Source organism: Chenopodium album, chromosome 6 (assembly GCF_948465745.1).
Source record: "Chenopodium album chromosome 6, dcCheAlbu1.1, whole genome shotgun sequence".
Taxonomy (NCBI): domain Eukaryota; kingdom Viridiplantae; phylum Streptophyta; class Magnoliopsida; order Caryophyllales; family Amaranthaceae; genus Chenopodium; species Chenopodium album.
In genome coordinates, this window is record NC_137839.1 from 69,067,689 (window position 1) to 69,139,777 (window position 72,089).

Consider the following 72,089-nt stretch of genomic DNA (forward strand, 5'->3'; position numbering starts at 1 on the left):
GGAGGAAGTGGGGAAGGCAGTGGAGGAGGCGGTGATTGGAAAGATGGAGGAGTGGCAGTAGGAGGGGAAGGCTGCGGATGAGGTGGGGAAGGTAGTGGAGGTGGAAGTGTTGGGGAAGTATCAGAAGATGGAGAAGGGTAAGGAGATGAAGCTAATAAAGTTGTCTGAGAAGGATATGAAACTAAGGCATTGATTCCACAAACTCCGTATGGTAAGTCAGTGTTCCTTCTTATGTATATGTAGCCGTTCATTCCCCATCTAGTGCCCCAAGAGTTCTTCACTATCCAATAATCCTTGTTTCCTTCAGAGCCGTAGCCAACTATCAGAACAGCATGGTTGATGTCATCTGGATTGCTCGAGCAAGCACCATCATAAATTCCCTACTCAGAACATATGGAACAATCTTTCAGCAACGAATATTCCAATGTTAACTGATCAGATTTTCGATAAGAATGAAACCTCAAAACCTGAGTGTGAAAGGGAGATTACTGAGACCTAGTTACTTTTTAATTTTAAATGCACTAGATTGGACTTAAAATCTGATAACAAGAAGATTAAATTCTACAGAGTAAGACTAATATCAATCAGCATATCAAGGTTCCAGCATATATGAAATTGTAGAGAGAATGAAGTGCATAATAATTACTTTGAAGTTGGGTAGATTGAACAGGAATTTGGTTCAAATTTCATATGTTTTTCGTCAAGATATACATCTGCATTCTGAACTGTTACCACATATTTGGTAACATACAAAAAAAAATGAAATATGCAGAAAAACATGACTCTTTTAACATTATACATATAAACATACATCAATATGTATAAAATCAGTCATAGATGTTAGCATATACTTACTCCAGTATACAGCTGAAAGTCAATAGATGATCCATCTATGCCAACACTTATAGGCTGTCTTACAGTTGCACACAGGAGAGCGGTCTCTGTTTCTTCCACATGTCCATAGCCATTAATGTTTACAATCTTCTTTTCCATCTGAGAAACAAGAAAATTGAGTTCAGACATGCTTAGCAGGCAACTGATCATTTGTTAGCTAAGCTGAAATCTAAATTTCACGTCACATACCCATGTTGGATCCCTTCAACATGGGTATGGACATGATATACTTCATTTGGGACCAGAATTCTACAAAATTCTAATTAGATGGCGAGTCTGACTCTTTAGACAGATACTCATGTCTGACATGGGTACCCAAGTCCGAGTAATATAGCTTGCTAGCAAACAACTCACATCATTGACATTAACATCTCATGAACGTGAAGAAAACTGAGTAGGACCTTGTTGGTAGTACAGGTACCACCACTTCCACTGTAAGGGTAATTAGCTTCACCCCCAACACCACCATTGTTTGTGACCCACTTGAACGCATTACCCATGTAACCCCCATCGCAGCCATCATCATCCTTGTCACAATCTACAAGCTCCTGCTCTGAGAGGCTGATGAGTTCTTTCTTATTGATCGCGTTGATTCCTTCAATAGCACCAATAGAAGAGAATGCCCAGCTGCTTCCTGTATGCACAAGTCACAGGGCATGTAATTACTGAATTACAATAAATTCCTTTTCTGTCAATATTCCTATACTTGCACAACTTATAATTCCATGAAATTTGTAATACCTAGCTAGTATACTTTGTACATTGTTTTACCCCTTATGCGAAACAATAGACTTTATCAAGTCGTTGTCTATTCTAAAAAGCATAGGTTACTTCCGGGAAAACTATATGCCCTGAGTTAGGATTGAAAGGCAAAACAAGGGCAGTCACTTTTGACAGATTAGATAGTTTAATACTTCGTATTGATTTAGAAGCTATCGAAATAGATTAAAGTTAATTGCACTAATGTAACACTTTGAAGACAGGTTTGAAGCTATATATTTTCTAGAAAATCTTCAAAATGAATATAATCCCATGTTCAGTAACTAATGTGCCAATTAAGACACTGAATTTCAATAACAAGTTTAAAATTTTGAACTGTAAAAATCATGAGAGTAGCTCAAAAGTTCACCAATCATCACATTGCCACACAAAAATTTATGGCTAAATTTGTGCATTAGCAATAAGTATATAAACGACCAAGATGAGTACTACCCTGTTTGGCTGTTCATGTTCATATGCATTTCGTTCAGGCGAGTTTGAACAAGCTTTCAACTGAGCTTCTCAATACGTTTAGAAGGTTGTAGAGTTTGTGAAAAGTTCACAATTGATTATATTCATGAACATTATCAAGTTGTACATGAACATAAACAAACAAGCTCATAAACTTACACAAATGTGTATATTAATGTTCGTGTTTTAACTTCGATCATTTATTAAATTAATAACTAGCTACAACCAAACTCAAAACTCAGCTAATTGTTGAGAATCTCAAGCCCATTTGTACCCCTTTGTTAGCATTCTTAGCTAGTTGTTTTTCAAAATGTTGCAAGTTTTATGTTACTTAGGCTCGATATACCCATGTCTGATACGGGTAAGTGTTGACTTGCTGTTTAGTGAAAATTTCTCTATGTGTCTAAGCCTCATATTCATGTCCCAGTGTTTAGAGTCAAATATAGGTATTTAACTATTTAAGGTGAAACGAAGAGTCCCAATAACATACCAAGTATACTAACACACCATATAGAATTATAGACACACTAGTACACCATATAGCCTAAGAATGTTTTACCACCTACAATATAAATAGAGTAGGAGTATTTTAGTAAACCTTTTTTTTTTTTTCTTTACCTTATCTAACCTTTCTTCAAATACTGCCTCTGGTTCAATTTACTCGCAATAAAGGAATATTTTATGGCTCACAAATAATACCCCTTTGTTGCGATTAAATTGAACCGGAGATAGTAACTTGTCTAAGGAATGTGTTATTTTTTACAAAAAACTACCACCTACTAATTTTTGTTGCAACACTTGAAAATTTACAGTATTCGTATTCTATTGGAGTGTAAAAAAAATGATCTTTGATCGGAGAGTATTAAAAAATGAAAAACAGAGAGTATAAAGATACATACCACAAACACCCTGATCCTTAACCGGAGTAACCACCCCCATCTCCCTCCAATCCAAAGACGGCGGCGCGTCGCAACTCAACACCAAACTCTCGCGCGTATCCCTCCATTGACCCAGCCGAACCGGACTCTTCACCTTACCCAAATACCTCTCTCTAAACTCCTCATTACTCAAATCACTAAACCGGTTCAACCCAACCGTAAACCCTGTCCGGTTCAAATTTCTCTCAACAACAAATTTCAGATTCCTTTCAAAGTTCTCGAACCTTCTCGTTGACTCCTCCACTTGATCATAAGACATTCCATGTTCATCCCTCCATTGCTGGAATAACTCCTTTACCCGGCTCGATGATCGGAGGTCTTCCGGTTCGAACCCAGGAAGTCCGGTCCAACAGAGACATGGTAAGAGGAAGAGAGAGTAGAAAAGAAGATGGTGGATTGGTTTATGGGTACCCATTTGTAATTTGGGAAGACTGAGTTTGGATTTGAATTAAATGGTTGATTTTGATTATATTGTTGTTTTGATTTGATTTGGTGAACATTTGAATTGTTCTGTTTTGTTTCTGTATTAGATTCATGGATTTTGTTAGTTTGCTCTTATTAAAATTGCAAGTATTCCTAATTTGCTTAAAATTATTGAGCTGCCTTGTCACTGTTGTCAGTATTTTAGGTTGCATTTTTTTTCGGGGGTTGCTCATTTTTAAAATTTAGGATCACTGAACCAGGTGAATTGAAGTGAACTTGAGTTGAACCGAACTGAACTGAAATGAATACTTTATAAGAGAAGGAAATTATGAATTAAACTGAAGTGAAAATAATTGTATGAGAACAGACCCTAATCTTAACAACCGCACTTGTTTAATATCATGTTCTTTTAAGTTGAAGGGAAATAAGCTTAACGGAATGAAACGACCTAAATTAAACTGAATTGAATTGACCTAAACTGAATTAGAAATAAGTTCAATATAACTTGGTTTAGATTGACTTCCCTTAAAATAAAATAAATTTAAATGGTGGTAAATGACAAAAAAGTCATTGTAAATTAGGTACCTAATTTTGCTTTTTGTTGAATTTGGATTTCTAATTAAAAAAAAAAAAAAAAAAAAAAAAAAAAAAAAAAAAAAAACCCAAATAATATAAGGTTAAAAAAGAACAAAGGTATACAAATAGTTAATTAGCCGCACTTGGATTGTAATTTGGCAGGAATTTGTTAGCTTATAGTAGTAAACATGAACACAAATTTGCATCAGGCCGTATCTGGGGCGGGGCAACCGGGGCGGCCACCCAGGGCCCCAAAATGGAAAGCTGAACTCCGTTAAATGGGCTCCGTAATTGAAGAACTTATGTCAAAGTGTCAAGCCCATTAAAATTTTTCAATTCTTCCCTGTAATCTAGTACTCCTTATTATTGGAAATAATAATTTATCATTTCCCAAAAAAATTACACCAAAAATTTATATTACTCCCTTAATTTGCTTCAATTCCGTAATAACCACATCAAAAATTTCAATTTCCCAATTTAAAATCAAATATATCATGAAGAGAGAGAAAGATAACAATTAGGAAAACTTTCCATTCAAAAGCTTTAAGGAATTCATCATACAGTCATACCTCTTGAAGGTTCAGTTTATTTAATTTGTTTCTAATTTACTTTTTAGGAGTTTACATGAAAATATTGGCGTAGTTATCATGTTTTTGATGTAATTGTTAGTAGAATTTTTTGTGTGAAAGTTTTTGACTTTTTGCCCAGAAAATTGATAGGTTTTGTGTTTGAAAGGTAAAACAATTTTTTGTGTGCAGGTTGAATGGTTTAATTTTTTGCCCAGAAAATTGATGGGTTTTGATGTTAATAAACAATTGTATACAATATACACTATGGTGGAAGCAGAGCAGATGGTGTTAGATAAAAAAAAAAAAGGTGATATATATATATTTTTTTTTTTTTTTTTTTTTTTTTTTTGTAACTTAAAACTTAATAAAAAAAAAAAAAAGGTATTTAATTTTTTGTGAATTATGATGTTAATAAGCATATCCTAAAATTCCTTTTATCATTTTTTGGCATACCCTTAAAATTCAAATTTTTATATTAACATCACTCCTAAATTAGGGCCCCAAATTGATAGTTTGCCCTTAGGCCACCAAAATCTCAGATACGGGGCTGATTTGCATATGTGGCTAGTCACACAGTATGGCATGCAAGGTTACCTGGTCAGGGTTTACTCGATCAGAGGTTGTGTTGTTAAAGTTACTCGACCAATCCTGTGTCTTTTAAGCTGCTCTGTTAAAATCTATTCTGTCTCAGTTGAGCCATAATCTGCTTTGCTCTGCTGACTTAATCTATTCTGCTAAAATTTGCTATGTTTGCCTAGAAGCTCAAAAGAACATGTCCACTCGATTGGTCAAGGGTTATATGGCTAGAGTTATTTGATTAGGGATCATTATTTTGATGTGAGTTGCTTAAAAAAAGCATTGGTTTGTAAAATGTACTACTACCTCGTAAATTTTTATGAGCAACTTTGGAATATTTTATATTTCACAAATAATACCCCAAAGTTGCACATAAAAATTAAGTAGTACTCCCTCCGTTTTTAAATACTTGCTCCATTTCTCTTGGACACGCATGCCGATGCTAATTTTTGATCACTTATATCTTTAACTAGGTTAGATCCCGTGCCATGCACGGTAATTTCAATATTTATCATTAGTTTAATACAATTATTTTACTATAAAAAATAATATCAAATTGCAAAATAGGATGAAAGTTCTGTAATTACGAATTTTTTAAATCATTAAAGAAAACGAAGAAGAAATGCATGCACGGCTAATAAAAATAACTATGGATTACATTACAAAGTTATAGATAAGATTACATTATTGTATTATATGATTTTGTTCCCGTCATAAAATAAATAAATAAATCTTTGTTGAATGTGTAAAAATGAATATACTTGCCAAATAGAAAAGAAATATTATTGTAAAGTAAGTATTAAATTAAATACTTCTCTAAGAAACTTTGAAAAAAAAATTTAAAAAAAAACCTTTTGGAGGGAAAATTTTTAACCAGGTTATGACAAGTGTCATTTCTGATTTCGCCTTTAGTATAAGTATATATTGATTATCAATAAGTATAAATTCTAACAATTGAAAATTAATAATCTATTCATTGAGATGATTCCAACAAGTACACACAAGACTATATCTTTTCTTATGTATAAGTCACAAACATTAGTCAAAGTAGGACAAATAAATAGTGTTAAAAATAGAAATGGAGCAAGTATTTAAAAACGGAGAGAGTATTTCGTACGTAACATTTTTAGTTATTTATGGCCTATGGGCTTATGCTAATGCCTGTATAGAAAAACTAATAATCTATATAGAGCCATCAAGTTAGGCCCATGAAATTTAATCACGTACTAGACCAAAGGCCTGCAACTGAGATGGGGAGAAGGAGAACGGCATATTCTTAGGTGTAACCTCATACACCTAGAAATAGGTGTCACTATCAAAACGCAGGAGAAACTACGTGAAACGCAGCCACACATATTTAGTGTTCTCTAACGTTTCTTCCCGCATAAGATACTTAGTTGCCTTTTTCAAATTTTTTGGTTTCCTCTTTTCCAATTCTCTCTCTTCTCCTATCTTTCCTAATTCTCATCAAAGTTTTTCATTAAAATTTTCATCACTAATTTTGTTCTCTTTTTTTCTTTTTTTTTTTTTTTTGGAAAAATTATTCCCTGTTTTTTTCTCCTTCTTTAATTCCTTTTTCCTCTGTTTTTTCTGGAAAAATTATTCTCTGTTTTTGCATCTGTTTCGATTGGATAATATGATAAAAAATATCATTATGATTTTCTTTTCCTCTGTTTTTTTTTTTTTAATCTTTTGTTTCAATTTTTCAATTGAATTTATTATGTGGTGAATTTATGCTTAATTTCGATTGATTAAGTTTATCTAACTTTTGAATTCATATGAATTGATTTTTTTTTTAGCTTCGATCAATTTCAGTTGTGTATGAATTTCATCTGATTTTTTGCATTTTTTTTATCGACGAACATAATTATGTAAAATATGAACATATGCATAGATTCCCTTAAATGTGAACATTAGCTTTTCATAAAGTGAACATAGGCATAAAAAATATGAACATATGCATTTCAGAAAGTAAACATAACAATTCAAAATATGAACGTAAGCATTGGTTTCCTTAAAGTGGATATAAGCATTTAAAAGGTGAACATATGCGTAACAAATATGAAAATATGCACTCAAGAAAGAGAACATATGCATAAACAGGCTTAATGAGAATATTTTATGAACAACAAATATTTACATTATGAACATATGCATAGGTTCCTTTAAATGTGAACATTAGCTTTTCAGAAAGTGAACATAGGCAAAAAAAAATATGAACCTATGCATTTCAGAAAGTGAACATAACATTTCAAATATGAACGTAAGCATTGGTTTTCTTAAAGTGAATATAAGCATTTAAAATGTGAACATATATGTAAAAAAAAATATGAACATAAACATTTAAGAAAGACAACATATGCATAAACATATTTAATTAATATTTCATGAACAACACATATTTACATTATGAATATTTGAAATTATATATGAACATATAAAATATTATTATGAATATAATGCATTTAATTATGAACATAAAAATTTGAAGAAATAAAAAATAATATGATTATGAAACATATACATTATAAGTAATAAATGTTCATTTTTTTACATGTTCATTTTTTATTATTAAATGTTCATTTTTTTCATGTTCATATTTTTTTACTATATGTTCATTTTATAGAGCGTAGTGTGGATTTTGGCGGATCGCGGATTTTTGTTGTCTGGGTTATTAATTGGGCCGTGCGATTTAGGCCTTCCCTTGTTGCACCTATCTTAGGTGCATGAGGATGCACCTAAGACCAATTGAAGGAGAACCACTATCAAGCTCCATTGTACGAAGTACTCTTACTCTATATAATCGAACATGAAATATATCAAGTACAATGCAAAATCGCAAAAACTATAATACATAACTAAAAAAACTATCGTAGTTTTATTGTTTTTTCCATATTAAAAAAAAAAAAAGTTTGTTGACTTTAGATTTTAGAAGACTTCATTGTAAAGTTTTCTTTTTGAATGGACGACGGCAAAAAAAGTGGTAAATTTTTGCTATATTTGCCAAAGGTTGTCAAGTGGAATTTCTCTCTTGATTGACTTTTCTACCGGAAATCATTTTCTCCACAACAATAGCCAGATTCTTGAGATTAAGCTCAATTATAGTATTAGCAAACAAGCATGTGTCTTTCTCGTTACTATCATTGGGTACGTCCACAGTATAAGACTCAACAACCAACGTCGTTTTATTTCCATTTCCATTCACTACCACCTCGCGTAGTGAGGTGGTGACGTGAAAATTGACTAGCTTGTGATCCCCATCAATTACTCGATACACACTTATATGATGCTCCTCGTCCATTCTCTCAAGCCTTTCTATGCTAGTTTTGCCTGGCAAACCTGATTCAAAAAAAATCTGGCGAATTGATCCGACCTCTCCGGTCCCAGATATTAGGGTGCAAGTTTGGACAAGTTTCTTAAAAACATGGGGCCGGTCAAACCGGCGGATCAAGGACCACACCACTGGGAGCGGTGCATTGATGGTTTGTAAGATTTGTGAGCCACAACGGTGACGTTGAACTTGACTTACCATTATATTGTAGGAGATTTAAAGAAGGTGATTTATGTATAAGAGCGAGTACAATTACTTTATGTGGTACGAATTTTATACTAAGACTATATATATAGAAATATAGAATTGGCGATTCATAAATACTCACATCATCAAAGGCGGTCTTAAATATTAGGATGTAAGAATTCAATTGTAATACGAATTATTAGTATTTACTTAAGTTTGCCTCGTGAAGGAGGATATAGACCATGCTAACTTGAGGACAATAGATATCATCCTTGGATTTGTTGTATCTCACGTGAACGTCACATGGTTACCTCACTCTAATGTACATAGTAGTTACAACGAAAAAAAAAACACTGAGAAACGTATTTTTTTCCAAAAAATCGTGAAACGTTGCTTAAAATTTGGAATCTTGATTAAAAATTGACCAAAGACATAGTTTTCCAATAATTGTTTTATCAGAAATAGATCGGTTACAAGAAAATTTGTAACCATATGACGCATAAGTATGTTGGAAAAAGTCGCACCTTTTATCATAGTTTCAAATTATTCCGTGTACACGTAGTATTCTGTATTCAACTATTCATTATTCAGTAAAATGTAGTATTGTATAATTTATTTATTTATTTTAAAATATAGGGCACTTCTAAATTTAGTAATTTAAAGTTCAATTCTATTAATCATCTCTTTTTAATGCATAAATAAAAATTAGATGGCGAGTGAGATAAAAAATTTAATTAGTGAAGTGTTGGAATGTGACTCGAGAATCAATCGAGGCTTGACATATAAGCTAAGGGGATGAATTACTTGTGTTAAGCAAGGAAGCATTGGATGGGTCAACTTCAACTGGGCATATCTCCCAAACTACTTGCAGTTTTGAGGTGATTCAAGTTGGAAGTGAAAGCTTGTTTCAAGAGCTTTCCAATGATAGGTCATAAGCTTAATTTCGATGAGAAACGAGGAAGTTACATCTGTTTTACTACGAGCTATCTGTGCTGACCCGAACAGGGGATGCACGTCCGTGCTAAACTTGGCACGTCCGTGCAGCTCCAGTTCCAGACGAGCAGTAACTACTGGAATGATTTGTCTAGGCTAGCACGTCCGTGACATATTTGGCACGTCCGTGCCTACTTGATACCCTGTTCAAGTCCGTCGGGGGTATAAATATCCATTAAGGGTTATTTTGTTCATTAATCCCAAATCTTTAACCCTTATAAAAGTCCCAAGCACCAGAACTGTAGCAAATTTTATTGTTCCTTATGAATAGTGGATTGACGCCCTTGCCCTTAGCCCCTGAACTTGATTGCCCAAATTTCCAGGGTTAGTTTGGTATTGAGTGAAACACAATTAGAGCTAGGGTTCTTGTTAGTTCTTGAAACCCTTGTGCTTTAGAGTGGAAATTAGTGAGAGATTACTCTTGTAAACACTAATTAAAATCAATGCAATCATTTTCCTTGTTCTTGGGTGGGTTTTATAGTCTTCAAGTAATTGCTTGAAGGATTTTCCCACCTTCCAATTTCTTGTCTCTTTTACTATCAAATTTCTTAATTGTTCTTGCTAATTACTTCAATTATCAACCATTTTCTCTAACATGAAGAATATTTGTAGTGTTTATTCTTTATTATTGTTTATGCTTATATCACAACACCGCTTATTACTTTTTTTATTTAACTAGGACAACTAGTCATAACAAGGAAGTTCTTTTGATTTAGTCTTATGTCATAATTTTAGTTGTTGGTAAGATTAATGAGGGATACTATATAAACAAATATGTTTAGGGATATAAATGTCTACACACTATTTTTAAGACCGAGTTAAAAAAAAAGTAATTAATATTAATGAAGACAGATAAGTAAATAAACATTTTAGAGGACATAATTTTTCAAATACTATTCGTAAGAGTTAATCAAAATCTTGAAAAGGTAGGGATAAAAGCAACCTAGCTAATTAAGAATGTGTTTTGCATATGTCAAATATAGCTTAACAATCACTCCATATACATAGTATCTAAAAGAAAAGCCCTACCTCATTAGATACTATAGTTCTGTATATAAAATAGACGCACTAATAAATGGGAGGAGTGGTATGTTTTAGTTGTGCACTTGTGCGACTTGGGACTCCTGTGAGCCAGCCAAGCTAAGGGCTTGTTGGTAAATGGCTTTTCATTGGCTTTTGGCTTTTTCATTTGGTCAAACATACAAAATTTGTGTTTGGTAAATGGTTTTTTCAGCTAGTTGAAAAGCTAGTTTGTTGAAAAAGCTACTTGGAGTAGCTTTTGACTTTTGGCTACCTAAGTTACAAATAACATCTAACATTCAATTTTACCAAACATGTTTTTAGACTAATAAAAAGTCAAACCGCCAACAAAAAAGCCAATACAAATAGTCAGTCAAACCAGCCAATCAAATCAGCCGACAGCCAACAGCCAATTGCCAAACAAGACTTAAAGCTTAATACCATCCAAGCCTTAGCTATCAGCAATTATATGAGTAGCAATGATGTACTGGGGTGTCCAAAGTCGATTGATTATACCATCCAAGCCTTGGTTATCAGCAATTATATGAGTAGCAATGATGTACTGGGGTGTCCAAAGTCGATCGATGTATGTAAAATTACACCCTCTTAATATTGTCAACACTTTGTTGGTTAGTACGGAGTATCATCATCATATGATTAGCCATATATAGCTCAATAATATATACAATACGAAGCAACAAATTATAGTTTTTGTATGGTGAAATATCCTTGAAATTAAGGCATATTTAGGGGGTGTTTAGTATAGATTTATAGTATTAAGCTCCATTGCATATTCACTACATTACTATATGGAATAATAATAACATCCAAAAATTAAAAGTTGATATTTATATATTAATTCGTTTTATCAACACTTTAAGACAACAATGCACTTTATAGAACTATTTACGTTATCAAGTAGCATGTACTCTGCATCACTGCATGCACGCCAATACGCAAACTCGTTACGAACGTGTCCTCAACGCGAATAAGCAACGTTGCTAACTTCCAAGCTTCAGCTTTCCAATAAGATACTATCTTTAAATTTAAGAGTATTATCTTATGTTCATATTTAATTTCATGGTCCTTGATGCTCCATGTAGCGATATGTTTTCAAATTGCACGATGTATGTATGGTCGTCTACTATTGCTTGGTATCACATGCCATAAATTTTCATGAATCTAAGCATCTTAATTAGCTTACTCGTATACGTATGGTCTTGTTCGATTGGTACATAGTTTATTAAGAAATGAAAATGGTAAATGCAATTCTTAACTAACAATCAACTTTCAAAAGAAAAGATTATTTATTTATTTATTTATTATTATTTTTTTTAAAACCAGAAAAGATCATTTATAATATTAATTGATTGTGTACTTTTGTCATAAATTTATATCTTTTAGAACTTGCATTTAAGTATTACGAAATATAATTTTAAGGATTACATATATAACTTTGTTAATTTACCAAATGTTAATTATGCTAAAGAATGATTATTTTTTGGAGGTACATTAGTTGCAAGACTTGCAAGTATATCCTATCATATGAATTCATGACAGCATTATTCCCAAGAGGTTTCGGTCAGTTTAGCCTTATCTCATAACTTGAGTTGTTGGTAATACTAATGACCAAAAATATTTAGTACTTTACGGGTATAAAAATCCAGACAATGTTCTTAAGAGTTCAAATAAGTAAAAAAAACATTTTAGAGGGTGTAATTGTACAAACAGTATTCATTAGAGTTGTCTCAAATTTAAAAGATATATTGGGGTTAGCTTGCAAATTACAAGTATGAAATCTAAATCTATATTTTGTGATGCCATAGATTTGTCAATTCTCGAAACCGCAAGTTTCAATGCAGGTTCTGTTAGAAACTTGGGGAAAATTGCTTCAGGTAGAGAGTTTCAATTTTATAATTCTACCAGTTTTTCTTTTATCACAATTTGCTTAAGGGTTCTGATTTACTAAATTGACCTGAACTGAAATGAATTGATTGGAGCTGAACTGAACTGGTTAGAGCTGAACTAAACTGAATATTTTACGAGAGAAGGAAATTAGTAACTGAACTGAACTATACTGATTTAGAGCTGAACTGAAATAAACCGAAGAAAACAGGCCCTAATTCTGATTGCTAAACCTAAAGACTCTCCAAGGTTATAAATTTTAGGAAGTGGAGGCCCCCCTTCAATGTAGAAAATCTCCTTCTTAGAGGCTTCAGGATTCCCCCCCCCCCCCCCCCCCTCTTATGAAGACAGATGATGTGTCTTCCCTCTCCAACAAGTTCCTACACACTACAAGTCACTCCACTGGCTACTAATCTACTATAATAAAATTAGGGGTCACTATGTTAAATATAATGATATAGTTATATGTGTGTATAAACCTTGGGTCCACAATAATATTATTGTGGATCAGGTCCACGCAAGATTTTTTGAGTTGTTCCTCATGTTGTTTTGACACATTTGGATTTTAACCCCTCTTGGGGCGTTTTTTTAATTCTCTACTCAGGTACTCGTTAACCATCAATGACTGTCATTTCTTCGTCCATCTCTAGGCTTTCAAAAATCAAGTGGCAAAATGCATTTTCTAAACTCTTACCTTTTTTATTTGTTTGGTTTAAATGTTTAATAAGGTTTAACCATGCATGGAGATGAATAACTTAAACTTAACTCTCTTTCTTTATGTTTGATAAAATGAGAAGGGTAAGGGTAATTGTTACCTGTACTCAACCTTTAAACCCAAACGCTTAATAACAATAATGGTTTAATTAAACACCCCTTAATTGGAAGTGGAATCCGAGTCTTATTTATCTGCTTACATAGTGAGGAATAATTAATTAGGTTAATTATTTTGTTAGCTTAGGTTCTTGACACGCCTATTATATTAAAAGGTTAGCAACGTCTTTATTTTATATTAATTTATGACATTTTGTAATCACTTTGTATAAAATCAAGTATCCTTCCTTATCCTTACCTTATAAAAAGTACAAAATTACTCTTATAAATAGTGTATTGCCAATTATACTCTTTTTTAAATGTGTATTTACATACATACCTTCATTAATATGTACAGGTTATTTTTAATGAATGGTCTTTGGACAATTATACCCTCTAAAATGTTTATGTACTTTTATATATGCTTTTATTAATATTAGTTGTCTTGGACATTTATACCACCTAAACATAGTTATTTACATACTTTCTCTTACTAATAATTTAACTAATTTTTTTTTAAAGGCAAAATAAAATAGCTTCTAGATATGGCTAGCTATGACGCGCACGTTAGCTGCCCTAGTTTTAATAAATAAGAGAATAATATTTTGTTGTTGTAGCTAGGGTATACATGGGCTGGGCTCGTATACATAATAAGGAGGGTAAATTGTAAAAAGAGGTCTTTCTTAATGTTGGGAAATAGGGAAAAGGGATGAAGAATTAGTAGAATTGATTGGTGTGCTAGGAGAAAGTAATGTGTCAAATGAGAAAACAGAAGACGATGAAACAAAATATACTCCGTAATTAAAAAGGCGGGATAGTACTTTATTGAGCTAATTCAAGAACTTCAAATTATTACTCCATATTTAATTTTGAACTAATTCAATATATACATCACATAATGATTAATGACATAAATAAAGAGGCTAATTAAAAATATCTAATAAATAACCGAGATAGCAATGCTAAGACAGTAAGACAATATATTTAGATAGCTCACGAGCCAAACGATGAAGGTGATCATCGAAAAACATTAGATATGTTCAACTAGTGCACATCCAGAAAAGGAAGCACTTTGACCACCTCCTTTTAAAAAAATAAAAATAAAATATTTAATAAATTATAACGCGTTCAGCAATGTGAGCTAAAGATCTAAGGTTGAATCCCACCAAAGTATCAACCAAAAAACGAGTCTCCTCTTCATTACTACCTCTTGCAACATCAACGGTATACTCTTCCGTTACAATCGTCCTCATTTGGTCACCACCTTTTTCTTTAGCCTCCTCTACTAGAGAAATTGTTCCTTGGTAATTACTAAAACGTCGACTATGATCACCGGCTACAAGACTAACCACCATCACATGCTTGTCGTCGTTGAGCTCATCAAGCCTCTCGATGCTTGTCGTGGATGGGAACCCCGTTATATGGGTTATGTCACGTATGGATCCAATTGTGTTAGTTGAAGAGCGCGAAGTACTTGAGTTGATGAACATTTTGTACGCTTTTGGGTTGTCGAATTGACGGACTAAGGACCATACTACGTCAATTGGTGCATAAATAGCTTGTTCCACGCTAAAATTGCATTGTATTGAAGGTATAATAACATTTGTTTGTAAATATTGCCTGATTTGGGGGATGATTACAGTCATTTTGTATTTTAAATTTTTTGGGGGGGTTGTTTTGATATAAGAATATGCATGTTATGTCATGTATTTATAGAAATCCGTAGATTTGATATGACCAATACGAAGCGGTTAAAGGATATCGTTCTAACATATTATTTGAAAATGGTTATTAAAATAATAATTTATTATTTAAAAAAATTATTACATGTATGGGTTTTAATGTTTTATAAAGAAGATATAATTTCTTACGTAGTATATACTTGTATTCTCTATGGACAGTTTGCATTTGAATAACAAGTACTCTGTAATATTTGCCGTAGTGGGACGAGTTATATCTCACAACCTTGTTATTGTGGAATACTAGATAAGGATGGTAACAGGTCGGATTCAAAGCGGATTATGCTAAAGTTGATTTTGACCTTACAGAGTTACAGGAAGTTGGAGGCTAAATCTGACTTCTACATCCGACTCCAAGACTTCGACTCTAATCCGACTTCAAATTTAGTCTTCGACTCCAACCCGACTTCGATTTTTTTTTTTGTTATTCAATATACTTTGAGAAATTATGCTATTTGGGCGTTTGCAATTGACACACACTATCATCACGACCCACACCCAGGTCCACGATCCATACCCCTCACCACCCACACTAACATCACCTGCGACCACCCACAACCATCATCCACAAATACCCAGAAAATTAAGGACATTTACACAGAAAAGTTTAAAAATTAGTCTCAAATAATATATAATCAAATTATTTCAAATAAATTTATAATTAAATAACAATCGGTGTCCAAATTTTTGTAGGAATTGACTTTGACCCTACTCTGACATGGAGTCGGACTCAGATTATGTTTTTCTCCGACTTGAAGCGAATTTTTTTTGTCAAATCGAGGCGGAATAGGATTGGATCCGGATTAAATTGTCATCCCTACTAATAGGATAACTAAAAAAAAGGTAATTAATAGTATTAAGGATAAATAATAAACATTTTAAGAGTACAAATGTATGCACACTATCTTAAGAATTTGATCAAACTTTTTAAAAGATAGGGAATTTGGATTATGAAAAAGGGTCTACATTTGGTGATTAACTATGGCTCAACCCCAGTCCAATCCGATTCAGCTCAAAACATTTTTTTTAGTTGAAAACTCAAACCAAAGCCAAAATAAACCGTTTTTCAACAGAATTAATGTTTAGATCTAGTCCGGCCTGGCTCCTTTTTTTTTTTTTTTTTTTTTTTTTTTCCCTCTCTTTTTTAACGAAACCTATCACCTCTACATTTAATAAAAGAACAAGTAGCGGAAAACGCTTGGCTATGAGGAAGACACAAAGCACTATCGCTCGCCGCTGATAAAACAATTGGAATTCGCAAGTCTTGGTCGGCACTACCGGTCAAATTGGATATTGCGTTAAATTTTTTCTTTTGAAATTTATTATTACAATATATCTATTGTTGACTTCTTGTTGTTGTTGCTAAGTTGCATATAAATCTTAACTCTTAAGGATACTTAAAAAAAAAATGATGTATTCATCTAAAAGGATTCATATAATAAGTTATAAAGTAAACTTAAAAATAATATTTCCTCCATTCCCGATTGATAGTTACTTTTGTCATTTTGGTGACTCAAAATGTTAGTCACTTTTATTTTTTTTTCAAGTACCACTAATATGATTTTTTTTACCAAAATTCTCTAACATTTGTAAAAATATTCGTACAAATTTAACTTTCCCTTGTAAATTTTACTTTCCTATGTATTTTAATTACTCCCTGCGTCCCCGAAAGAACGACCCATTTGAATTGATTACGAGGGTATTAAGAAAGTTAAATAAAAAGAAGTAAAAGTATATTGAAAATATAAATTTACATGGGGTTTGTAAAAAAATAGAGAGAGAAATTAATAAAATTTTTATATGGGGAAGCTAATTTTGCACAAATATTGTTGCAAATTGGTGGGTGTTTTAATGCAAATGAGTCATTCTTTTTGGGACTAAAATTAGGCCAAATGGATCGTTCTTTCGAGGTCGGAGTGAATACTTTTTCTCTCTATTTCTTTGCATACCCAATGTAAATTTACTTTTTCAATGTAATTTCTTTATTTCTCCTTAATTCCCGTGATTTTTTGGCAAAAGTGACTATCTATCGGGAATGAAGGGAGTAATTGGTTGAAATTTACATAGTTTGCACCTATGCACCTATTCTGTATTTTTTTTATGATAGTGTTATTTTTTTTTGACAATATATGATAGTTTTTTTGTTAAAAGAAAACTAAAATCAAACGAACAAAGTATTTATACCATTACATTTTTAATTGCGTATCAATAAATTGTTTTAAACCTAATATGTACACATTAAAAGTTTGTTAAAATAATTTAAAAAAAAAACAATATAGTGATATATATTCCGTATTTAGCAACCTTTACATTATTTTTTGTTACTCCATAGTATATTACTCCGTACTACTTAAAAATTATAGTCAAAATTAATAAATAAATAATTAAAAAAAAATTCAAAATGTGTCAATTATTACAGAGTATAAGGCAAAAGCTAACGAACGCCCCGAAGACGTTGGATAAACTAGCTAAAAGTAGAAAAATTAAATTAAATGAACTTTAATTACATCGATCGACGTGTGATTTTGTCATGCATTTCCAAATTATAATTTTTAACAATATTTTAAAGGAAAATGCTAACGAACGCCCCAGGGGCGTTGGATAAACTAGTTAAAAGTAGAAAGATTAAATTAAAATTAACATTAATTACACCGATCGACGCGTGATTTTGTCATGCTTTCCCAAATTAATATCACTTTAGGTTACTCTCTCCGTCCCTAAATTACATTCCTCCTTTCTATTTTGGGTATTTCAAAATTACATTCCACCTTTCTATTTTTAGGAAGTTTTTTTTCTCTAAATATCCCAAATACACTCTCTTTCAGTTGTACTTTTAATGTATAATCAATGTATTTACATTCCACTTTTAATGTTTGGTTGGCTAATGTACTTTTTCAGCCTTTAATTTTTCAGAATCCTTAATTGTGCTAAATTACAATGAATATGATTGGTCAAAAAATTTCAATTAGAAGCATGTGATTGGTTTTTTTTTTTTTTTTTTTTTTTTTTGCAAAGGGTTGATGACATGTCATGAGTAATCATTAATCTATCTTTGTTTTACTCAAAAACATTATTTAATGTTTTGTACTTCCCATTGCATTATCTAATTATTGTTATTTGTCTTATTCTTTCCTCCTTAATTCCTGTGTAAATTTCCAAAGAAGAATGTAATTTAGGGACGGAGGGAGTAAGATTTTAAATGTTTATCCAACGCCCTGGAAGCGTTCGTTAGCAATTTTAAATGCTTTTCCGAAGATGCTTATTATAAATTGAAGAAAGTGTGTTGATAGGTGAACTGTGCACATACTCGAACTAATTGCTTAGTGGATTATTGCCTTGTGGCCCTTGTCTCTTTAATATATGACCTTGGGGAAGGAAAAGAATTATTATAATCACAGAAGTTGAGATCACAGAATTCAAGGTGTAAAACAACGGAAAAATAAAACGGCGAAATCGAAACGTTTTATAAACAAAACAAGTGAGCTTCGAGTTCAATTCTCAAAGTGGAAACACATAAATAGGAACTTGCATACGAGCGGCTTAGGCGTTGGATTATGGATTAGCCTTATGCACGAGATATGTTCGGTAATCTAAAAATTAATTAATTTTTATTTATTTATTTATTTTGTCAGTCATATACATTAAGGGCGTGTTCGGCGCTAGCTTTTGAGTAGCTTTTAGTAGTTTGACCAAGTCAAATCACTACTTGACAAAAAATGTGAGTGTTTTTATTTTTATTTTTTTTAATATCATATGAGTGTTTAACAAAGTAGTGGTTAGGGTAGCTTTTATGAAAAGTTAGAAAGATTAGCTTTTAAAATTAGATGTAGCTTTTGAGGTAGCTGTTGAAAATTTAATCTATAGTTTTAAAAATAAAATGTTGATTTTTATGTGTAACAGCTAGTCAACCGCTACTTTACCGAACCCTCATATCAAAATTATTTATTTTCACAACTAATAGCTTGTTGACAGCTAACAGCTACATACACAGCTCACAGCTATCTCCACGGCTACAGTTACCTTCACAGCTATATTTTGCCGAACATACCCTAAGAGCTAAAAAAATGGTAAGGAGTAACAATTAAATTTTAGTTTGAAAAAAAAAACATAATTTAGGCTCGTACAGTCGTACTTGGTTATTTTGCTGAACTTAAATTAATTTGATTGAGGTGATATTAATTTTACTAAACTGAAATATCTTGTTGAACTTAAATTATTTTAATTGAAGTGATATTAATTTTACTGGGTAATGTTATATGTAGCCCTAAGGGCTATATATAAGCATTAAACATACTTTTGGAAATTATATAAAATTAGGAATTCATGACAAAAACATGTGTAAATCAGTGTTATAAGTGTTTATATTTTTGATGATATCTTAACTTTTTACGATTTTTAAGTGTATAATTAATGCTTATATATAGCCCTAAGGGCTATGTATAACATTTTCCATTTTACTAAACTGAAATTATTTTTTTACTGAACTCAAATTATTTTTACAAAATATCTATTACATACTGTAAAAAGCAAAACAAAGATGACATTTTCAATGTTGTAAAAAAAAAATATATATATAAAATAAAAAATTGTATCTAAATTATGGAATCTGTTTTATATAAAATATAAATATTTTCCTAAAATATTACACGGCTCATCCTGTCAAAAATAAATAAATAAATAAATAAATATAAATGTAAATAAAATTACACGGCTCATTATACTATTACATGTAAATTAAATATTTAATCTTGCATATTTTTATTTTTATCATACTCAATATTTTTAATACTTGAGAGTTGAGACATTATATTCATAGAATTTTTATAATATTATTGTCAAAAATATTTAACAACCGCGTATATATTGTACGGGCTAAACCTAGTTATTTTTTAAAGGTAAAGTTAACAAGGGTTTAGAGGGACATTAAATTTTAAATGCAATAGATCATTCATTCCCTTATTTTCTTCTTTTTTTATTTTTTATTTTTTCTTTTTTTTAAATTAAGTATTCTAGTATGTAGATAAAGTTTAACAACATTATAATATTTTAAATTACCTAATTTTTTTTTTTCCTGAAGTTGTGTACGACTACGGCTTGCAACTTTCAGAGTTGTACACAATATATTTAGTCCCGTGTTAACCTTTAATCGGCGTGCTTAAATTCCGTCATTAATTTAGACCTAATACATTATATATTTAAAAAATGGAAACTAATAATCCTACATTTACCATTTTTGCTCAAAACAATCTCACCTTTTCGAAATTTAGAAATAATCCCTCTTTATTTTGACCTGCTCAAAACAGTCCCTATTACCTACAACATGTTTAACAGGTTAAACTTAAAAATAAAAAAAAAAAAAAAAAAAATTCCTTTAATCTCTCTCCTCCCACATCACCATCCTCTTTCAAGGAAATCCACCATAGCCACCACCACATCACCACAACCACCTTTCACCAATTCCCGCATTAGCGCAATCCTAGCAATGACAGCCACCAATTGCTTCACCCTATCGCACCTTTCACTAATTTCACAACTCAATTTCCATCCATGCAAGCCACTGCCCAAATCGCAACCAAATTTCAACCAACGCCGATTACCACGGCTTGTGAAATTGTTGATGGGGTTTTTTGTCATCGGGAAACGGGGAAAGGGGTTAGGGGTTAGGGTCGGGGGCTTCTGTTCGTCGATGTGGAAAGGGGTTAGGGGTGGGGATTGCTATTTGCTAGCGTGGAAGGAGGTGTGGAAAGGGGTTAGGGGTGGGGATTGCTATTTGCTGGCGGGGAAGGAGGTGGGGCTGGCAAGGGAGGTGAAAGGCGGCTGGGGGGAAGGGGGGACTTCGGTAGGGGAGGTAATTGGGGAAGTAGAAAGCTTTTTTTTTTAAAAAATATATGGATTTTTATTTGTAGTAACCCTGTTTTTTTTTTTTTTTTTTTTTTTTTTTTTTTTTTTTTTTTTTTTCACTTTTCTAAGTTGTGCCCCAACATATATTACTTTATATACTACTAGTTTTGTGCCCGTGCGATGCCCGGGTTATTTATTGAATTTTAAGATAAATTTTTAATCTATATATCCAATTTTAAAATATATAATTGATACAAAATTAGTAAGGAATTTATGTGCTTTTGTGACGATTTGCTATCTAGTAGACATGTAATGACTAATAATAATGTTGGTGGAAATGTTCGATTTAATACATTAAAAAAAAAATTAGCAAAAAATAAATTAAGAAAAATAAATGTTCAAAGTCTGTTGGGTTGACCCGAACCCAAAACTTTTGGCAAGGGTTGAATATTTCTTGACTCGTAACATGAAGCTAGTGACATAATTCGAGATGACTTATGACCCAAACCTAATTGACCGGTCTAAACTCTATATAGTAATAAAATTCTATTAGATTGTGAAGTATATTATTTTAACTGATTAGTTTATATTTTATATGTATGTTTTATGCTTTAAACTAATTCCTTTCCTCCAAAAACTATTATGATATAAAAAATAAATTTATATGATAAATTTTGATAATTATAATCTAATAATTTTTTTGAATAAAATTCTAATTCAATTTGTACATCTGAAATATTGGAATTTATTGAAAATAAAACTCTAAACTAATAATTTTATCCTAAAATTCTATCCAATTAGAACTCTAAACTAACTTTTTTATCTTATGAACTCTATTTAAATCTATCCAACGTGGCACAACACTTCGCGAAAAGTTGGAACGCCAAATATCGTTAACTCGTGATCTGGCTAAAAGTTTAACTTTATATATTAGTTATATGATTTATCGAAAATAAAACTCTAAACTAATAATTTTATCCTAATATTTCTATCCAATTAGAACTCTAAACTAACTTTTTTATCTTATGAACTCTATATAAATCTATCCAACGTGGCACAACACTTGGCGAAAAATTAGAACGCCAAGTGTCGTTACCTCGTGACCTGACTAAAAGTTTAGCTTTATATATTAGTTATATGATATGATAACCCTAATATATTTTTTGTTTCCATACGGTAACCTTGCTGTTATCCTGCCGTTAAAAAATTCCGTTAGTGGGGCCCACTCTCCATTATTAGTATTTTTTATCGATTTGCGCGTTGTAAAATATTTCATCAAAGGTTTTGGGGGGCTATTTGACCTTGAAGGGTCCAAATTGAGCTCAGATTTGGCAAAAAAATAACGTAAATGCCTCATTTTGCTTATTAAGAAATGTCTCGATTTACGTGTTCACATTTTGACACACAAAACGAGGTATTTACGTTATTTTTTTTTGCCAAATTTAAGCTCAATTTGGAGCCCCTAAGGGCCAAAACAGCCCTCGAAATCTTTGATGGAATATTTATCAACGCGCAAATTGATAAAAAAATATTAATAATGGAGAGTGGGTCCCACTAACGGAATTTTTTAACGGCAAGGTTACCGTATGGAAACAAAAAATATATTGGGGTTACAGTGTAGATTGTGATATATGTTGGAGCACCACGTAGAAAAGTGAAAAAAACAGGGTTACTATATAGAAAAACCCAAAAATTATTCTTTAATTTTTAAATTTATTAAAAAAAACCAATTAGAAAGTGACACGTGTCAAGGCACCTTTTAAAACAGGTTACCAATTTTACAAACCGGTTTAAGGACTGTTTTGAGCAGATAGGGATCAAAGGTGGGATTGTTTTTATATTTCGAAAAGGTGGGATAGTTTTGAGCAGAAATGGAAAAGAAGGAATTATTAGTTTCCATTTTCTCTACATTATTTAGGTTTTTATTGGGCTTATTTAGTCAAAGGAATTAGTTTGATCTAATTGGATTTAGCAAGGTTTGGGCTCAATGATAGCTTGATTTGGGTTATAACACATTCGGAATTAAATTAAAGTCCATAAGTACATGATAGACCTAATCCGGAAATATCACAACATCGTGCTCCCTGTTAGGACTGTCCGCCAAACGTAGGTGTTTATCAGGTATATGTTTTTTTTTTTTTGTTTTTTTTTTGACAAAGGTATCAGGTATATGTTGTTTGTTTTCATTTAATATTTTCTCTTTTAGTCATCTATCTAAAGCTTCGAGGTTTCCGTTATTAGCTTTTGCCAATTCCCTACCTTATAAAAATTACAAAAATACTCTTATAAATAGTGTTATGCTAATTATACCCTTCATAATATGTATTTACCCTTATTAACATGTACGGGTTTTTTAAATGAATAGTGCTTGGACAATTACAATACCATCTAAATGTTTATTTATTTATTAACCCTCATTAATAATAATTTCCTTTTTTATTTTTTATTTTTATTTTTAATTTTAACTAGCATAGTGCCCGTGCGATGCACGGTTTATAAATGAAATTATTAAACCCGTAGGAAAAATAAAAATAAAAACAAATGTAATTCAATTACTAATAAAGGACTTGGTTACTAATGGTCAATAAAAAAATTAAAGGAACATTATTTGAATAGTATTTTATGTTACCAAATCTATAGACACAATAATAACCGTATATCTGACCTATCAGTACATAAATTTTACTAAGTTAAGCATTGTGCTAAAACTATATATTATATAATAGTCATATAACCAACAGCTAATTAAATATAATATACAACACAAATATTTCATATATATAGGTATGAATAATGATAATTTTAAATAAATAAAATATACGGAGTATATATTAAAATTTATCCCTACCTTAATTATAAAAAGGTTAACAAAACTCTTATAATAGTGCATGGACATTTATATCTCTAAAAATATTCTTTTACATATATTTTCCCCCATTTAATTTTAAAGCCTTAAAAAGTCTCGTGAATTCGCTATATTGATATAAAAGGTTATGTTTATTTCAATATTTAAAACCATTTACTATTTTCATTTCCTTTTGTTTTAATTTTTCTATTTAGAATTTATTAGACTATTATATTTCAAGATGGAAGTCAAAATGTTTTTACCGTACAATCACTAAATCAAAGTAGCTCAACTAAAGTTTTGAACATTGCATAGCTACACAACATCCAACACATTTAATGACTACATGCAAATAATTTTAATAAAATTACGCATTAGATATAAGTTATTAAACAATTTAACTATATATACATTTTGATAGGTTTATATCTTTCATATTAACGAAAATTTACAAAAGTTATTATTATATTTTGCAAAAAATATAGACTTTGGAATTTTGTATAAGATAGATAAAGGATAAGTTAATTCCCGTCATATATGCATTGAGTTGCTTGATCATTTTTTTTTTGGGTCTTCTATCTGGTTCACCCTTTGGGCTAATCCGAATTCGATGATCAGTTCTGGGTTGTTAGGTTCCACTCCCCTCCCAATTGTTGTTGTAGGGGATTGAACACGGGTCCTCCCTACCAAGTGTAGTCTCAATCACCACTACACCAACAACCAATTGGTGGTGTAGTGGTGATTGAGACTATACTTGGTAGGGAGGACCCATATTATAAAATTTTATATTATATACATATACTTTTTTATATTATAAAAAATATTATATTATATACACATACTATTTTACACGAAATATATTAATTTTCATACTATACTTAATTACATAGAATGTAAAGTACATGAAAATAGTATCAGACCTACATTCCAATAATATAATTAGAACTTTAACAATATGACTTATTATATAATGTTTAGGTGTAATAAAAATGACATGTATATTCTTTTATAATAAAATTTTGATTTGAAAGTCTAGATTATACTCCATTGTTAAAAGTATTATTATGTATAAAACAATATAAATTATTGCACATGATTGTTGTATATCTAGTGTAGTACATGAGCAATGCACGATTTTTAAATAAAAATGTTAGTTTTTCTAAAAAAAATTATAAGTAATAACATTGTTAATACGAATATTACAATTTTAAATGGGAGTAATAGTTCTAATACATTTTATATCAATCCTTTCCCGTCAAATGTCTAATTCAATTTGACTTTTATTCTTCTTGTTTAGATTGATTTTTGGTTCAATTTTTTTATGTAAGAAAAACAAAAGGTCATTGTAAAAGGCATTATCTAGAAAATGAAAGGCCAATTAAAATTAAATTTATGTTCAAGATTATATATATTTTTTCCAAGACAACATTTCGGCTCAGCATTCAGTATATGTCAAGGAGTACAACAAATGATATGATAAAAGTAATTTTTACACTATTTTTGTTAAATTGTTCACAATTCATCAAATTATGCACTGTAATTTCTCATTCAACTTCATGGCACATTACATGTATATATATGCTAGGGTAACAACCCCACAATATTCTATCATATCTTCACATAAGATATGTTTCCTAATATATCACAAAGATATTCACAATAATATCACAATAATATCCTAATTTAAGATCTCCAATACCCCCCCTCAAGTTGAAGCATACGGATCACAGATGCCCAATTTGCGAAGTAAAAATTCAAACTTGACTTTTCCCAAAGCCTTCGTGAAAATGTCAGCCAACTGAAGTGTCGTAGGCACATACGACGGTTTTATGAGACCTTCTGTAATAGCATCCCTTAAAAAATGACAATCTGCTTCAATATGTTTCGTCCGCTCATGAAACACAGGATTCTTTGCAATGTATAATGTCGACTGACTGTCACAATAAAGGTGCATACCACTCTCATGTCGCACACCTAAATCTCTCAGTATCCGCTTTAGCCACTTCAACTCACGAGTGCATGAGGACATAGACCTGTACTCTGCCTCGGCGGAGCTCATAGCTACTGCGGGTTGTTTCTTGGTCTTCCATGACACGGGAGATAGACTAAGAAACACAAACCAACTTGTCAACGAACGTCGAGATAATGGACAACTCGCCCAATCCGAATCACACCATCCTTCCAACTGTAGTAGTGTAGAGCACTATCAGACCGCAGCAAGATACCCTGCCCCGGACTCTTCTTCAGATATCGCACAACTCGCAAAGCGGAATCCCAGTGCTCTACTCTCGGGCTTTGCATAAATTGAGATAAAATATGTACAGAATAGGCCAAGTCCGGCCTGGTGACAGCTAAATAGATCAAACGTCCTATAAGACATCTATACCTCTCTACATCATCAAATAAATCCCCATCTGCCAGAGCTAGCCTGTGGTTTTGCTCCATGGGAAAATCTGCAGTTTTTGCATCTAGCAACCCTGTTTCTGTAATAATGTCTAAGGCATACTTTCTTTGACTCATAAAAATTCCCTGCTTGTTTCGAGCTATCTCTAGCCCCAAAAAATATTTCAAAACACCCAAGTCTTTCATCTTAAACAGTTCCCTAAATATGTCTTGAATGACAACAAGGCAATTTTATCGTTCCCTGCAACAATTAAATCATCGACATAGACTAGCACATTGAGTTGCATTTTCTCTCTCGTTAGAGTAAAAAGGGAATAATCATAATATGACTGTTTAAATCCATACTTTTTCAAAGCCGTTGTCGATTTAGCAAACCAACAACGCGGAGCTTGCTTCAAACCATACAATGACTTCTTCATCCTGCACACTTTCCCAGAATTATCTTTGTTAAATCCAGGGGGAATTCTCATGTATACATCTTCTTCTAAGTTTCCATGTAAGAAAGCATTATGAACGTCCATTTGATGAACTTCCTAGTTCTTCACTGTTGCAACTGCAAGAAAAGTTTGAACCGTCACCATTTTTGCCACCGGAGAAAATGTCTCATTGTAGTCTAGGCCTTCGACCTGATGATTGCCGAATATGACTAGTCTCGCCTTCAATCGTTGTGGATTCCCGTGCTCATCGTACTTCTCTATATAAACCCATTTACTCCCAAGTGCTTTCTTTCCAGGTGGTAGGTCATTTAACACCCACGTGCCTTGATCTTCAAGTGCTTGAATTTCATCGGCCATTTCTTTTCTCCATCCTTCATGCCGCATAGCCTCTTTAAAATTTTTCGGCTCATTACCACCTGTAATTGCTGCAATGTATTTTCTATGTTTCACAGAAAACCGGTGAGAATCAACAAAATATGTAATGGGATAGACAGTACCTGAGGAAGATGACGTGGATGAACATTGAGATGCGAATGGACTATTATTTCGGATGGTATGAGTCACAAAATCACGGAACTTAACCGAAGGGAACTTAGTACACTTCCCTTTACCCATGGTACTCGTGGTTTCTCCCTGCTCAAGATCCTCAACGGAACTTCCTAGCTAAGGCTGCTCGGTCTGCTGGTGGTCGAGGTGCGTTGCTGCTGCCTCAAGGTGGGCTGGAGGTGGCTGCGTATGAGCTCGTTGCTCTGCCTTATGCTCTGCCGCATACGTGGAGGCTACAGCAGGGTTGTTGGCAGTCTCTGCCGCGGCCTGGCTGTGGCATGTGGGAGGATGTCGCGGCCTGGTCGCAGTGTATTCTGCCAACGGTTGTTCTCCAACCTCCTCACCAAAATTTACACGCCCCACAACACCCTCATTCTCACTAAAATTCAGTTCATCATCACCTGCAAACATTTCATCAAGTTGCACAAAAGGTTGACTTGTAACTTCAGTAGTAGGAGGAGAAATAAAAGGAAATTCGTTTTCGAAGAATTGCACATCACGAGAAAAGAAACTTTCTTTGTTCTCCAAATCAAACAATTTCCACCCCTTTTTGCCAAATGGATACCCCAAGAACACGCACTTGCGACTTCTACTAGCAAACTTATCTCCTTTGCTACGTTGATTGTGAGCATAACACAAGCACCCAAAGACCTTAATATAATCATATGAAGGTTTCTTATCAAACAAAATCTCATACGGAGTCTTAAAAGCAAGTAATCTAGATGGAATACGGTTTATCAAATGACAAGCCTCTTGCACAAACTCCCCCCAAAACCGAATAGGTAAATTCGCTTGAAATCTCAAAGCACGAGCTACATTAAGTATATGTTGATGCTTACGCTCAAGCCGACCATTTTTTTGAGGCGTACCCACACAAGAAGTTTCAAATATGATCCCATAAGCCATAAAATAGTCACGCAAAGAGTTAAATTCTGTTCCGTTATCACTTCGAACAATTTTAATATCATGCTCAAATTGTCATTTAACCTAAGCAACGAAGTTAAGAAACATCAATTCAACCTCAGTTTTATTACTCAATAAATACGTCCACACTCCTCTTGAAAAATCATCCACTATAGTTAAAAAATAAATAGAACCACAAGCTGATGAAATCTTGTATGGCCCACGGACAAGTTCAAAAAGACGACTAGCTCTATTCTTGCTAACAGGAAAGCTACTTATATGTTGTTTAGCCCTAGGGCATACATCACATGATTTATTTTTAAGATTCCTACTAGTACTACTCATAAAAGGAAGATGCTGCAGAACCTTTCCCGAAGGATGCCCCAAGCGTTGATGCCACAATTTTGACGAATGACCACTATTAAGCTTCAAAGCCTTCACCTTTGGAACACCTCGGAAATAATATAGTCCATCCACTCGTTCACCCGCTCCAATCACCATCCTCGTCGTTAGGTCTTGTATAACACACCGTTTGTTAGTAAATTGTAGAGTGCAATTAGATTCATCACATAATTGTGTCGCAGATATTAATTGCAATTTAATTGAGGTACATAAAGAACGTTCTCAATTTTCAAACCCCCTTGCAAAATAACAGTGCCAAGTTTAGAAGCATTAGCACTCTTCCCGTCTGGTAGTCCCACCTAACAATGTTGAACATTAGAAACGTTCGTCAAGAGAGATAAGTCACAAGTCACATGGTTGGAAGCACCGGTATCAATGATCCAATCTATTTTATCCTTACCATGAAGTTTAGGTTTCATAGTAGCCAAATGCTCGATGATCTGCTGAATTTTTTCCGAAGTAACTCCCGAAAGAGCTGCTCCATCTGCTGTCGAGGCACTTGATGAAGGCTGGGAAGTGGTCTACCCCCCTGTCTTATTCGCACGGACAGGGGTAGAACCTGCTGCACTCCCTCGTCCCCCATTGCGACCTCCTGCTGACCCGTTTCTAGAACCAAGATCTCCACAACCCCGGCCTCTCTCACCCCACCAAGAAGGATAGCCAATTATTTGATAGCAAACTGATTCTTCATGACCAACATGGTTTCAGTACGAGCAAACCCGTTTGTCAGAGGTACCACGAGACGATTTGGATGATGATTCATGTTGTACCTTGAATGCCATAGCGTTCTCACGTGCCATGGTCGTAGCTATCTCACCTCCTCGCAAACACTCATAAATCAACAGCTTATTCAGGCAGTTTTATCAACAGATGGAATAGGGTCTTGAGCCAACAATTGGCCCCTAAGAGAACCATAAGCATCGTCCAACCCAATCAAGAAGTGATGGACGAAGTCTTCTTGCCACAATTTTTCCACTTGCGCTACAATATTGCACTTACACGCTCCACATGAACAAGAGGGAACCGTAAGGTAAGTGTTCAATTCATCTTAGATTTTTGAAATTCTGCCAAAATATCCGGCAACCGAATCAGTCTTGCCTTGCTTACACTCTCCCAAAGACAATTTCAACTGGCATATTCGGGTACCACTCACCACACAAAAGCGATTTTTTAGATTATTCCACAATAATTGAGCATCGTCATACTCCTCAATTGTAGCCCTCACCGAGGGATCCAAAGTATTCGAAATCCAGGCAACCAACTTTAATTTGAATGAATGACTGCCCAATCTTCGAGCTTGTCTTCATCTGTCGGTTTCTTGATCGAACCATCAATAAAGCCATACTTCCGCTTGGCCTTCAACGAGGTACGTATAACCCTCGCCCACTCATCATAATTCTCACCCCGAAGTTGAATCGGAGTAATGATGTTTCCGGGTCCATCGCTTAACCAAGATGATAAGTCATGTCAATTTTGGTTTTCCCTCCGTTACCTCCTGAGCCATCACCACCGGTCATATTTCACAACTCAAGAAGAGGAAAAAAAACAGAAAATAATCGTCTCACAATAATCGTTCACCAATTATGTAAATTGAAGGAACGAAAAAAAAATTAATTTAGATCTTAACTAGGCTCTTGATACCATGTTAAATTGTTCACAATTCATCAAAATTATGCACTGTAATTTCTCATTCAACTTCATGGCACAATACATGTATATATATGCTAGGGTAACAACCCCACAATATTCTATCATATCTTCACATAAGATATGTTTCCTAATATATCACAAAGATATTCACAATGATATCACAATAATATCCTAAGATCTCCAATAATTTTGTATCTTTATCAAAAACTTTTATATTCATCCGATAACTTGTATTGAATTTAGGATAACTTGTAGACTATTTTGGGTAACTTTTATCAATAAAGCATAAATAACTTTCATTTTATTACAGGGTAGCTTTTATAATAGGTGCACAATATTTTACTGTACATTTGATTTTTTTTTTAAAATGTTTGTATTGATTTCATAATTGACGTCAAACTAAATTCTATCGATTTTATTTAATTTTCATAAAACAAAACAATATTAGCCTTTCAAAATATGAAATATTTGTTTCCTTAATAATGTCACTTTGATCATATTGCTTCAAATTAGTTATTATTCTTTAACTTGACTATAAATAAAGATTGGAAAGAAGTTATGGATTATTTGTAGTATTGGAAATTATATATTTTATTATTAAAAATTAAATCAATATTTATGTTAGGAAATCATGAAAAACTTATGCATGTATAGAAACTTGCTTTTATTGTTTAAAGTTGAACAAAAATAACTATGCTTGAATATGTAAACAGTAATTATATAGATATATTTTATACATAAGATAAGCCAATGATAGAGTGACATTTGTCATCCTCACATTGAGGTGCTTGTCTTTTAGTAAAATATATAAATTATCTATTTTATTATTGAAAATTAAATTAATATTTATGTTAGGAAATCATGAAAAACTTATGCATGTATAGAAACTTGCTTTTATTGTTTAAAGTTGAACAAAAATAACTATGATTGAATATGTAAACAGTAATTATATAAATATATTTTATACATAGGATAAGCCAATGAGAGAGTGACATTTGTCATCCTCACATTGATGTGCTTGTCTTTTAGTATAATATATAGAATATAGATAGATAGATAGATAGATAGATAGATTTTTATTTAAGAATAGTAAGTAGATATTTATACCCGTTAATATATTTGTTTATATATGTTTTCTCATTAATATTGTCTAATAATTAAATTTGTGATGTAAGGCCAAACTGGAAGAGACTCCGAAAATGGCTAACTATTTACATATATACCCTTATAAATATGTTCAAGTTTTTTTTGTTATTGAATAGTGTTTAATCAATTATACGTCTACCACCTAAAAAGTTTATTTACTTATTTACCCTCATTAATAATAATTACCTCTTTTTTTTTAACTATTAAGAATAATGCGTAAACATTTATACCCCTAAATATATATATATATATATTTATATATTTTTTCCACTAATATTGTTTATAACTAAATTTGTGATGTAAGCCCAAACCGAAAGAGATCAGATTTCGAAAGTGGCTAACTATGACAGGCGCATTGCGCGCAATATCTGCCCTAGTAATAATAATAATTATAATTTTCATTGTTATTATGAACTTTTATGTATCAACTTATTACTTTCTTGCCAACTTCCTACTATACATATTGATATACACATTTGATCCTCCCCTTATAACCCAACTTCTCTTCTCTCTTAGCTAGCTCCATTTCCTGATCCTACAGTCCCACACACTACTACACTAGTAGAGCATTTCAGATTAAAGGTGATGAATGAGTGGGAGATTGTTTCGGAAACTGGTTGTCGGATTTGAATGGTTAGTTGGTGGTTTCCATGGGTGTGTGGCAGCTTAGAATGTGGTTGCTATTGAGTAAGTGTATTGTTGTGCTCGTCAAGTGGTTACATGGGTGGTCGGGTTGAGTTGGACTTAAGCTTTTGGGTAAGATGATCCACTAATATGGTATTAAGAGCTAACGTGACACAAATGTTATAGGTTCAAAACATTGTGTCTTTGCAAACGTGTCCAATTCAAATTTAACATATTGTAGAAAAAAAAAAACCGAGGGAGTTCACTATCAGTATCATATAGAAATTTTAAATCACTCAGCTCAATCTATTGTACTTTTATCGAATGCAGTGTGATTACATATAATAAGTCAAATTAATGCATTTTTCATATAATCACCTTACAATTCACATCGTTTATCATCTTCGGGCTAGTGGATTATTGTCGCACTTAACTCGTGGCAACTTGATAGATTCTTCATTATTGTTCCCTTAATGAGATTATCTTTTAGATAAGGAAAAGCCTGCCACTTGCAATGCCTTCAACACTAGGTTTTCTATATTAATTTCCTTTAATTATGTTTTCTTAATTAATCTCCAAACCAATTAATTGGCCAAATGATTGAGATTTATCTAATATGGTGATCTACCTTTCATTTATTTATTTATTTATTTTTTTTTTTTTTGGGAGGCATATTCAAAATATTTTTATAACAAGGAGATAGGGGGAAAAAAAAAATACAGTAACAAGTTAACTTAAAAAATATCTATCCTTTTGGTAGAATGATAAATGAATAAAAAATAATGCAAGATTGCAAGAATAGTTAGTTATTATTAACTCATGCATGAAATCAAACAATGATGAGTATGACCCAAATCATTACAATTTATGTTCAACCACAAGTCCACAATTTAAGAGAAGGGGAGCAATTCCTTCAAAAATGAGGAAAATAAAAGGAAGAAGCTCCATCCTTCAAAAAAATTGAAAAAAAAAAAGAAGCAACTCCATAAAAAAAAAATGGAAAGAAAATGAAATAGCTCCTTTGAAAATAACAAAGAATTGAAAGAAAATGAAGTAGTAGTTGTACTTAATTAAGTTAAGCCGCGATGCGTTGGGCAACGCTAGCTAAAGACCTGAGATTAAATCCCACCAACGTATCTACCAAATAACGAGTCTCCTCCTCGTTACTATCTTCCGGTACATTGACCGTATATTTTTCTGTTACAATAGTCCTCTTTTGGCCACCACTTTTCTCATTACACTCTTCTACTAGAGAAATCGTTCCTCGGTAGTTAGGGATACGACAACTATGATCACCACCAACAACACTAAACACCATGACGTGTTTCTCGTCGTTGAGTTCATCGAGCCTCTCGATGCTCAATGTCGATGGAAACTCCGCCACAAAGGTTATGTGGCGGAACGTTCCTACGACATTAGACGAAGAAGTAGAAGAAGATGATCTTATAAACATTTTGTAAGCTTTTGGGTTGTGAAATTGACGAACTATAGACCATACAACATCAATTGGTGCGTTTATAGCTTGTTGCACGCTAAAATTGCATTGTGTTAGAGATAACAACATATTTGTTGGTAATGGTCGCCTAATATCGGGGATAATTACAGTCATATTCAAATATGTTGATGTAAGAAAATTTGTTGTATATTTATTTGGTAGTTTAAAAAATATGTGTGGTTTGTATCTTGTATTTATAACTTTTTTATTTTTATTTTTTTGAAACTTTATTGTATACTTGAATATAATAGTAATTTTTAGATTCTAGATAAGGAGATAATGACCTATACAAAGTAGTCAAAGGGTAATGCAAGACGTATTATATTATAATGAATATAATAATATAAAAATTGTGACAATTATAATAAAAGCATAAATAAAATAAAGTGGATATGTATTATTGGTTCATATATGAACAGATGCATACATGAACAGATACAAATGAGAAACCTCAGTAGTAAGCATTCAGCTTAAATAACAGTGGAAAGTGCTTGGCTATGAAGAGGGCAACGAGTACGAATATAACAATTGGATTTTGCGGCAAATGGTCGCCACTATTATCTGGTCATAATATTATAAATATGATATATACTCCCAGTGGCGGTCCAGGATTTTCGAATTTATGAATCACCATCAATAATTGATCACTTATTTCATCCAAAAATTATATATATATATATATATATATATATATATATATATATATATATATATATATATATATATATATATATATATATATATATATATATATATATATATATATCACCAAAATGATTTCAATCCAAAAATAGGATATAAAAATACATACTATAAAACTATTACATCAAATTAACTTTATGATTTTTAACTTAAAACAAGAATTATTAAAAAAAAAAGTTAGATAACTTAAGAGACCTGTTATTAAATATAACAGGTCTCTTTAATGAAATATGAAAGCAGCACAAAAAAGAGATAAAGAGACCTGTTAGATATTTTAATAGGCGGTCTCTTTGATATTTAAAAAACTGACAGTGAGCTAATCTCAAATATAAGCAACAAAGAGACCCCCTATCTGTAATAGGCGGTCTCTAAGATTTTTTTTTTTTTAGTGTGCTGGTGTGACTCACTGTGCACCTTAATATATCCGCCCCTGTATACTAGGGGTGTTAAAAAAACACCCGACCCGAATGTCCCGACCCGCTGACCCGCTGTCCCGGCAAATACCCGACGGGAATTTTTTAAAAAAAACTTGTTTTTTCGGGTCGGGTACCCGACCCGGGAAAACTGCCTTCAATCCGGGTCGGGACATGGGCCGTTTTTTTCAGAAACGGGTACCCGAATACCCGAATTTAAACTTTAAAAAATAAAAAAATAAAAAAATAACCCACTCAAACTCCTCAAGTCCTCAGTCCTAACCACGTCAGACCCCAAAGGCCAAAGCCCAGCCCTCACCACGAAATTAGGGTTCTGGCTTCCTCCTTCCCCTCTCTCTCTCTCCGCCGCTTCCTCCTTCCTCTCTCTCTCTTCCTGCTTATTCTTGCCTTCTTCTTCAGTTCTTCTTGCTCTTCACTTGTTCAAGGCTTCAACTCTTCAAGGCGTTCAAGGGGCTCAAGGCGTTCAAGCGAGTTCAAGGCTTCAGTTCTTCTATTCTCATGCTATTTTAATTTGTGGTAATCCAATTGATAGTGTATTTTGTGCTAATTGATAGTGTATTATGGTGATTAATTAGATGACAAATTCATACATGCTCGAATTCTTTTTTATCCTTATTTTTATTTTTTGCTGATTTGCGCGAATTATGTTGTATTATTTTGAATTATTTCATTATTTCTTATGTATCCTTATTTTTATTTGCATTTTATGGTAATTCTGGCAGGAGTGGCAGGTTTTTACATAAAAAAAAAAAAAAAGCAGGTTTTTACAAAAAAAATGCAGCAGGTTTTTTTATTAAAATATATTAAATTACCGCAGGGATAAATAGTTAAATACATAATATTAAGTAAAAAGTTAATTAAAAAAAAAGAAAAACAAATCCGGGTACCCATGTCCCGACCCGAATAATCCGGGTACCCGAAACCCGGGTACCCGGATTATTCGGGTCGGGACATGGGACACGCTAACAAGTACCCGAAAACCCGGGTACCCGGATTTTCAGGTACCCGAAAACCCGGGTACCCGGATTTGAACACCCCTACTGTATACTCCTACTTGTATATTCTTTGTTATTTAATTGATGACAATATGTATAGAGATTTGATAATTTTCTTTTACTCAATTATTTTAAAAAAAAAAAAAAATTCTTTTACTCAAATTTTTTTTTTTTCATTTTTTTATATTAATAATGGGCATATACTTCTTTCGTTTTTTTAGTTGCATCACTTACTAAAACTGAAGTTTTGAAAATTATTTGCATCATTTTATCTCTCTTTCTTACCCCAGGAGTCCCATTTTTTTCTCTCTATCTTTCTCTACTCCAAAAATTGTTTAGGAGTCTGTGAAAACAAAAGTGATGCAACTAAATAAAACGGAGAAATTATTATGTTTGATAAAATTAATTAATTACTGGTAGATATTATTATGGAGTTTAATCTTTTGAGTTGTTGCCTTTAATAGTGTAGGTTTAATAAGGCTATGTTTAGTTCACATTATTAAATACTCCCTTTGATTTTTTTATTAAAATATTTTTACTAACACAGAGTTTTATGTATTTGATTTAAATTTGTTAAAATATGAAGTAAGTAGGGTTACTTTGCTATCTTTACTCAAATGCATTATGGAAAATTAAAATTATTATAAAATTAGGTCACTCATACTAGGAATACTCATAGCTCGCCAAACATGTTGTTTGTTGAGACGAAATTCTACAAGAGGAGAGGGTGAATTATAGTGAGTTTTCTATAATCCACTTTTGCGAAATAATAAAACAGAATGTTAAAAGAACTTGCAATGCACAAAGAATTTTACAAGGAAACCTTATAGGGTCCAAGGCCCAACTGCATCGACCATTTTTCAAGGGATCGGATTTCAAAACCAAACACTTCACTATAATAAGGCAACACGCCTAGTTACAACCTATTACAATCACAGACCTTTCTCATAAGTTCCTGATTGAACTGGGTACTTGATCGGACCCTATCCTACCCAACCTAAGTCCCAGACTTATGATTCAACTCAGCACTCCAAGAATATTATTCACTCAGCTTTCCTCTCAAGCCTACCACACTGTATGCAAACACAAATCACACACCCATTGCCCGAAACCATACAAACACTTGACTCTAATATATGATTGGAAAGCTACACATGAAATCCGTATGACAAAGCTATTAACTTGGCAAACTTACTCTTAAGCACTCACCAGATTTTTCACGCATAAATTCACAAGTTGTAACAATTATCACTCCTTTATATACAAGAAACACTTGTATGTAAAGTATGGTTTTTCTTAAAAGATAAAATAATGAAAACTGTCGTTTTATGAAACCCAACGTGAAATAAATCTTTTGAAGAAATCTTTTGGAAAACTTAACAAAGATATAATTTAAAAAAAGAATATTATTTTGCAAACCAGATTTTAATAAAATCTATCAAAGGATATTTTCCATAACTCAAAACTAACCTTTTTTTTAAAAATTTAATATTATTGTGCTTGCCAAGATTTATCATGTTTCAAATAATTTCATGCTTCATTAACCAACACATATTTACAGCAACCTTAAAAATGAACTTCAACAAATCCTTGTTAGAAAGACTTCAAGTCTATTCTGGAATTGCCTCTTTAAGCTTCATATTATATGAATACTTGGGCTCTACACAGACCAGAACCAAGATCCTGCTGTCTTCAACTCTTCAGCTCCTTGCTAGGACTCGCAATTCAAGCTCTTGTGGAACTTGTTGTTGTTTTCAACGCAGTTCAAGCTAGTCTTCTCAGCTTGTTGTCCGGCTTCCGTTAGGGAACTTCTTTTCTTGTGTCCTACTAGGGATCACATCTAGTTCCAATGAGGAATGCTTCTTTTATTCTCTTTATCTTTCCTTTTTTTTCTCCTTGGATCTTCATATATAGGTTACACTTTCACATCCAAAGTCAACTTCACCTGTTCTAATTCAATGCTTAGAGAAATTTCATTAGTTGAAGTTTGCCTATACTCATCATCATCAAAGCCTCTTAAGCTTCAACACATGTTTAAGGATTTTTTAGCAAAATGTAGTTGTAGAGATAATTGGTATCGCATGTTGTGGTAATAGTTGTTATTAGACGTGTGAGTAATTATTACTCCGTACCTGTCAACAAGCTATTACTTGTGAAAATAAATAGGAAAATTTGTCAAAAATAACACCACCTTTGGTCGGTCTTCCCGTAATAGCACCACCTTTTGATTATTCCAGAATAACACCACCTTTCACATGTATTTGCCAAAAATGAAACAAAACCGGTTGATAACCTATTTTACAGGTTACCTGTGACACGTGTCACAATGTCATTGGTCAATTTTTTTATATAATTTTTTTTTAAAAAAAAACCTAATTAATTAAATAACAAAGTTAAAATAATAAAAAAAAAAAAAAAAAAAACAAAACCACCACCTAGCCCCCGCTGCCCAGCCCCCACCCCCTACCCACCCTCGTCGCCGCCCTTCCCCTTCCCCATCCTTGCCGCCGCCCTTCCCCCTCCCCATCCTCGCCGCCGATCGACCTCCCCGGCCTTCCCCCTCCCTCCACCCATTCCCCGTCCTTAAACAACCCACCACCGCTTTCCCGTCATCGTTTCTAGCCCCCTTCCCTTCTCAATTTTCGATGCCCCTACCCATCCCTTCTCCATTTTTTATACTCCCTCCCTTTCCCTTCCCAATTTCCGGCCCCTACCACCTATCTCCTTCCCCGAAACCATAAACAGTCGAAAATGTTGGTTTTGTAAAGGGGAAGGGCTCGAAATTGGGGACGATGAAGGGAGGGGGGATTGAATCTGCTACGGGGAGGAGAGGTGGGGGCTGAAATCGCGAACGGGGAAGGGAGGAGCTCGAAATCGGAAACGGGGAAGGTGGATGGGACTGGTGGGGGTGGTGGATGTCGGTGGGCAGAGGGCTGGGAATGTGGGAAGGGGTTTAATTTTTTTTTTTTAATTTTTTTGTTTTTTTTTAAGTTTTTTCAAAATTAAAAATAAAAATAAATAAGTTAACCAATCAAACTAGAACACGTGTCCCAGGGTTACCTGTAAAATAGGTTACCGGTTTTTTGTTTCATTTTTGGCAAATACATGTGAAAGGTGGTGTTATTCTGGAATAATCAAAAGGTGGTGCTATTACGGGAAGACCGGCCAAAGGTGGTGTTATTTTTGACAAATTTCCCAAATAAATACTACCTCCGTTAATTATTATGTGCAAACATTGGAATATTTTATATTTCAGAATTACCCCAAAGTTACACATAATAATTAACGAAGGTAGAAATTAAGTATAAGTGTTTGATGAAATAGTAATTGAGTTAATGTTACCTTAAAAAATATAGAAATAAATCAATAGCTATTTCTAATGACAAAAGCCACTTCCACCGCTAAACACTATCTCACCTACTACATTGCCAAATACTTATTTTTTTTAATTAAATAATGGTTTGACTTAGTCGATCAACCACCTAAATGCTATTGTCAAACATGCCCTAAATGTAGAATATTGTATAGGAATACAATTTTTAACTCTCCATTGTTTGGGAAATATTGATTCAATTCCTCTTTTTTTTCTTTTTTTTTTTTTTTTTTTTTTTTTTTTTTTTTTTTTTTTCAAGTTGCATATATCTATTTTTCCTTTTTATTTTGTGCATGTTTTTTTTTGTATTTTTGTATTTTTTTTTATGCAAGCATGACTTTTGTAGTTGTATTTAAGGAGTTTGATCTTCTTTCCCTAGATTTAGTGTTCGAAAACCATGACAAGCTTTTTTAAAATTAATTAATAATAGTGTTGTTAAGTTATAATGTGGCACAATTCTTTTTTAGATAGATGACATGATACAACGCTATTGCAAGAAAGGATGGAATGACGTAGCACATAATAAACATTTTTAGGAACACTTTGTAATATATAAATATAGATTAAAGTTCCTAGCTGCTAGTATTAACTTGGCCACACAAATCATTAACGTGGGCAAACTAATTGGCTTGACAAAGGAATGGAGAAAGCTAGCCATTTTTTTTATTTAATTTTTTTTTTTTTGAAAGAAAGCTAGCCATTTAGTTGTTGACATGTTAACAATATCAAATAGTAAGCTAAATATAGCTTACCATTATGGCATAATTTATCTAGAAATAAAATAATTAATCTTACAAAATTATGTGGCAACATAAGCTAATTTGAATACTCATATTAGCTTGCCATTGAAGATGTTCAATCATTTCACTTTTAATTTTCTGATTTCCCACATGACCCAACAAGTTTATTAGCCCCCTATATTTCCAAATACATATGTTTTTTTTTTTTTTTTTTTTGAGCAAAAATACATATGTTAATATGTACTCATTTACTTGCAGTGACGGATCTGTGTTGGTGCACACTGAGTCACGTGACTCGGCAGCACCAAAAAAAAATTGATTTTTTAAAAAATAAAAATATCAAAGAGACCGCTTATTGTAGAGAGGCGGTCTCTTTGATGCTGCTAACAGAGATGACGCAGGTTTCCTTTTATAAAAATATCAAAGAGACCAACTATTAAGGTAAGTGGTCTCTTTGATGCTGCTATTGCATTTCACATTTTAGAGCTGCTTTCTTTCTTCATTAAAGAGACCGGTTATACTTAATAACAGGTCTTTTTATTTATCTCATTTTTTTACTCAATAATTATTAATAATTTTTGCTTCTATTTATAATTTATATCTTATATTTGTGCAACCAATTTTAATATTTTCCCACAAATCTAAGTAAGAGTGCTTTCCTTCAATAATGCTCCAATTACTTCCAATTCCCTAAATACAGCTTAACTTTTACAATTTCCCAATCTACTGTCCACATCATCATTTAACAAATTAATTTTTTTTTAAAATATATACCACAAAACCGTCACTTGAGTTAATGGTTTACAAATGGGGAAAACCGCCCATTCAAGTGGCGGTTTCCATTTTATGTAAAAAATAAAAAAAATTCTCTGTAAACATTTTACAATAATCCAGGCAAGAATTCATCATAAAATTAATTATACACCTTCCGTTCAAAAAAAAAATCAAATCTTAATTTGTTAGTGGAAAAAATCAGAGTAATCTGAATTTAGAGAGAGAGGGGAAGAATAAGAGAGAGAAATTGTCATATGTTTCATTAATATGGAAAATATTACAATGAAGAATATATACTACCTCCGTTAACGGTTATTTGCAACGAAAGGGACATGCGCGGACTCCTAGGCAAAAGTTTTTAAGCATGATTAATGAAAAATAGGGGTGTGTGATTTAGTAAAAATCTTGTAAAAAAAAAACCAATTAAACAAAAACCCCATAACCATAGAAATCACCAGAACCACCACCAAAACCACCAACCACCAAAACCCATAACCCAAAACCACCACCAAAATGACCGACAACCACTCAAACCACCAACAACCACTAGAACCACCAAACCCACCGAAACCCATAACCCAAAACCACCACCGAAACCCTTCGACGAACCACCAACACCACCCCCGCCAATATTCGATTAGATGAACCACCAAAACCACCCCCACGAACCACCAAAATCACCGACGAACCACCAAAACCCTTCAACTACCACCAAAACCACCCCCACAAACCACCAAATCCAACCACAAACCACCACCCCCTCGCACCAAGACCCAGACCAGCCGCAGTAACGGGCTACCCACAAACCCAGATTCCCAACCCACAAAATCGTACCCACAAACTCAGATCCCCAACCCACAAAATCGAGACCACTTTCTAGATCTGAAATTGAGTGTCTTTCTTCTTCAATTCATGAAAAGTGGTTGAAGGAGGAGAGAGAAAGTTAATGTTAAAGAGTATGGAGGAGAGAGAAAGATAATGGGCAAGAGGAAGAAGATGATGAAGGAGGAGAGAGGAAGATAATGGGGAAGATGATAAAGAAATGAATAGGGATTGATGATTAATGAAAGATAAAATAAGTTTATTAGATTAGATTAGTTTCTAATCAATTATGTTTTAAGTAGGTAAATGATGTTATAAAGTTTTAAGTAAGGGTGTTTTTGTAATTTCATTTAAAAAATGTTTCTAAAAATAGCAAGATTTGGGAATGTTGCAAATAATAGGTAGCACCTAATTTTAGTAAATGTTGCAAATAACTGTTAACGGAGGTAGTATATATAATATAGATAATCATAATTGAAAGAAGAAAACTCAATCTCATGGTTAGATCTAAACTACATAATTATTAAAATGACAAGTTTCATGAACCTTGCTGGCTGCTGCACCTATATGTGATGATGAAGGCAGTGATTCCGGTGGTGAAGTCGGCAAAGGTAGCGGCGCAAACTCCACACTATACTTCGTATAGATCGTATATAATGAAGAAAAAAGATTAGGATTAAGAGAATTGCAAGATAATTCCATGAAACTACCCAGAACCAATTGAATTAAATAAATATCAAATTCCCAAACTTAATCGAGTTATCCCCTGACCAATTTAATTTGAGAATGAAAATTTTGAAAAATTAATGAGAGAAATAGAGAGATGAGATCTGGAATTTGACTGAGGTAGAATGGATGATGGGCAATGGAGAATTTGGGACTTTGTTTCTATCGAAAAAAAAGTGATTAGTTTGATAATGAGAGAGCAGAGGAGATATGGATGGAATTTTGAATTTTTGATAGTGACTAATGAGTAGAACCTAATTGATGTAGCGGTGTTCATCCTTAAACCGCCATCTTAGATAGCGGTTTTGCTATAAAATAGAAAAAAAAAATTAAATTTATTAAATTGCTGACATGGACAGTAATTTGGGAATATTAAAAAAAGTAGCAGTATATATGGAATTGTCTTTCTTCCCAACAATATTAAGGGAAAGCACTCTCTAAGTAAAAAATCATAAAGTTAATGTAATAGTTTTATATTACTATTTGTTTGTAACATGTTATTTGTAATATTTTCAACTTGTAAGATTGAATTTTTAAGTAGTACGGAGTATTTGGTTGTATTATGGATTTATGTGTCCTATTTTAGATTGAAATCGATTTGGTGAAATATACTTTTTTTTATATATATATAATTTTTGGATTGAAATTAATTATGAACAAGATTTGGAAACATTATTTGTACTTTCACAAGTAATCAATAATTGATAGTGAATCACCAAGTCGGAAATCCTGGATCCGCCACTATTTACTTGTAGTCTTAGTTAAAGGGGATCCAATTTGACCAGTTTTTCACCAATATGTAAGAAAAAAATAGTCATATGAGGCCAATTCTTATTGAAATCGTTCAACATGTAGTTTTCAAAAATTAGCATTCAATGATTTTTGATAATATGAAACTCAAAATACTGATGATAAAAAAAGCCATAAAAAATGTGAAATAGCAAATGGCTATATTAAAAGAAATATATAAAAATATTAGTTTTTTTTTTTTTTTTTTTTTTTTTTTTGGGTGAACAAAATCTAATTGAGTTAAGGGTTTAGTGGAGTAAGACTGCAGCCTAAAGTAAATAAAATAAAATATAATAAAAATTTGCAAATCCAGCGTTTAATTTCCTTTGGACAAGGGCAAAGTTGCAATTCCTTCGACATAAGGTCTTCTAGTATTTCTTCTTTTTTTTTTTTAATGGAAAAAATATATAAAAAAATAATCAAACCGTTTTACCGACTAAATTTTTGGAGTTTGGAAGATGATACAATCATGCAAACATTTTAAAATTACTTCGTATATTATTTATTTATATATAATTATTATTGTATAAAATAAACTTTGAATCCTTAACTTGCTTCAATAATACAGCAGTAATCCAAAGACATTTAATTAGTTAACCTGCATACTCAAATAATCATTAAATATCAACATTTAACTTTACATTTGCATGTTCTAAGATAAGGAAGCATGTAGCTCCTTCCAAAAAAAAATTAATATGTAGAGGGATAGAAAAAAATGACCTAACGCAAAGTAAGTTAAAGACTTGAGATTGAATTTCACCAGTGTATAAAAAAAAAAAAAAAAAAAACGATTTTCCTCATTACTTCTCCGTTACAATATAATTGTCCTCCTTTGATCCACCAACAACCTTCTCTTTTGCTTCTTCTACAAGAGAAATTGTACCTTGGTAATTAGGGATACGAAGATAATGATCACCACCAACGAGACTAAACACAATGACATTCTTATTGTCATTGAGCTCATCAAGCTGCTCAATGCTCGTAGTTGATGGAAACCCCGTAATTAACATAGGTCACGTTACACAAGCTAAGGATCCTATTGTGTAAGACAAAGGAAAAGTGGTTGATGATGAGATTATAAACATTTTGTAAGCTTTCGAGTAGTTAAATTAACGAACTCTAGACCATACTACGTTATTAATTGATGCATTAATCACATATTATACGCTAAAACTACACGAATTGACGGAAAATAGACCTTTTTTTTTTTTTTTTTTTTTGAATGGAACAATAGACCATACTTTAGAATTTTGGGTATAGTATATGATATGATGTTTGTGTTTTTGTTTTTGTTTGATGAAAGGAAATGAGTATCTAGTGTATACATATATAATAATACTTAGCTTTGTGAATTTGAGACATGAAAGAGAACAAATACAAAGCGGTTAAACTAAAGGAGATTGCATGACATACGTACTATAATTACGTACATTTTTTAATACTTGTATATGAAAATAAACAATATGGTAAAGCAATTTTTTGTATGGAAGATAGGCGTTATGTATCTGTTCAAAAGTGAACATATACATAGATGAACAGATACAGATATATGATTAGTCAGCATTCAGGTAAAATAAAAAATTTGTATTAAGTGGAAGCGCTTATCTATGTAGGAATAATTCTCATCAATCATCACTTCCAATCATAATACTACGTATATACTTCGTATAATACTAATTCTTTGATTTAAATGTTAAAAAACTTTTCAAAATAAATTTAGATAATACTTGAAATTAATAATTGTTTTAAGTGTAAAGGATTGCTTAAGTGATTAGAGTTTCTTTCAATATCAGGAGATCTGACCCGCCTTCTTAAAATTTGAAAAGGTAGTTAGATTGGTTAGCTTGAAGCATGTAGTTAAAGGGGGTCAGATCATCTTGCCAAAGACTAGGAGAATATATAATCGATCGAGTGTGGAACGATGTACCTATTGTAGGGAATATTTCAAGCATCCCACACTTGACCCCCACTGTGATCATACACTTAAGCATGCTGGCTTCCAAAGGAAAGGAAGCAAGAGTAAAAGAGTCGCCAACAAGTTTTAGGAACTTGTAAACCAGCGTTGCACAGCAGCGTTTGGCGCCACAGCCTAAACCTTTGCGCCATTGTTGGAAAACTGACCTGGGACTGCTTTCAGTATTTTTACTCAAAAGGGACAGGGCTAAAGTCGTACTAAGTCGGTTTGATTAATTTATTAGCCTTTAATTAATCGAGTTAATTAATTAATTAGGCAAAGTCCTTTAGTCATTAATTAGTTTATTTAGGTTTAATCACAAGTCAAACAAATGGTTAGTGTAAACACACATAGGTTATGCACAAGCAAAGAATGCACAAGTAGTCAAGTAAGCACAATATGATGCAATGAGTTTGCAACCTAACCATGACTCTAGTTCTCTAAAGTTCAAGGATATAGGTTAGTCAAATAGGGTCCATGGTTATGAGTCCGGATGCACCGCGCAGAAGCCATGCCTTTGGAAGGGTTGGCGCGTGTGGATGGGACCCCGCAAGTTAAACTCGCTTTCATAGTTTGGTGAATTCAACAATCTCGGATGTACCCTTCGTTGCCAGGAGCGTTCGATTGGGTAGATGGAGCATGAATTCCCAGAGGGTTATGTCCATATGTAGAACACATATGGGTTTAAGAAAAGACAGAAAAACTCAATCAGGAAGTAGAATCGAGCCAACAGTGCTAGAACCAGTCAAAACAAGAAGGCAAAGTTCTGGCTTGGTATTGGAAGAACACGGCGCGAGACAACAGAGTCTGTCGCCAGAAAATAGCTCCGTCGCCAGACGACAAGGTTGTCGCCAGGCGACGAGGCTATTTCTCAGGAGACGAACTCTATTTTCTCAGCGCTAGTTCCTACATGCCTCAGCAACTTTCTACGTTCTTAGAATTTTCCAGTTTTCGCAGTATTATTTCGATTCTTGTTGTGAAAGATATTTCTCAAATTTCCTACGTGTAAAAATCCTATGTTTTTAACTCATTAAAGATGGTCTTTCCAATGAGAACCTTTTTTATGCTTATGCCAATAATGTTAATCAAAATTACGCACATGAAATACTTAGAACTTTTCGAGTCTTATCCACTCATTCTAAATCATTGCCAAAACAAATTTTAGGAATTAAAATTGAAATCCTCCCTAGTGGAGTCGCCAAAAACTGTAGGGAATATTTCAAGCATTACCCCAAACTTGAACCCCACTGTGATCATACACTTAAGCATGGTGGTGTCCAAAGGGAAAGAAGCTAGAGCAAAAGAGTCGCCAACAAGTTTTAGGAACTTGTAAACCGTTCACAGGGTGAAGCACTAGTGGAAAAAATCTTATTTGTAACAAGCTATTCGTAACGGACATATGATTTTCCGTTACAATTAAGTCATTCGTAACGGGAAAATTCAATGTCCGTTACAAAAAAGTTGTGAAATGGGCAGGAAAAGGGTTATTCGTAACGGACAAATTGGTGCCCGTTACGAAAAAGTTGTTATTCATAACGGACATATTGGTGCCCGTTACGAATAAGTTGTTATTTGTAACAGACATTATTCTGCCCGTTATGATTAAGTAACTAATCGTAACCAACAAATATTGCCCGTTACAAATAGAAAAGTCAACAGAATTTTGACCTTGTTATTTGTAACTAACATAGGGTGTCCGTTACGAATAAAGTTTTAAAGTAAGCCCTAAATTTTTACTTTCCCCTTTCTCACTCCCACTGTCAAAAAAATTCCTCTTTCTCTCTCCAATATTGAAGCAGCTCCCGCGCGTTTTGCTCCTCTCATTCTCACTCTTCTCCTCCATTGAAGCGCACTTTGAGTTCTCCATTATTGAAGCGCACTCCGAGTTCTCCATTATTGAAGCGCACTCCGAGTTCTCCATTGAAGCGCACTCCGAGTTCTCCATTGAAGCACACTCCGAGTTCTCCATTAGTGAAGCGCACTCCGAGTTCTCCATTGAAGCGCTGTATGAGTTCTCCATTAAAGCGTTGTCTGAGTTCTCCATTGAAGCGCTCATAGTTCTCCATTAAAGCGTACTCTTTCTCTGTCCTCCCCCAATTTCGTAACCCTTGTTTCAGTTTGCTTAATTGCAATTACTTAATTATAGGTTTTATTTGATTGATTTTACTATTTTCCATTTGTTTTGGGTTTTATTATGTTTTAGTTTAAAAGCCTTTGAATTTTGAGCTAAGTATGAATTAATTGATTGATTTTTCCCCCCAAATTATTACTATCTTTCTGGATCCCCCCTTACATCGTGAATCCGTTTATTTGCAGTTGCCCTGCGCATGATAAGCTTTGGATGTGATTACCACTGGGTACAAAAAGATTCTCGCTTTGATCAAGAGGTAGTTGTATATTTTGTGGTCTAATTAAATTGCGGCCTTGGTCTCTCTCTGCAATTGTATAGCGTGATTGCTTGCTGTTCCTATTTCTCATTGTTAGTTCATTACATTTTCCTCACTGTTATCTCTTGCTTGTAATGGCTGCAAGAATTTGTGAGCAGATGAGCACAACTTGTGGATTCACTTTAGTGTGGATACGCTATGATTGCCTTTCACAGATTAGTGATCTTATTTTCTTTCTCAGATTTTATTTTCCGCTTCAACTTTAAGTGATACTTGCATGTAGTATATTGGATACTACGTATGTTTTTGTGCATTCGGCATGTCGGCCTTTTATAAGCTGTGTGCTGAAAACTATTGTATATTTAGCTTATTTTCTAGGTTAAGTGTTCAGTTGTTTTAGCTCTAAATTATAGTTTTCTGAACCTAATGTTTATTGTACATTCTAACAAAGTCCTCATAGAAGCTGCTCCAAGTTTATTGCTGACTAAGTCATTTTTAATACCACTTATCAGTTGAATGGAATACCATTAGTTAAAATAATGCAATACTTCTCCCTGCACTAGGAACTTCTACGTGCATTATTTTTGACTGTTTGGTGGATTGTCTAAAGTGAGGTTGAAATGTACTGGTATTTTTTTGAATATGTCTTGCAAAAGATTGGCATATAAGGAGGGATTTTCTTTATAAAATTGCTAATTATTTTGTTTATTCAACTGATTTTAGATTAGGAATGTAATGTAGATTCACTAGATTGCATGTTTATAGTTTTATATGGAAGGTTGGCTTATTTGACTAGTACAATACAACTGGCAAAATTAGTATAGATTTAAGTTTGCTTGTAGCTCAAGTAGTCAACCTATGGTTATCCATGTTTTCATTCTTTTCACTTCCACATTGAAATGAACAAATAGAGGACATAAGAGATTGAGGGATGCCCTCAAGTGGTTGGGGGTTCGATACTCATTCCCCCATTTCTGTGATAGTATCTTTTTGTCAATAAAATAATAATAATAAGTTGTTACTTATTATGATATTTAAATTACTCATTTCTCATGAAACTATCTCACTATATAGTTTATCAATAAGGTTAATCCTTTAAAATGAGTAAAAAAACCAATCACAATACGATGAAAAGGTATTTGTATTATCAACATAAAACTTATCTCATGTCTTACATTATAATGTTAGTTGTTCAATTTAATGTTACTCTAAAATTGATTAAAAGTTACCCAATAATTATTTGATATGATATACATACATTAATATCGTTAAACATCCGAGAGTGAGGGGTAGCTCAAGTTGATAGAACTTCCCTCTCTATATATATGTATTATTATATGTATTCTTAAACATCCGTTGAACACAAAATTTAATGGAGAAAATATTAACTCTTTTAATCACTATAAGAGGAACAAAAGTTTAAAAGTTCATATTTCAAATAACTTTTGAATGTTATCAAAATAAAAACCTTTACAAAATTGTTATCTGACCCTAAGTTTAAAAGTCTTACTACAGTGATATTCCTGGCCATTTGTTTGGAAATGGAAACTTACTTCTATTTAATTTGATATTTTGATTTTGGTGGGAAATGGGAGTGACTTGAATCTGATGTTTCAGGAGCAGCTCGGTCCTTAGCTCCCTCAACTCCATTAAAGCAGCTCCGTCCTCATTTCAAGATGGTGATTTGATTCGGCTTAAATCTGACAATTTGGTATGAGTAATTAATTGTTTTGTTGCTTTTTTTTTTGTTTAATTAGTACATTGCATTGAGAGTTTCTTTCTTATGATTTTTGTTTAATTTTCTTCCAATTTTCTGCCAATTCAAATGTGTTAATATTTATTATGCATTATATTTTCATATGCCTAGATACCCGTTCAAGATTTACTCATTAAGAGTAAATCTTGAATAGTCCCCGTTTGGGACTGTTCTTGGAATTGTATTCTCACTTAGGATGTAAATGGTTGCTTGTTTTTCGTAAGTAAAGGTAATTTTGTGTTAGCATTCCCTAATGTGTTCTCGGGGTACATATGTAATTAAGAAATTAATTACATCGTGTACTTTGAGAACCATAGGGAAATGCTGCCGAAATTTCCTTAGGGCCGAAAAATGGTCAACCATTTGCTAGTGAGAATACACTTCCAAGGATGGGTTAGGTTGGAGCGATAAGGACCTTTGGAATCATGCATTTGGAATGTGTTGATATGTGATGTTGAATATAATTTGTTTCTTGGGTTTTAATCATACATTTTTAGAAATGGACCGTCGTTGGATGTATAGTGGTTCTCGAACCACACCTGAATACTTAGTCGGGGTCAAAGAGTTCTGTAGAATCGCAGTGCAACACCAATGGAGTACACTCGTTGAACAAAGGCTAACCAAAGCAAGACCTATTTTCTGCCCTTGTCGTGATTGTAACAATGTGAAGAGGTGGGAAGACATTAAGAAAATAGAGGACCATTTGATTATTCGTGGATTTATGCCAGACTACAGTATTTGGTATTGGCATGGTGAAAAATTTCCTCCCGCGGATAATTCTTCTATTAACGACAATGAAGCTGATGAGAGAGAGCCGAATGGTTTTGATGATAATGAAGTGGGTTTTAATGATGATGTTGAGGAAGACAGGATAGAAGAGATGATAGACGGGTTAGGCGATCATGTTAATGAAGATTCTCATATATATGAGAATGTGTCGAAAGCAGCTGAGACACCGTTGTATCCTAGTTGTTCTAAGTATTCCAAGCTTTCTGGGATTTTAACTTTATATAACTTGAAAGCAAATAGCGGGTGGACCAACACTAGTTTCACTTTGTTGTTGGAAACCCTCTTTGATATGTTTCCAGAAGGAAATGACATTCCTAAGTCGACTTACTATGCGAAGAAGTTGATGTGTCCATTGGGTTTAGAGTACACCAAGATCCATGCATGTCCTAATGATTGTGTGCTATATCGAAAAGAGAATGCAAAATTGGATGCTTGCCCAAAGTGTGGTGTGTCACGATACAAGCGAGAGGGCTTAAATAAGGATCCCTTGAAGTGGCCACCAGCTAAGGTAGTATGGTATCTTCCTATAATACCAAGGTTGAAGCGCCTGTTCTCAATTAAGGATGAAGCAAAGAAGTTGGTTTGGCATGAAAATGAGAGGAAGAAGGATGGGTTGATCAGACACCCAGCTGATTCGTTGCAATGGAAACACATTGACAAGACATTTCCAGAATTCGAGAAGGAGCTGAGGAACATAAGACTGGCATTAAGTACGGATGGGATGAATCCATTTAGCACTCTTAGTAGTCAACATAGTACATGGCCTGTTCTTCTGTCAATATACAATCTACCTCCTAGGTTGTGCATGAAGCGCAAGTACATCATGTTATCACTTCTAATCCCAGGTCCTAAACAACCTGGCCATGAGATAGATGTTTATTTGGAGCCCCTAATTGATGATTTGAAACTGTTGTGGGATGAAGGTGTTGTGACATTTGATGCTCTTTCGGGTACAAATTTCAGATTAAGAGCCATGGTGTTTTGTACTATTAATGACTTTCCTGCATATGGAAATTTGTCAGGGTACAAAGTCAGAGGACAAAAACCATGCCCTATTTGTGAGGATTACATGCAAATTACACGCTTGAAGCATTGGGGGAAGAATGTGTACATGCATACCAGACGATCACTTCGTCGAAATCACCCATACAGGAAGATGAGACAACAATTCGACGGGCATGTTGAGAAGGGAGTGAGTCGTGAGCCATTGACAGGAATTGAAGTGTATGAGAAAATTAAAAATGTTAAGACAATCTTCGGTAAGATGCACAGAGAGATACCGAAGAAGGGTGTGTTGTGGAAAAAAGTGTCTAAGTTGTGGGATCTGCCTTATTGGAAGCACTTGTCGGTTCGACATTGTCTTGATGTTATGCACATTGAAAAAAATGTTTGTGAGGCACTAATTGGGACTTTGTTGAATATCAAAGGAAAGACAAAGGATGGTGTTAATGTGCGTAGAGACATGAAGGAAGCCAAAATTCGACCTAAGTTATGGGCTGAGGAAAATGAAGCAACGAAAAAAGCATTTTTGCCCCATGCGTGTTATACATTGTCTAGAGAAGAAAAAAGGATCTTTTGTGAGTGTTTGAAAGGAATCAAGGTGCCGGCAGGGTATTCGTCGAACTTAAGGCATTTTGTTTCTACTACTGATAAGAAAGTTGTTGGTATGAAGTCCCATGATTGTCATGTGATGATGCAAGTGTTCATGCCAATTGCACTCCGAGGCCTTTTGCCAAAACATGTTAGGCATGCTATTGTGAAGCTTTGCTTGTTTTTCAATGCAATTTGCAGTAAGGTGATAGATCCAAAAACACTCGACGATATGGAATATGATATTGTTGAAACATTATGCAAATTCGAGATGTATTTTCCTCCTTCCTTTTTTGACATAATGACTCACCTTGTTATGCACTTGCCTCGTGAGATAAAGGAGTGCGGTCCTGTATTTATGCGTTGGATGTACCCTTATGAGAGGCAAATGGGTACTTTGGCAGATAAGGCAAAGAACAGAGCAAATCCTGAAGGGAGCATTGTGAAAGGGTTCATAGCAGAGGAAGCAGGGAACTATTGTTCAGTGTTTTTAGCTAAGGCTAAAGAAATTGGGATTACGACTTCTCGTCACGAGGGAAGACTTCAAGGAAAGGGTACAGTAGGTCGAAAATTGGTTAAACCTCCACTTGATCGATATAAGAAAGCCCACCGATTTGTGCTACAAAACCTATCTGCAGTTCATCCATATATTGAAAAACATCTTCGTGAGTTGAAAATTCACAATCCCAGGATCAGCTCCTATGCATTGATGCAGGAGCATAATCGCCACTTTGTTGAGTGGTTTGAAGGCCAAGTGAAGCTTGAATTGAGTAGAGATGAGAATGTTTCTGAAACGATCAAGTGGCTTTCACGAGGTCCACAACCACTTGTGTATACTTATGAGGGTTACGATATCAATGGATTTACTTTTGCCACTTGTCGTCAAGATGAAAAAAGTGTGCAACAAAATAGTGGTGTTGTCGTGGTTGCATCTTCTACTGAATACTCAAGTTCTAGGGATACAAGGCCAGTTGAAGCTACACAGGCATATTACGGTGTCATTCAAGAAATCTGGGAGTTGGATTATGTTGATTTCACAATTCCTTTATTTCGTTGCACATGGGCTGATAACCGTCGTGGTATGAAAACCGATGAGTTATTTGGATTCACCTTGGTTGACTCTAGTCGTTATACTGATGGTGAAGAGCCTTTTGTATTAGCCTCACAATCGAAACAAGTATTCTACATCAAGGATAATATAGATCCGCAATGGCGTGTTTTAGTTGAAGGCAAGAGAAAAATTGTGGGTGTGGAAGATGTTGTGGATGAAGAAGAGTATGACCAATTTGATGACATCCCGCCTATAACAATGGGAGTGCAACCTCTACAAGAAGGGGAAGATATTGTTGGTGATGTAGAGTATGATCGTGAGGAAGGGTTAGTGGTTCCTATACCTACAACCAAGGTTTGTGTTATTGTATTCCTTTAACAATAGTATTTTTTTGCAATTAATATTGAATTTATTAAATTGGTATATATCTAAATCATTAATTTCTTTATTGTATAGTATTTACATTAATATGATTTTATTGTTATGATTTTGGTTCTATTCTTGTTAATTTCATTCTTTTTGTAGGTGTAGGCATACTACAATGGAAGAAAACAGAGATGATCATGATGGACAGGAACAATCTGGTGACATGGATGCCTCCACTTCCCAAGTAAAATCTTCTACAAAAAAGGGACGAGGCCCGTCCAAATCAGTCCAAACAATTACACCCATGTTCCTCGAATTTGATGAGTTTGACATGCCTATTGGAAAGTGGGAATCTGCTTATGGGAAGCAAATTGGTAATTGTGCTCAAAGAGTTAACATTAATGTGAAGGGATATCCGAAGTATGATAAAGTTCAAAAGCAAAACTTGTGGGAGGAGAGTAAGGTAATTACGATATAAATATGGTTTATTGCTCTAAATTTAACGATACTTAAAAATAATTATGAATATTAACATTCTCTAATTTTGTAGCGGAAGTTCCACATTGATGATCCCAAGGGTAGTAAAGAGAAGAAGTTCCACGAAGCTGTTGGTGCTAGATTTAGGAAGCACAAGTCTTGGTTAGTTTCACGATTCATTACGAAGGAAACTGCACCTTCGCCTGACTCACCAAGTGCAAACATTAAGCCCTGGGAGCTTTATGAAGGTTACATCACAGAAGAGCAATGGAAAGAGTTTGAGACATATTGCAATACAGATGAATTTAAGGCGTGTAAGATATTATGAAAGTATTTTTCACATATATACTTTATTTCAACTACAATACTACTTACAATAGCTTTCCATTTTGTAATAGGCTCTGAGTGAAAAAGGCAAGGAAAATGCAAAGAATAATAAGCATCGCCACCATCTAGGCTCCAAGAGTTATGAGAGGGCTCGAGTTTATTGGAGTAAGACCAATAGAATTCCAGCAGAATCTTCAATCTCAAGCACCACAGAGTCCACAACAAGCTGTGTAATGAGTGAAAAGCTTAAAAATCGGTCTCTTTATTGGATTTTGGCCCGTCAAACTCGTAATGCAGATGGATCGTGGGCTATAGACCCGAAGAATGCCGAAACCCAGCAAATAGCCAATGCTATTGTAAGTGTTGTTCTAAGTAACCAAGTATAAATTTTTTTTCAGTTACTTGTTTATAATTTTGAGCTGAAATTACAGTTTTGATCAGTTCCGATCAGTTCTGAAATTTCAGTTCCGATCATTTCTGAAATTTCAGTTCTGATCAGTTCTGATTATTTCTGATCAGTTCTGAAATTTCAGTTATGATCAGTTCTGAACAGTTCCGATCAGTTCTGAAATTTCAGTTCTGATTAGTTGTGTTGTGACCGTTGTGACCCCTTCACCATCTCAATTAGTTGCCTTAGAATAGTGATTGAAATCATACGAATCGACTAAAGTAGTTTGATCAATTCCGATTAGTTCTGAAATTTCAGTTCCGATCCGTTCTGAAATTTCAGTTCTGAAATTTCAGTTTTGAAATTTCAGTTCCGATCAGTTCTGAAATTTCAGTTCCGATCAGTTCTGAAATTTCATTTCTGATCACTTCCGATCAGTTCTGAAATTTCAGTTCCGATGACTTTCGATCAGTTCTGAAATTTCAGTTCCGATCAGTTCTGAAATTTCAGTTCCAATCTGTTCTAAAATTTCAGTTCCGATCAATTCTGAAATTTCAGTTTCGATGACTTTCGATCAGTTCTGAAATTTCAGTTCCGATCAGTTCTGAAATTTCAGTTCTGATCAGTTTCGATCACTGAAATTTCAGTTCCGATCAGTTCTGAAATTTCAGTTCTGATCACTTCCGATCAGTTCTGAAATTTCAGTTCCGATGACTTTCGATCAGTTCTGAAATTTCAGTTCCGATCAGTTCTGAAATTTCAGTTCCGATCAGTTCCGATCACTGAAATTTCAATTCCGATCAGTTCTGAAATTTCAGTTCCAATCAGTTCTGAAATTTCAGTTCCGATCAGTTCTGAAATTTCAGTTCCGATCAGTTCTGAAATTTCAGTTCCGATCAGTTCTGAAATTTCAGTTCTGATCAGTTCTGAAATTTCAGTTTCATCCTATATTAGGTGTGTTTTGATTTTGGTTGATGTACATTCAACCTACTGTTGCAATCAAAATTTTGGATTAGGAGCTTATTGCATTCTTTAATCACACAAGAATGATTATATATGTTTTTATATATGCTATAGGCTACAAGTCTATTTATGGATATCATTTTTTTTCAATTCAGGTTCTTGTTCTGCCATATCTTATATATGTTTTTTTTTTAATAGTTGGAAAACTTGCAAAGGAATGATGAAGGAAACAATTCAAGTGATGTTATTGGTATGGATGCCCTTGACAAGGCTTTAGGAAAAAGGGATCACCGCGGGCATGTAAAAGCACTAGGAAGGTGTGGGGTTGGAGTTAGTCACACACAAGTATTTGGGAAGGGATACAGAAAGGGTAAATCATCCGGCCAAGGTGGATGCTCATTAGAAGAGTTAGAATCAATGAAAGCTACCCTAACTCAAGAATTTGAGGCGAGGCTAGAAGAAAAGGTTGAAGAGAAGCTTCAAGAGAGGATCGAAGAAAGGATCGAAGAGAGGATCAAAGAGAGGTTGGAACAACGGGTGGCAATGGAGGTGAAAGATTATCTCGCCAATTTACTACCACAGATGACCGGTGACGTGGAGGCATTTCAAGGAATGCAAGTGATGACGAACATGGAGGCAACACAAAGCCCTCGTGTAATAGAGGTATATGTCTTTAACTAATACTAAAGATATGAATTTACATGGTTAACATGTATAATATTGATCGAGTTTTTTGTAATATGTAGGTAGCCACTAAATGTCGCCTAGCATTGAAAGATGAGTACAATCAAAATTTAGTGGTTGTGGCAGATGGAACGGTATATCCTGTTACCGGTGATGTTACGCACAACCTGAAGATGTTACCTGATCATTACAGGGTTAGTGTGGACAACCCTTATCCTGACTGTGCCCTCCTCGATATACCGGTACCGTCTCCCGATGGTGTGACTAAGTTGGGAAAAGCCAAGTCTTCCTTTGTACTATGGCCCATAGACATGGTTTTTTTTGAAGAAGAGGTATATTCTCCTACTATTAACATTAAATCCCATCATTTTTGTATACTTTATCTAGACTAATATTCACCTATTTGTAAAGGTTTCACCATCGCCCAAAAAGAAGCATAGATCTCGCCAAAGCAAAGAAGGGGACGATAGTTGTGGTGTGAAATCAAGGCAATCTACCATCAAACCCACAAAATTCCTACCACTTGAAGATAAAATTGTCGATACTTTTGGCGAGGGGTGTGAGTTGTTGTATTGGTTAATAAATTCTGATGATGCAAAGTATGATACAACATCGGTACTTTTAAAGGCCTCAATGTTTAATTTTGATAGCGACAAACAGATTTGGGTAACCGCTACCGATGTACGTGAATTTCTAAGAGGATCGTGGGCTAATGTTTCATTGATTCATGTTTATATCATGTAGGTTACTTAATCTTCCTTTACTTTGGTTCTTATATTCACTATAGTAATATTTTTAATGCTATAATGCTGAATTTTTTGTTTTCTATGTCTTTATCATGTAGGTATTTAGTAGACAACTTCATCGACCTTTTCAACAGGACTGAGATCACATTCTTTTGTCCTCAACTCATTTATGAATCTTCAATTGAGAATGATTACCTTGAAACTTATACATATGTGAAGAATACATTTTTGCATGAAGTAAGAAAGACGGGTAAACGTTGCAAATTCATCGTGGCTCCATATGTCGCAAGGTTCGAAATATGTTTTTTATATTGCCACTAAACTTAATCATATAAATGATATGTTTTTCACCAATTTTCCAATACTCTAACTTGTGTTTTTCTCTTAAATGATGTAGTGGTCATTGGGTTCTTGTGGTGGTCGATCTACAATTAGGTTTAGCTTATGAGTTTGACTCTATAAAGCTACCTAAAGAAAATCCCCGAAAATTGAAAATTGCCGAGATTATGATGACGTGAGCCACAACCTTGAAATTATGCCCTAGTTTCTATATTATTTTTGTATGTGGTGTGGTAGATTATTTTGTTCTAAGTGTTAGAATATATATTATTTTTGTAGGGCTTATAAAGTATATCAAGCGAATCTCACAGGGAGTGAATTGAAATCACAAAGGCAAAAATTGCAATTCATACAAATGAAGGTAAATACATTACTCACCCCATATTGTTATACATTGTTCACTTTGAAAACAAAATTTTTAACTATTTGTTATATATACTAGTGTGCTCAATAACAAGGAGGCGTTGAATGTGGCTACTACATTATGAGATACATGTATGAGATTGTTACTTCTCACTTGGAGTGCAAAGGTGTCTTAGAAGAGGTTAGTAGTTTTTTTTTGCAAATTTTGAAACCTTTTTAGCTCTATACGCTCCCAAGAGTAAGATAATGGTCAATTGTTATTGATTTCAATTCATAAAAACCAAAATATAAGGTAATTAAGAATGTTTAGTGTTATATTGTGTTAATTTGAACCAATACATGAAAGATAGGAAAGGTAGAAGTCCCTTAGGCAATTTTGAAGCCTTTTTGGCTCTATACGCTCCTAAAAGTGAGTAAATGGTCAATTTTCATTGATTTCAATTCATATAAACCAACATATAAGGTAATTAAGGATGTTATGTGTTATATTGTGTTAATTTGAACAAATACTTGAAAGATGGGAAAGGTAGAAGTCCCTTAGACAATTTTGAAGCGTTTTTGGCTCTATAAGCTCCCAAGAGTGAGATAATGGTCAATTTTCATTGATTTCAATTCATAAAAACCAAAATATAAGGTAATTAAGGATGTTTAGTATTATATTGTGTTAATTTGAACCAATACATGAAAGATGGGAAAGGTAGAAGTCCCTTAGGCAATTTTGAAGCCTTTTTGGCTCTATACGCTCCTAGAAGTGAGTAAATGGTTACTTTTCATTGATTTCAATTCATAAAAACCAAAATATAAGGTAATTAAGGATGTTTAGTATTATATTGTGTTAATTTGAACCAATACATGAAAGATGGGAAAGGTAGAAGTCCCTTAGGCAATTTTGAAGCCTTTTTGGCTCTATACGCTCCTAGAAGTGAGTAAATGGTTACTTATCATTGATTTCAATTCATAGAAACCAAAATATAAGGTAATTAAGGATGTTTAGTATTATATTGTGTTAATTTGAACAAATACTTGAAAGATGGGAAAGGTAGAAGGCCCTTAGGCAATTTTGAAGCGTTTTTGGCTCTATACGCTCCCAAGAGTGAGATAGTGGTCAATTTTCATTGATTTCAATTCATAGAAACCAAAAAATAAGATAATTAAGGGTGTTATGTGTTATATTGTGTTAATTTGAACAAATACTTGAAAGATGGGAAAGGTAGAAGTCCCTTAGACAATTTTGAAGCGTTTTTTGCTCTATAAGCTTCCAAGAGTGAGATAATGGTCAATTTTCATTGATTTCAATTCATAAAAACCAAAATATAAGGTAATTAAGGATGTTTAGTATTATATTGTGTTAATTTGAACCAATACATGAAAGATGGGAAAGGTAGAAGTCCCTTAGGCAATTTTGAAGCCTTTTTGGCTCTATACGCTCCTAGAAGTGAGTAAATGGTTACTTTTCATTGATTTCAATTCATAAAAACCAAAATATAAGGTAATTAAGGATGTTTAGTATTATATTGTGTTAATTTGAACCAATACATGAAAGATGGGAAAGGTAGAAGTCCCTTAGGCAATTTTGAAGCCTTTTTGGCTCTATACGCTCCTAGAAGTGAGTAAATGGTTACTTATCATTGATTTCAATTCATAGAAACCAAAATATAAGGTAATTAAGGATGTTTAGTATTATATTGTGTTAATTTGAACAAATACTTGAAAGATGGGAAAGGTAGAAGGCCCTTAGGCAATTTTGAAGCGTTTTTGGCTCTATACGCTCCCAAGAGTGAGATAGTGGTCAATTTTCATTGATTTCAATTCATAGAAACCAAAAAATAAGATAATTAAGGGTGTTATGTGTTATATTGTGTTAATTTGAACAAATACTTGAAAGATGGGAAAGGTAGAAGTCCCTTAGACAATTTTGAAGCGTTTTTTGCTCTATAAGCTCCCAAGAGTGAGATAATGGTCAATTTTCATTGATTTCAATTCATAAAAACCAAAATATAAGGTAATTAAGGATGTTTAGTATTATATTGTGTTAATTTGAACCAATACATGAAAGATGGGAAAGGTAGAAGTCCCTTAGGCAATTTTGAAGCCTTTTTGGCTCTATACGCTCCTAGAAGTGAGTAAATGGTTACTTTTCATTGATTTCAATTCATAAAAACCAAAATATAAGGTAATTAAGGATGTTTAGTATTATATATTGTGTTAATTTGAACCAATACATGAAAGATGGGAAAGGTAGAAGGCCCTTAGGTAATTTTGAAGCGTTTTTGGCTCTATACGCTCCCAAGAGTGAGATAGTGGTCAATTTTCATTGATTTCAATTCATAGAAACCAAAAAATAAGATAATTAAGGATGTTATGTGTTACATTGTGTTAATTTGAACCAATACTTGAAAGATGGGAAAGATAGAAGTCCTTTAGCACAATTTTGAAGCCTTTTTGGCTCTATACGCTCCCAAAAGTGAGTAAATGTTAACTTTTTATTGATTTCAACTCATAGAAATCAAAATATAAGTCAATTAAGGATGTTATGTGTTTTGTTTCTATATTATGAGTTTTATTTCTATAATTTGGTTCATCACATTTATTCTAATGATTGTTTTTATTATAGATTGTTTTTATTTTGTAACCTCTTTCATATGTTTTTTTTTTCAATAGGATTTTTTTCCAAGGACCGCCCCGTATGATGTTGACGAGTTGAAGGTGGTTCGAGAACAATGGGCGCAATACTTTAGAAGTAAATATTTATTGAATGCTTAACTATTAGCTTAGGTAGAACAACGTAATATTTTTAGTGTTGTTGTATATGTTGGATAAATTTATACAAGTTTTTATTTGTAATGTGTTACTACTTCAGTTTTTATATTACGTCGTATTAATTTTTACGAAAGATTGTTCAGTATAATTGCTTTTTACAGGAACAGGTATATTATTACAGGTTTTAATTAATATATATTAATTATATATAAATACATGCTGTCGAAATTAAATAAAATGAAATTTTAATTTAATAATAATTATTTGTAACGGGCAGCAAAATTGTCAGTTACAAATAACCAGTTATTCGTAACGGGCACTTTTGTTGCCCGTTACAAATAAGTGTTAAATTATATACCATAAAACTCTATTCGTAACGGACATTTAAGATGTCAGTTACGAATAATCACTTATTCGTAACGGGTGTTTTATGTGCCCGTTACGAATAAGGACTTATTTTAATACAAAAAATATTTATTCGTAACTGACATTTCCGTTACGAATAACCCCTTATTCGTAACCAACATTTAAAATGTCCGTTACGAATAATAGGTTATTCGTAACGGACATCTAAAATGTCAGTTACGAATAATGGTAGATGTCCGTTACGAATAACCTATTATTCGTAACGGGCATCTTAAATGTCAGTTACGAATAATGGGTTATTCGTAACTGACATTTAAGATGTCCGTTACGAATAACAATGGCCATCCGTAACGGCCGCATACGTAACGGACGCTGCCCGTTACGGATGACCCCTTTTTGCCCGTTACGGATGAGGATTTTTCCACTAGTGAAGGTTACACCCCTTAACAATCCATGAGATCGTCAACTCCAATAGGTCTGAAACCATGACTGGTGTTCGGGGATGAGGGTACAAATCCAATTTAAAAGAGAAAGAACTCGCCCTATAAAATAGGCCTCTACTTTATTCTACTCATTTTCATGTGCGCTTTCTGACGAACATGCAATCATTAGGTTAACCCTAAACCTGCTTATCTATGTTGGTTGAATATTAATGCACAAACAAAACTATTATTGACGATCACTTGAATTATAATCATATTAACCCTAAACAAGATTATTAATTATTTTATTAAGCGTGATTACAAGTACAAATTCCCTTTAAACATGCATAAAAGGCGTGATCAAGAAATAACAATAATATATATCAAGCAACATGATAATCATCATAATAATAACAATAATTATAACAATTATAAAAATAAAAAAATCATAATTAAAATAATCATATTAAAGCATAATAATATCAAGATCCTAGGCATGATACTAACAAGACTAATAACAAATCATAGCATATCACTAAACATCAAAGATCAAAACTTTAGCCCTAACATGATACTAACATGATATTAGGAAGAAAATAGGAAGCATCATAGAAATCATAATTGATATAAGAAACTTAATTATTACCCTAAACATGATACTAGGAAGCAATAAAACATCCTAACATGATACTAGGTAGGGGTGTTCAAACATACCCGACCCGAGCGACCCGACCCACTGACTCGACAACCCGGTAAATTTCTGGCGGGTATTTTTTTTATTTTTTTCAAATTTTCCGGGTCGGGTACCTGACCCGGTAAAAAAGATGTGTAGCGGGTCGGGTCATGGGCCGTCTTATATGCTAGTTGGGTACCCGCTGACCCGCTATTTTTTTTTGTTGTTGTAAAAAATATATATGTACTGCTAGTAAAACCCTAGGCTTTTATGTTCCCACTTCCCCTTTAGCAGCCACCACACGCACTCTTTCCTCTCTCCGTCCTCCATCCCTTTCATCCCTCTCTCTGTCCTCCAATGCTTTCATAGTTTCATCCGCCCTCTCTCTCTCTTTCCTTCATCTTACTTACAGTCTCACATGGTCTTCAGCCACCGCGCGATAGAATAATACCCTTCATCAACCCAGAAAATTGAAGCAACACAGGATCTCCTGCCGTCCACCGCAACGACAACCACGAGTACAAGATCTACTGTTGTAAACAACATGATGGGTCCAAGTTCATTCAAATTTGATTTTGAAAGAAGATGTTAATTTATAATTGTTAATGGTGTTTGCCCAAGTATGATAAAGTTTGCAACTTTGCAATTTCTTTAATTTTTTGGATTATAGGCTTGCGTGATGTTTATTTTGTTGTAATTCTTTGTTTTTTTTAATACTAGTTGTGGCACCGCGCGCGCCTAATGGCGGCAATAATTGTCCGTAAATTATGTATACGATGGAATTGTTACATGTTAATTTTGTTTGCAAAGTGTATAAATTTTGTATGCATTTAAATTGATACAACCAATGTTATAGGGAAACATTGAAAACAAAGGGCTTTCTCCAAGCTATGCCTCACTCAATTATTGTTTGCGAAGTGTTTAAATTTTATATGCATTTAAATTGTTATGATTAAAGGTATTTTTAATTTACAAATTCGGCTAGATTTTAGATAATGAAGCTCTCAAGTCTTTTAATATTTTCTTGTTAGTTAGAATTTAGAATGTCAGGCTGTCAGCCATCATAATGTGTTGTGTCGTTCAAAATAACAATCCGTTTAAAATCTTAGGTCTAATAACACCCACTGATTTCATAATAGTCATCATATCAGAAAGAAGTAAAAACATCGTATTAGAAAAAAGTAACCTAATAAGTTTGATTTCTTAATAATACAAGATGCCTATTAATATGATGATAGTATCAATTGATGATTTCTTAAGTGGTCATTCTCCCTCTTAAGAGATCTTTTATATATGATCTCTATCTCTCTCTCTCAAGTGTTTTTTCTTCAGAAATTAGCTCAAGAAAACGTAATAAGCCTAAATGGTCCAACATCTTAGTAAGTCTTTTCCATTGACAATTGACTTGATTTTTTAAATTGGGCTTTTTTTTCTCTCTCTTAAGCTAGTTGCCATGTTATTCTTAAGTGATATTTGTTGTGTGGTCCTCTCTCTCTCTCTGCCATTTTTATAATCCTTTTTCCTAGGTAAAAAGAGTTTTAATTTCTTAAGCTAATTGCCCTAACTTACTTAAGTGATACGTAGTATCTCTCTTATGTAGTCCATCTATCTCTCCTAAGCTAATTTCCTTTATTACCCTGATTTTCTTAAGTGATCTTTTTAAAATGGTCTCTTGATTTTATTATGTGTTGTTTATTTTTAAAAAGTGATCCTACTTTTACATCGATTTTTTTCCTCAAAAAAAAAAAGTGACTTTTCTTCTTCAGTGATCTTTCTTAAGTGATCTCTTTCTAGCATTTAGGAAGTCTTTTTTCTTATGTTAATTTCTTTTATTTTATTAAGTGATATTTCTTAAGTGGTTCATTTCTCTTAAAATGACTCAATATATTCCTTCTATATGTTACTTAAAAAAAAAAATAGTATTGAAAGTATTAATTTTGGTTTTGCTGATATTATAATTATATCCAAATTGTTTTATGGTTTTATTGATATTAGAAAGGCAATACATGTTAGCTTACCCCTTATTTTAAGGAAGGTAATCGTGTTTTCTTAAGTTAATTGTGTTTTCTTAAGCATTTTAGTAAACCTTTTCCTAAGCTAATAATTGTGGTTTTCTAAGTTCATTGCCCCCCACCCCCTTTTTTTTTTCTTCTTAATTGGTCTTTTCTCCAAAGCTAACTGTCCTAACTTTCTTAAGTGATTTTTCTTAATTGATCTCTCTCTCTCTCCCCTATATTTATTGATCTGATTTTCTTTAGTGATCTCTTTCTCTTAACCTAATTGTCTTATTTTCTTAAGTGTTCTTTCATAAGTAGTCTTTATCTATCTCGCGTGCATTTTAGTAAGTCTATTTCCTAAGCTAATTGTCCTAATTTTTTTTGTTTTTTTTTCTATCTTAAGTCATCTTTCTTTCCCCTAAGATAATTTCCTTAGTTTTCTTAAATGATCTCTCTCTTCCCATCTTTAGTTCCTTAAAATATTACAAATGCGTGATAGGTGTATCATCCAATATATCAACACAATAACTACATCGTAAGTACTAACCAACAAAAATATTCAACGTATTTCGTTGAGGTGATATTAATAGGATGGTGTAATAATTATAGTTGTTTAATAATAAGAAATCGGCTCCATAAATTGAGCAAAATAATATGAAGAAATTAAAGATTTATATAGACTATTATGCACTCCGTATTAGAAACCAACCTACAAAATAAATAGGCATAGGCATGCAATAGAGTAGTATAGATTTTGATTGCCAAAATCTAAATTATAAACCTAAAATAAATAATTTTACATCAAACAAATCCATCCATTTCAAATCTTGACTTTACAGAATCACCTCAGTAGAGGCGATGTATACAAATTATAATATTAGCACCATAAAAGGTTACTCGATATAAAAAACTAAACTATATAAATAAGACCTTCACATAGTTTATGTGTAAATATGCAAATTTATGAATAATTGATTCATCAAACTAAAATATGTTAAAAGCACACCCATCGAACTCTCAGTTCATCAATCCATCCTCATAACTTGAAAATTGGCAAATATAAAGTAAACTGCAATAGAACATTTTTCATATTTGTAACAATTAAAAATTGATGAATAAAATTTAACTGTCCTTAAACCAGTATATTGCTGGCGCATACAGGATTACCTAGAATATTGCACGAAATTGGCTTGGGCACCATCTTGTTAACTACGGAGTAACAAACACACTATTCATATTTTCTTGGTTAAAATTATACTTTTATCACCTCAAATTAAGATGACAATTAGAGACAACTAATCACAGATGATTATAAATGTTGATATGAAACAGTAGAAAACTGCATCATTGAAAATAAAGTTCACGCCTAGTCCTTCATTATAAGTTACAAACAAGTCTCAATGTCTTTTTTTCAGATGTCCCATAGAGAAAATTTATTCAAGAATCTAACAGATTTCCATAAAAAAAAAAATATAAGTTACACAGTATAAATTAAGCAATACTTCATTAGTTGCCTTTCTCAATTTGGGAAATCTAAGCTCACAGCAGCCCATTTGTTCTTACAAACTTGCAGCAAAGCAACCCCCTTAAGAATATTAGCTATTTCTGGAATATAGGAGTGAACTCTGACGAGGCTGCAAAGCAAGAAAATTGTTGCTTCAAGATCTTCTTTCTACTTCTCTGAACCCGAAGGTTTTTCAGCTGAAGCATTAGCCTTTTCACCAGACAAGCAGAAATTTCCCTAGTTTTACCTAATAGCACAAATATGTATTTATAACAAGATTTAAAACTATGCAAATTACAGGGGTTAATTGGAAAAAATTTACTATAATTCACAGATAATACAGACAAAACTATGTTTAGAACAGGAAACCTGAGAATGGCCCCAATGCCATTGAGACATGCATTAATTAATTTCTTTTATTGTTTTACATCTGATCTAATGCTATTGTTTGTGGACTAAATTCTTCACAAATATCTTGAAGTGAAAATATAAGGAGATAAAAATCTACCTATATTTGAACCATATACATTACTTTGTATTTGTCTAATATAATAATGATGTGTGTTTGCAAGCAACATATTATATACAATTAAATTGTACACATCTAATTATTAACCGACCCCAGGTTTCGGACTTGTTTCCTTGAGGAGCAACTTATGGGGAAATTACTATCAACTTTTCAAAATACTTTCCATATTTTCAGATGGAAAAATGGTTTCTTCTTACTTCTTTTCTTACAAAAAGCATCATTATTTCAGCAAAAGCAGCAAATTTATACTACTTAAGTCTGTAGATAATCTCATGTGATTACTTTTACCTAATCCCTAACATGTAGGCTTACATGACAAGGAAGCATCGGCAAATGTAATAAAACATATAATAGTAATACAAACTAAATACTGATGCAAACAACTAAGTTTTTCTTGATTACCTAAAAATTTATTTATTTTTTTTTTTAAAAAAAAAACTGATAGATTCTAAATTCTGAAAGGGACTTACCCTTGATAAGAGAACCATAATCTTCTTTAGAGCTGATTTTCCCGCGCTTTTTGGATTTGCTTTTGGGCTCCCTTCCTTAAGCTAACTTGGGTCCAGTGTCCTGTTTAAAACAGCAAATGCAAACCATGCAATTACACATAATCACAAAATTGATTATGCAAACAAAATAGTATAAAGTGATTAATCTTGTTATATGATTAAATGTTCTATTGTAACCTCTGGAAAATTTTCAAGGATAGTGAAAGAAATAGCCCTAGACATTAGAAATATTCACTTTGAAGCGATTACGAAGCAGCTGAATCTTTTGACCTTTGATCCCACTGCCGCATATAGCCATAGGGTCACATTTCTCCTTTGTGTGGATCTGGTTCAGCCTTAATTGGTACTATATCTGGAAGAATTTCTGTTGGAGGCGGAGACAAAGCTTCTGCTGATCAATTACCATTTCCATTTTCATCATGTGGATACAGATTTTGTCACAACACCAAACGAAAGCATAGGTTAACAATATCAGCTACTGTTTAAGATGTGAGATTTTATTATTCATTATGTTTATTATAATTTCCAATCAAAACAGAAGTACTGTTCTGATGCTCTTGCTTCTTAACTTCTGGCATTTTCTTGGTGACTGCTTTAATTATGTTGAGCAGTTAAATGTAACTTTTCTAATCAAAATCCAACTGTAATAACATGACAATAACCTTTGTTTTGTTCGTAACCAGTGTCAAACCGGTACAACTGTAGATTAAACCCAAAACCATTAAACCAAATCTCATAAAACAGAAATGATCTCATACATAACAATACTCTTAAATACAATTAAACCTGAAATCTATCATGAACTCCTATCTAAAATATAAGACGGAGAATGAACTCTAAAACACCATTATTAAGTATCTTTTTTCAAATCAAAGTTAGAAACCAATCCCATATTCAAACGCTTAAGAAAATTATAGCAATTATTGAAAACACTTAGAATAAAACTAAAGATTAGTCTAAGCGAATTTTAAATTTTTATATGTGACAAAGTTTCACAATTTATTTACTCAATAACTGAAATTCATACAACATATTCTATATAATAAATACAGTATCTAACAATCCTAAAAATTTTCTTCTTATTCAATGCCTTCTGTGAAATCTAGAAAAATTCCTTAAGGTTACCAACTACCATAATATGCCTTAGATTATTGCCTCTTATAATGCTTTCTTAAAGAGATTCAATATTTCCTCCTTTTACTTTAAAAAAATATATTAGTATTAATAAAAGTTTTTTTTTTTGTAGTTTTGTTGATATTAAAAGTATTAATTAAATTTATATCCAAATTGTTTTTATGGTGTTATTTGTTGATTTTATAAAGTCAATTCATGTTAGCTTTCCCATATCCTTTTATCACTTCTGGTAAATTTTTTTCCTATCTCTTCTTCCCTCATTGGTGTTGTGTACCCTCTATTTTCCCAAGCTAATTTTTCTTATTGCCTTATATGATCTTTCTTAAATGGTATTTCTCTCTCTCTAAAGCTAATTCCCCTAATTTTCTTAAGTGGTCTTTAATAAGTGGCATCTCTCTCTCTCTCTCTCTCTCTCTCTCTCTCTCTCTCTCTCTCCCTCTCTCTCTCTCTCTCTCTCTCTCACGCACACACACACACACACACACATATTAACTAATTGAATTGATTTTCTTAAATGATCCTTCATAAGAGGTCTCTCTCTCTCTCTCTAAGCTATTTCCATGATTTTTTAAGTGATCTCTATCTCACACACACATTTTAGTAAGCCTTTTTCCTTAGCTTATTGCCCTGACTTTCTTTAGTGATCTTTCATAAGTGGTCTTTGTATCTCTCTCCAAAGATAATTGCCTTGATTTTTTAAGTGAGCCTTCTTAAGTAATCTTTCTCACTCTCCTAATTTGATTGCACTGATTTTTCTTAAGTGATATATGGTAAATGCTCTCTCTCTCTCTCTCTCTCTCTCTCTCTCTCTCTCTCTCTCTCTCTCTCTCTCTCTCTCTATATATATATATATATATATATATATATATATATATATATATATATATATATATATATATATATATATATATATATCTCTTCTTCTTCTTCTTCTTCTTCTTCTTCTTCTTCTTAAGATAATTTCCTTGATTTTATTAAATGATCTTTTTTCTTAAGTGATCTTTCTTAAGTGGTTTCTTTCTCACTCTCTCACTATTTTAAGCTAATTGCTATAACCTCCTTGATTTTCTTAAGTGATTTTTCTTAAGTGGTCTCTTGATTTTCTTAGGGGATCTTTCTTTTCTTAAGTTACCTTTATTCTAAATTGATCTTCCTTCTTAATTGACCTTTTTTAGGTGATCTTTTTTCCTGAATTATCTTTCTTTCTTCTTGAGTGCGTGGTCTTTCTTCTTAAGTGATAAGTGCTCTCTCTCTATATATATGGAATTTAGTAACTTTATTCTAAGCTAATTCTCTTAATTTCTTAAGTGATCTTTCTTAAGTGGTATCACTATTTTTGTTAAATGATCCTCTTAAGTGCTCTCTGTCTCTTAAGAAATTAGTTTAAGAAACTGTAATTAGCTTATGTAGCCATTTCCCCCTAAAAAAAAACCTTATGTAGCCATTTCTTTTTCTTTTTATATAAAAAAAAAACGCTTATGTGGCCATCATTTTGGCAAGCCTTGCAACAAAAGAAGCAAAAACAACAAAATAATTACCAAATGATAATGAAATTTAAAGAAAAGAAAATTAAATTACAAAGTAAAAATGCTTAATATCTATTCCTCAAATATACTTAAAAAATGGCTTTAACAATGCTTTTCTTTTTATTGTTATTACTCTCTATTTTAGGTTTGGCTTATAAAGTCAATTCCTACTTGTTCCTACTCCCATCTTCTCTTTTTATCACTCTTCTTATAGTTCTCTTCAATTTTTCCTTCCTTTTCATTGTGTGTTATCTTCTCTTGCATATTTCTCCATCTTTACTACGTAGTATCTTTTTTCTCCTTCCTATCATTCTTCCTCAAAGCTTTTTGATACTTTTTCCTCCATTTAGCTCCCATTTTACAGTTTGAACACTTTAGTTAGTTTAATCCTGATTGCCTCCTACCCCATTACCTTCTTTAGTAATTATATTTAATGTATTTTATAATTATCCTCAATTTCACTCTAGAAATGGCCTCTTAAAAATGAACCTACTCTTTCTTTCTCCATTCTTTTATAAGTTTGCAAAGTTTAGTCATTTATTTATATATATATATATATATATATATATATATATATATATATATATATATATATATATATATATATACCTAGCTCGCCTAGTTCCAGAAGTTAATAATCCAACCTTAAAATAATAAAAATAAAATAAAAAGAAATTTGTTAGAAGGCACAAGTTTTAATCTTCCATTAAGCAACTTTACTAAACTAATGAACAAATAGTTTCTATATTTCATATAACAATCTTCCAAATATGGAAAAGAAAAGGAGCAGAAGAGTACGATGCCCAATTTCCCCATGGTTGCACCTTTAAAAATCGAAGAATACTAAATATGTGCTCATGATTATATTGTTCTGGAAATTAAAAATCAAATGTAAGTCATCATAACTTGAACAAAGTATAGTTCTCATACATGATTTCAAAATAATCTAGGTAAGAGGCAGTATTTAAAGCGAGCATTACACAATAGAAGATGGTATGTACTATGTACTACATTCTAACTGCAGATAAAGCATTACACAACAGAAGGCATGTATTAAATTATAACTGTGGAGAAAGTATTACACAACAGCTAAAGGTATGTACTACACTCTACCTGCTGAGAATTATATAGCAGCAAAATACCCAAAAATTTGCCTGGATAAACCAACAAATATAGTAAGAATATTAAGCTCTCGGATACCATTTTCCTTCGGGGCATAATATTCTTTAAGTTCAAACAAAAATCATAGATCTTTCACACTTTAGAACACCCATATACAGAATCCTTGAGTGATTCCCAAACACTTGCAGTTTTGACAAAAAGAAACAACAAATTACCAACTCCATCCTTAATTTCACCCCTCTTTTCATCCCTCAAATATTAGATTAATCTAGGTCTCAAGTTTATTTTTGATGAGTGACCTTTGTTCATTTTAGGGCTAAAACAATACTATACAAGTGACCTTTGTATAATCAAATACAATATTATAATCAATTTAATCAAAAAAATGAGTTGATTAACCCAATATTATATGTTCCATGACCTTTGTTCATTTCACCCCTCTTTTCATCCCTCAAATATTATCAGCTCCTTTACATAACCCGGTATGTACACTTCATAATATGTTTTGATTTCAAGTATACCTTTTCTTTTCTCTCTTCACTCTTCATCATATCAGCTCTTACAATACTTCTAAATCTTTCTGTCTATCCACCACCATAATTTTTATGGGCAGAAATATATATTCTAGATATTTTAACCCAACAAAAATATGATAATATAATTAAAGGGTGGTACACTACACAGACAGGATTAATAAAACAACAAATAATTATTAGAATGGTAGAAGAAAAAAGGCAACATATAATAAGTAAATTTCATACTAGAAAGAGACGTCACAGCATCTCATAAAAGGCACTCCTTTATGGAACATTGAAAATTTCAAAGTAGGTAATCAAGTTGGTTGTGCTGAGTATTTATTTTAAAGCTTTGTGATATAATGTTTTAAAGCGTATGATCAGTAATCTATTAGCAAATTTAACTCCTTCCTACTGCCAATTAAAAGGATGCACCTAAAAGGTCATTTATTTTTAAGTGTCATCAGGAAGAAAGCATAAAGTACATGTAACTGACATTAAAAGTTTACAGAAGACATAAACAGGGCATATTTATATAACTACATGATGTATGATCTCTAAGGAAAAATTTACACCCATCATTAATAGTTTTTGAAAAAATAATTCATCATGACTTTTATCATAACGAAAAGACTTACCTAGCAGGAAGTAGTAACACCAATACATACGAGAAGTATTTGAATTTCACACGTGCATGTTAGGATGTTCCGGCATTTTGTCATGCTCCAACCACCCAAATCGAGGGCATAAAAGTAACATGAACCCAAATAGAAATCCTGATATAAAGCCTCCAATGTGGGCAAAATTGTCAACATGAGGTAGGATTCCAACTGTCAAGTTGATGACGATCCTATGGTCACAAGTGTGAACAAAGTAGAAGCCTAGAAGAACATAAAGAGATTTTGAGATCTATAAACATGAGGTGTGCTTCAATGTATTGCAGAATAACTAAAATGAGCTATATTGACACAATCAGGACATAAATCCGGGAGTTATCAAAAGGCTCCTTGTGTAAAGCAGATAAAACCTTAATTTCAGGATTATCTTCAAAAGATGAACTCTTAAAGATAGAACTTACCCATTTGAACGGTGAGGATTCTGAGGTTGACATCTGCAGCACACTCCATAAGAGGGTGAATATAGATTGAACTCGTTCCTTCTACTCGATCTCATCCTCTTTTGCTCTGAAATTTAACAAAGAAGTCAGCAGACCAAAAATACGATTTACAATTGTATTTCCAAATAAAAAATAAGAGGAGTATACAAAGAACAGTACAACTTATTTAATTCATGTCATAAATCAACACAAACCTGCAGCTACAGTACCTTCATGGACTACTCGATCAATCTCATCTGTTGTAATGCATGGTCAAATAATACGCGCAGCCGCATCCAAAACCTACCTAGCAATCTGGAGACAACGATTGTTAGAGTTCAATTTAGCAAATTAAATGGAAAAGGGCAATAGAGTATCACGGTAAGCTGATTGTAGATAACATCAAGACCTAGCCAAGACTTCCTACCAAAGGTGAACAGTCAGTCCACAAATGCTAGCTAATCGAGAGGATAGTAACGTCTTACACTATTCCAAAGACAATCAACTATCCAAAACCCTTACCCCACCCCCACTGGAAGGTGGTAGTAAACAATACATAAGGCGTCTAGGATGAATACCATTATTCAAGGGTAAGCTTATATATACAAATGTCACATGAAATAGGCTTGTAAAACCACTAACAACACAATTGATCTAGAATAGTGAACCTAATGCAGTTTCACTAAGATCAACGTAATGTAAACTTACCATTCTCCAGCAAGGTTACCCACACATGTAATTATACAGCTGTTTAGAACCAAATCCACTCTAGTCTATAGCTTTCATAAGATATCATAAGCTAACACTTAAAATTAGTAATTAGACTTGTATCAAACATATCTTCCATCTAAGAAGATACTTCGTATGAAACAAAAGAGATAAAATGCTTTGCAAGTTTGCATCATCACAAGGACAACCT

The 72,089-nt window shown here is 33.1% G+C and overlaps 1 protein-coding gene, 1 long non-coding RNA gene and 3 pseudogenes across 14 annotated transcripts in view; all 5 read right to left on the reverse strand.

Annotated features, from left to right (window-relative positions):
* Positions 1 to 3,660, reverse strand: part of LOC145635093 (cysteine protease XCP2-like) — a 5,285-nt gene extending 1,625 nt beyond the window's left edge. Inside the window, exons 1-4 of the mRNA XM_081686386.1 lie at positions 3,024 to 3,660; positions 1,296 to 1,528; positions 856 to 993; positions 1 to 380 (exon numbers count right to left, since the gene is read on the reverse strand). The exon at positions 1 to 380 is cut by the window's left edge and continues 427 nt beyond it. Coding sequence (XP_081542512.1) covers positions 1 to 380; positions 856 to 993; positions 1,296 to 1,528; positions 3,024 to 3,477 — 1,205 coding nt within the window. The 5' untranslated portion in view covers positions 3,478 to 3,660. The remainder of the gene's footprint in view (positions 381 to 855; positions 994 to 1,295; positions 1,529 to 3,023) is intronic.
* Positions 3,661 to 8,219: 4,559 nt separating this feature from the next.
* LOC145637113 (abscisic acid receptor PYL12 pseudogene) lies at positions 8,220 to 8,738 on the reverse strand (annotated as a pseudogene).
* Positions 8,739 to 14,560: 5,822 nt separating this feature from the next.
* On the reverse strand, positions 14,561 to 15,097 carry LOC145637114 (abscisic acid receptor PYL12 pseudogene; annotated as a pseudogene).
* Positions 15,098 to 33,062: 17,965 nt separating this feature from the next.
* Positions 33,063 to 43,847, reverse strand: LOC145637116 (abscisic acid receptor PYL12 pseudogene; annotated as a pseudogene).
* A 20,871-nt stretch (positions 43,848 to 64,718) lies between these two features.
* Positions 64,719 to 72,089, reverse strand: part of LOC145636204 (uncharacterized) — an 11,612-nt gene continuing 4,241 nt past the window's right edge. For 8 of the 13 annotated variants that reach the window (XR_014114069.1, XR_014114077.1, XR_014114071.1 and 5 more), the window contains 6 exons: positions 71,386 to 71,485; positions 71,153 to 71,258; positions 70,713 to 70,955; positions 66,013 to 66,165; positions 65,739 to 65,838; positions 64,719 to 64,986 (listed from right to left, as the gene is read on the reverse strand). This is a non-coding gene — a long non-coding RNA (uncharacterized LOC145636204). Of the gene's footprint in view, positions 64,987 to 65,738; positions 65,839 to 65,954; positions 66,166 to 70,712; positions 70,956 to 71,152; positions 71,259 to 71,385; positions 71,486 to 72,089 lie in introns of all 13 variants that reach the window. The other 5 variants (XR_014114070.1, XR_014114066.1, XR_014114075.1 and 2 more) reach the window with 5 other exon arrangements.